The sequence below is a fragment of the Ammospiza caudacuta genome, chromosome Z (genome assembly GCF_027887145.1).
Source record: "Ammospiza caudacuta isolate bAmmCau1 chromosome Z, bAmmCau1.pri, whole genome shotgun sequence".
Lineage (NCBI taxonomy): Eukaryota > Metazoa > Chordata > Aves > Passeriformes > Passerellidae > Ammospiza > Ammospiza caudacuta.
The window spans coordinates 20,801,409-20,862,356 of NC_080632.1; the positions used below are offsets into that span (position 1 = coordinate 20,801,409).

General features: G+C 46.0%; 1 protein-coding gene across 1 annotated transcript; it reads right to left on the reverse strand.

Moving 5' to 3' along the window:
* Positions 1–4,574: 4,574 nt before the first annotated feature.
* CORO2A (coronin 2A) lies at positions 4,575–60,241 on the reverse strand. Its single transcript, XM_058823396.1, has 12 exons — positions 60,187–60,241; positions 25,828–26,028; positions 20,691–20,807; positions 16,000–16,149; positions 15,303–15,482; positions 14,378–14,494; positions 12,088–12,192; positions 11,655–11,751; positions 9,744–9,856; positions 8,576–8,666; positions 7,682–7,953; positions 4,575–6,475 (listed from the first exon to the last, which is right to left on the reverse strand). Exons 2-12 carry the CDS (start codon positions 26,026–26,028, stop codon positions 6,347–6,349), a joined length of 1,572 nt encoding a protein of 523 aa, XP_058679379.1. The 5' UTR covers positions 60,187–60,241; the 3' UTR covers positions 4,575–6,346.
* Between the last annotated feature and the right edge of the window lie 707 nt (positions 60,242–60,948).

Consider the following 60,948-nt stretch of genomic DNA (forward strand, 5'->3'; position numbering starts at 1 on the left):
AAAAAACTTCTCAAGCCTTTTTTTCACTTCCAGAGGCTTCCAAAGCTTCCTAAAGATTGTTTTAACCCTCTACACATAAGGGTCAGAGACAGAAGCACTCTAAGAACCTGAGTGTGAACTGCTATAATCCACTTCTGTGGCCCTAAAAACAAGGTCCCCAGATGGGCAATACACTCAAGAGCTGGGCTCAGAGATCATTGTGTGTCCCTTTGAACTCAAAATATTCTTTGGTATGGCAATTATATCCCTTTTCACCACTCCTCTCAGACAAAAGGCAAGCATTCTCACCTGTGCCTCACTTTTTCAGTGCGCTTCCCTTCCCTAAAAATGTATTTGGCTTGAGAAGGAGTGCACTTTTAACTTTACCACCAGCAAAAGTAATTGTGGGTTTATGAGCAGACAAAATTTATGTGTGTAGAAAAATGTGTGACACGCTTCAAATCAGAGTAACTGAGCCTTAGGAAAACACAGTCTCTCCCTTTAATTTATTTTCAACTATTTTCAGCAGCAATAGAAAGTAAAATCAGTTCCTTATTTTGCAGCTTGTTGTAAATGCTGCTACTTCTACCACTTTTCCAGCTGGGACAAAGCATCTTGCACCTTTCTTCATGAAAATAATGCTTGAGCAGAATTTCATTTAAATCTTCCCAAAGATTTCATTTGCCTCACAAATCACAGTGGACATAATTTTTGCAAAAGGCTCAGGTAAACTTACATGAAAAAATTCTGTAGGAACATCTGTGTGAAAATTGAAGAATCCATAGTCCTGTGCCCTGTCAAAAAAATGTACCGAAACATTTTGCATCACAATCAGATACACTGTACTTGACCTAGAAATTAAGCTTTCCAGATTACATTAAGTCAAAGAAGCTGAGGTGTTCTGTAAGGGCTATCAGTAGGAAGTAAGGTTTGATTCAAAATACATTACCTTCATTTTTAGGTGATTCTACCCTACAGACTACCCCTCAGGTTTACTCACCAGAATTTTTTGTTCCTTGCTCACATTTGTTCACATCAAGTCCTGCAGAGATATGGAATCAGTGCAAAGATTCAACTTTGGCATTTAAAGACCTGAAGCTGAGTTAAGGTAGTGATGGTATTTTCCCATAAACCTTGCAAGACCTGATCAAATATACCCACGTCAGTCAAGACAGTGAAAATATAAAGCATCAAATCCAACACAAAGAAGAAGCCCAGTCACTCATTCTAATAAAAAGAGAGAAGAATATGAGGCAACATCCAAAGCAGATGAAGGCCCAAGCTCTCTACTGTTAAAGGAAATAAAATTATACTGCCTCTATCCACTTCTAATGCCCCTCACATATGCTATCCATATCTCATGACTAAGCACTGAGAAAGATGAAAAACACAGATAACTTCTGCTATTATGCCCCTTCCTCTGAGAATCCTCAAGGGTTGTTTGTGGTGGGATCATAATTTATCATTTAGGGAGGTTTGCTGCTTGTGTGGGCCTTTCACTGATAATGCTGGGCAGAGGCTACTAAGGCTTATCAGCCTGTCTACTGTGCAGTGGTGCCTTTCCATGTGTGTACCAAAGACACCACCATGGGCAACCTGAGAATTATCAAATGTAACTAGCAGGCTAGAGGGGAGCTGCTGAAGAGTGTGGACACCCAAGTGGTTTTCTCCACTGTACCCAAAGAGGACTCAGCAGAAACCGTGCATGAACCACTGGTTGCAGAGCTGCTGCTCATAGCAGACTTCTGAGTCCCACAGCCACAGCAGCGACGGTGAGAATCTGAAGGACATAACCAGGCTCCAAGGAAAGCAAAAGCTGGCAGAGAAAAAGAGATGTTGTTGAGGTAGATAAGTAGATACCTGCTGTATACCATATTAGGGAGGATCAGGTTAAGGTATGCTTCAACATCCTGTATGTACACAGGTTTGTGGAGCCAGATGGGTTTGACCCAAGTGTGCTGAGGCAGGTGAAGGCCAGTGGCATTGTAAGGCCACTCTCGGTGTCCTTTGAAAGGTGGAGGTGGAGGTGAGTGGGGAAAGTTGCAAATTACTCTCAGCCCTGCCTTCTAACCATGTAAGGAGAAGATGAACTACAGCCTCATGCAATCCTTTGGAAAATGTTGGAGAAAATCCTCTTGGAGAGCATTTCCGATAGCATGAAGAATCAGAAGGTGCCCAGGAGTAGTCAGCCTGGATGTCTAAGCAGAAAACCAAAAACTGTTTACAGAACAAATCCAAAACTGTTGAACCTCTCCCTTAGTGACCTGCAGGGTGGGACAGCACAGACTCAAGCAAGTTCAGAGAGCATATAAAAGAGGAAGGAGTGGAAGGTGCAGTAGACAGCTGTGCTGCACTTCAGGGGAACCTCAACAGGTGAAATGCAGAGCTGGACAGGGAGGAATGTGACAAAAAACAGCAAGAGCAATTGCACCATCCTGCAGGTAAGGAGGAGTAGCTCCATGCACTGGCACCTGCTGGGGACTTGTGAAGCTGACAGGCAGCTTTACAGAGAAGTTCTGTGAGGTCCTGCTGGACAGTAAGCTGAGTTTGAGCCAGCAGCACTGGCCTTCTGCAAAAATGACCAACACTATCCTCAACTGTATTTAGGAGTGCATTAAGAGCAGCTCAGGGGAACCTGTCCTTCCTGTACCCTCAGTGCTGGTGAGGCCATGTGAGGAGTGCCAAGTCCAGTCCTGGGCTCCCAGCAGAGACAAGTTGGCGACAGACTGCAGTGGCCCCAGCACAAGCCCAGAGATCCTGCTCTGAAATAGTGCTACAGCATGTCCAAGAGGCAATTCCTGATACTGCAACTTCACTTCACTGCCCCCCTGCAGCTTGCAGCCACCCTGTCCTAGAGAAGGATGCTACCCAGCCCAAGACAACAAGGGGGATCTGCTGCTTGCCACTGCAGGGCAAACAAGGGGGCATCATCTCCATGCTCTCCTCTGCCTGCAGCTCCTTGAGCACACCAAGGGTACAGCCTTCCAAAAAGAGAAATAAAATTAGAATGACAACTACTGTCTGTGACAGTGGTCACAGGGGTTTTCAGGTGAAGGAAGAGACGAGAATGTTGATTCTATGTTCAGAAGGCTTGATTTATTATTTTATTATATATATATTGCATTGTAACTATGCTAAAAAGCAACAGAAGGAAAAGGTTTCTTCAGAAGCTAGCTAAGCTAAGAATAGAATAGAAAAGAATGAATAACAAAGATCTGTGTCTCGGACAGAGAGAGAGCCAGCTCTGCCGTGAGTGGCCACTAAATCAAAACATCTACACAAGACCAATCACGGACCCACCTGTTGCATTCCACAGCAGCAGATAACCATTGTTTACATTTTGTCTCTGAGACCTCTAAGCTTCTCAGAAGGAAAAATCTTAAAGAAAAAGATTTTTCATAAAAGATACCTGCTACAGCTGTCTAGGTTTTATTCTGTAGTTGACAGCTGGCCTGGAGTAGCGGGTGAAGATGTGAAGTGTTGTGTTTCTAAATCCAGCAGGCAAGCTAACACTGCAGGGCTGTGTTTAACTCTGTCTTTCAGGTTAAGCAGCTGTAACACCAGAGTTGCAAAGGCGCTGCAGGCTCTTCCTCTGCCTCCCACACTAATCTGCCTGCTGCTGCCTTTTTCTAGGCTTTGGTGTGAGCAGTGAGACTGCATCAGCCCCTGAGGAGGCACACAGTGCCTGCCCAGGCACTCTCACCAGCACAAGGTTCCTTACAAGAACATTATTTCTCCTTACACTGGCCTAAAATATGCTACAAAAAACATTCAAAATTACATCTCAAATGCAGCCATGAGCATTTCTATGCCCAAAGCTGTAACTGATAAACAAACCACTACAGTGAAAGACAGCTCCAAGGACATGAGCACAGGGAATGGTTCTTCAAATTTTCACCACAGCTATCATGCCCATGGGAATCAGAGCAGTGAACAAAAACAACAAAAGGAGCTTTAAAGAGAGCTTCAGACTTGAGATGGCTTCGGACCACACTTTTTTTTCCCCTGGTGGCTGTAGATGCTCAGCATCGTGACAGTAAGCACAATGGGAATTTTGCTTGTATGTGACGTAGCTGGAGGTTGCAGCTGCTATCCTGTGCTTTTTCTGTGCTGCTTCAGTCTGCTAAATAAAAATCTTGTCTTCAAATAAATAAATTTTGTAATAACACATTAAACCCTCCTCATGTGGAATATCTAAAAGAGCCTGGTCAGAGTTGTACTGCACAAGAGAAGAGCTAGGACTGCAAGACAGCAGCCGGCACCTCACCACACAGAATGCATCTCCAGCAGCTCTGAGTTTACTCAAGGCAACACACACAGTAATTCAGTGTGCAATGGCCACCCGTTTGTGGCATCAAGGGCAACTGGGAATGATGTAAAAAGAAAGGTCCATCTGCATAACTCTGTGTACAGCCCACCCCTTAATGTAAGGCCACAGCTTGACACAAGCAAAGAGACAGTAGGTGACACTCCTTTCTGCCCTTGATTGAGCTTAAGTTTCAGTCACTTCAAAAATACAATAATAAAACAACAATCTTGCATGTATAAAAATGCAAAACTCTAAATATATTTATTATTCAGTTATATTTGCTTTTCATTGCACAGATTTGTTTTTTATCCCCATGTTCAAGAGTTTTTTACAAAGCTTTTAGGAGTTCTGAAACTTAGAATGATCACTCAATACTATTTAGGCACAGATCATGAACGCAAAACTCCATTTCCTCAAGGTTTTTTCCAGTGAAAGATTAGTGGTTGCAGTTAAGCTCCAAATTTAAATACATTTCACAGTCCACGCTTTTACAGGCATATCGTCCAAAAAAGAAGTTTTGATTAAATAGGCTCACCACAGCCTAAATAAAAGCACCTTCTTTTCCATAAATCAACAAAACCCAAGGATAAAAACCATAGTGGCCAACCATTTTCTATGCTAGCCAGTCATAGATTAACAAAGAAACAGTTCTCAGGAGGATGTAAAAATCCCCTGGAAAAATTACTTTACTTTGGAAATAATTTAAATTATTTCGTATTTAAAAAAATAAGCAAAAAAAAAAAAAATGCAGCCAATAAAACACATCTGGTGACAAGGATTTGTCCTAGACATATCCCCTAGTTGATTCCATGATTTCTATGTGCCACAATAGAGGTGCACAGTTACAGGTTAAACAGTGTTTGCTTGCTCTGCCTGGGTTTAAGACATGTCCATAAGGTCCAGCATGGAGCCAGAGAGCTGGTGCTGGAGGGTGAGTGTGGCCACAGGCTGAGGAAGGCTGAGCAGCCTGGGAGGATGCAGGGGGCTGGACAATGCAGCTGGCAAGAGGGAACCTGCAGCTGTAGGCGGCTGCAGGAATGGGACAAGGTGCTGGCGCCTGGGTGTGAAGGAAGCAGCAGGTGCAGGCATTAAGGACAAGTGATATCCCAGCAACCCTGCAGGGCTGTTCATGACTGGCCCTGTGATCTTACTGTTGTTGACACAAATCTTCTAGCACCATTGCTGAAACGCCTGCAGTGGGCTGAGGGTCCAACTCCCTACTCATTCTTTTAAACCTTCCCAGCAAATTCCCCCACTGTCAGCACTGTGGAGCTTTAAATGCTGTTCTCATCTCTGATGACCCCCAGTTGGCTGCAGCTGCTCTTTGGCAGAAGAAGGGAAAGAAGGCCACTAACTCACGTGACACAGAGACTCTTCAGCTTCTCTGGCAAGAACTAGCTCACATCATGACCTTTTTAAAGCAAGACATCCAACACCAACTCTCCTTTTCCTATCACAAGAGTGCTGGCCCTTGGCATCCCCAGAGTGGGACTATCCCCAGCACCAGGTCAGGGCAGCCACGGCTTTCCCAAAGCACTGGGGGCTGGGCCAGGCTGTGAGGTGAGAGGGGTGCATAAGGATCACTTTGGAGCTAGAGGTGCCTCTGAAGCTCAGCAGAGTGGACTCCCTGAGCAAGGGGACGGCAGCCACAGGAGCCACATCGCTGGGCCCAGGGCAAGAAAAGAAGCTGGTAGCTGCCTTCAGTCTCCCAGTCTCCTGTCATGTGGAGGAGCAGCAAAACAGGTCATTCCTAGAGCTTAACATGTAACTTCTCCAGGAGCAGAAGAGCAAGATTTTCCAAAATCTCTCACTAGCATTAATACACAAGCTTCTGACATAGGTGAGCAGGCAAGCAAGGGGAGCCTGAAGAAGCGGAGCAAGTCCATCAAAAACTGTCTGGTGATGATTAGGGAAATGTGACCACCACAAGCCAGGCAAGTCCATGCTGCCTGAAATATCAATTCTACCCCCAGTAAAAAACCTAGGAGGAGTTATCTGCAGGAACTAGAGTCTCCCCCTGTGTCCAGGGGTACAAAGAGCTGTAGGCCAGCAATCCCATTAATCATCTGTGTCCGGGCAGAGGTTTCTGAGCTCCAGCGACAGCTGTTTAATTTGGATATCTCTCTGGATTACCAACTCACGTAGTCGACGGATTTCTTCCTGTTGCCGGTAATACATCTGTAAAAGCTGTAAGAAGGCACACATTTTATTTCCTTTACACTAAAAAAACATAGGTTTAACCTGACAATGCCATCAGAGTTGTTACATCACTTCTGAGAGAAACACCTAAGGAGGAGGCCTTCAACCAGCAGACAACACCAGCAGAGCTCCTGTTGTCCACTAGATTGGGTAGTGACTGCATGTGTTTCACAGGAAGTATTTAGAGTCTAAATTCCTGGGTCTGTCACATCTCCTTCTCTGACGTTGGACAAGTCCTTTTTCCTTCTTCCAGCTGGGACTAGCATTGTCTTTCACTATGCATGCAGCAGAGCACTCAGCTCTGCAAGGGCTGCTTCTGTAACCTTAGGGTGCCAGCTCAGAAACACCCAGAAAAATATCCTTTTTCACACCACAAGGAAATTCAGATGTGAAAATTCCTGCCCTGTCAAGGTGCGGACACTAAATTCTTGCAGAGATCAAAGGTAGGGGAAGAAAATTATTCCAGGGTTCCTAAAAGCAAACAAACTGCATGTACTTGAAAATATCCCTGAGCTGCCAGCAGTGGGAGGCTGACAAATCACCACAGAGATGTACCACTGTGCCAGCTTTGATTACTATACTGAGAGGAGGCTTTCCATTATTAAAGACAGATTGTGGACCTGCCAGGATCTTTTCTAGAGGATTTCCCAGGTGCGTGCTGCAGCCAGCAGCCAATCTCAACAGCATTGCACTAACAAGTTGACCCTCAGCAGTGAGCTGCAGATGCAGACTCTTTCCCATGTCAGGGTCCACAGTACATCAGGCAGTTAAGACTACATGGATGCACCAGGAGTACACCCACTCCTTTCACAGAAATCTCTGCTGCCTCACCAGGCTTGCTGACTGCAGTTCTCATCAAAGGCTTATCCTGCATAAACCCCAGAACCCTGAGGTCCCAAGAACCTCCTTGTGCCCAGCTAGTCATCAGGCAGGTCTGTGCCACAAGAATGCCATGGAAGTGAGAATGCTGACTGCCCCCTCCTTTCCAGACACCCTCAGCTGGGCTGTACTTCTGCTTCCTTGTGGCAGTCAGGGCAGGCAGAGTTTTTGCCACCAAAAAGAACAAAGAGCTTGCACTGACTCAGGCCAGAAAAATAAACCCTCCCTGAACTGCCACCGTCTGAATTGCATTCTTTCCTCATCTGGCTTTGAGCCTAGCCTGTAGCCCCAACACTTTACCCTAGACATTCATACCTCACTTTCAGTTTTTGGTGGTGGACACTGAAATATGTCAAAGCCATTGGAGAGGCATGTTTGTTGATTTTCTGGCAGACTGTCTTCCACTTTCAGCCTTTTTCTGCCATGTTCAATCTCTCTTGGCTTCTGCTTGTCCTCCACTGATATCCTCCCTTGTGGTTCCTGTTGCTGGCTCAGGTCAGTAGCTTCTGTGAGGGGTTCTTGATCAGGAAACTGCGGCTGGGACTTCACCGTTTCAGAGCCCGGTCTCAAGGACACCAAGAGAGGCCCTAGGGAGGGAGGAGACAAGTGAGCACTCCCAAACCACACTTAAAAATCAGCACTAAGCAATTCATTCTAACAACCAGCTCTAACCATTTCAGTCAGAGATAAACATGGAGGCACCTGACCAGAGCAGCTTCCGGAATTTACAGCCAACAAATTATCTTAACTTCCAGCCATATTTACTATGCCTCTCCTTTCCCTTCTTTCCTCTTTCTCGGGCAGGTAATAGGCCAGAGAGCTGGCAGCAGCTTACCCAAGCCCAGGAGAGCGTCACAAATGACACATAGACAGTCAGAAGGCTAACTGGCATAAGGACCTCCCATCTTTACTGAACTGCTTCTTTTTATACCCTGGTCAATACAGGTGGTCATTTAATACATTTCCCCCGATTGGCTAATTAACAAGACACCCATTTGTAAACAATCTTACGAGAATAACAGGAAAACAGATACTAGAAAAACACCACCTACAGGCTGTTTTTAAATAATTGGCTATAATTGTTTATCTCCAGCTACCTAAAGTCTCTCAGGCCAATTCTGGGAAAACTTATCTAGCTTTCTCACTCTCTGACCAGGCTATCACATCCACAGGGGAGCTGAAGGGCTGGGGAGCTCTCCACGTGCTGACCTTTGTTAATCCCAGCGAGCCATTCTTCTGCTGTCAGGGCCGGTTGGGCTGCTGCAGTCGGGGGGTAGATATCTGCCTGGTATGATTCCGACTGGAAACAAACAGAAGTCCAGAGTAACTATGACAGTGAGATTTTGGCTTAAAGAGGTCATACTGGATCGTGGTGGAGAAATGAATTTATTCCCCTTCAGCACAAGGGAGTACCATGAGCACTCATTGGCAGGGACATAAAGTCTTTTCACCTGCTCTGGACCCCACTGCTCCTCACCTGAACTCAGAAGAATTGTATCTGGAGGCCTAATTTAATTTGTGCTGGTAAGGTCTTCAGACTGGGGGAGGTTAACATAGGCTAACTCAACTCCCATGAAATCATGTTCCTGAAGATGAATACATGGATACAAAGGATGGACAAGTCTCAAATCATCAGCTGATTATCAATTGACAGAAACTGGCCAAGGAGATAAAGCTGGAGGAACACGACTGGTTGGGAGTTGCAGTGAGCATTAGTTCTGTGTCTCTGAATGCAAGGAACTCATGCCTTCTTTTTATATTCTACTTTCTGGAAGTAAAGAGCACAGTACTGACATTTCCCATGTACCTATGCCCACGCAGTCACACAGGAGCTACCTTGGCTAGCTACAGATTCAAGGCCTGTTCCTTTCTGTAATGACACCAGCTCTGAGACTTACTCCTACATCACCCTCAGTGCAACAGGTCATGCCTTACATGCTGCAGAACAACTATCTGTAACACAACTCCACCCAATGGGTAGGGACCCATAGTTCCTATTTTACCAGGGTGATTCTTCCTCCTTCCACAAGGAGATTGTTATGCCACTCAACACCAGCTCCAACCCCTCTCCCTCTTTTGTCATTATGTCAAAAAGATTCTCTTGGAGAGGTTTACAGACAGCTAGCAGACCTGGCAGCATGTCTTGGAAAGTCAGATATTAAATTGAGTAAACTCCTGAGTAACTCTCGAGTCACCAGATAGGGTTTGTTGGCAGGGCTGCCCCAGAAACAGGCCAGCTACGTCCCCCATGCCAGGAGAGAGAAAATGTCTTGTTCTACCTACTCTTGTGCCCCCAAGAGTCACAGAGATGAGGCAGTGCACCTATTTTTTCACTGATATTTGCCTCAGATAAGAATGTGATCTGAGGTCAACTTACCCGTCGAGGCACAATCATGGAGATGGGCTCAATCAGGCTTTTAGTTGGAATCAGTTTGTAGAAACGGAAAATTTCACAAGCTGCCACATCAAGACCTCTCTTTGGCATCATTCCTGGGGGAAGAGCATGAAATAAATGGAGTATAAATCTCCTTAGGAAAGCTAATGTCATCAGGCACATGAAAAGGGTCACCAAGAAATGAAAGACGTCATAGCATCAGCACCACATCAGCATGGTTTGAGGTCTGCATCCAGAACTGGCTCAGTGGCACAAATGACAAGACTAAATAATTTTTTTTTTCTGTCAGATCGTGTTGTTACATACATGCGTGGGTTTTATGCTAAGCCTCCTGCTCCTTATTCATTCTAATGAGCTCCAAATAGAGTGAGCAGAAGAGAGCAGAGCTGGCAGGTAATGCCACAACATTTGAGTATCAGGATCACTAGGAAGGGATTTCAGGACACCTAAACAACACCAGAATAGCTCTATATGGCTGAAATACCTTCCAGAGAATTATCCTCCCCAGTTCTGTCCCAAAACAGAAATGAGAATGAGAAGGGTGTGAACATCAATTCTGTTCATTTGTGTTTTAGGGACTGGCACCCAAGGTCTCTAAGTTACCTGAAAACCTCAGTGGGTTTCTCTCTCATTAGCTTGTACAGTTCAAAGCTATATCCACATCAATTCCCTTTAAAAAAGAGATTCCCTATGCTTTAGACCTTGCTTCATGGCACCCAAGCTTAGTTTTCTACTAATACCCAGTGACTTCTTTAAGCAGCAGATTCTACGTGAAGGCCTGTTGCACTTTACATTATAAATTCATCTAAAAGTGAATCTAAACTCCACTCCTCCATACAGTATTTTGTTTTGATAACATGTTAAAGGAACTTTTGTACAATAATCTTAGCAGTATGCTTGATCAGCTCAACAAAGCAGGTTAGGAAAGTAGACTTGATTCACCTTTTAAAAACACCTGTACATTTACTTTGCATGAAATTATTTTTAAAGAGACTATGACAATGAGAAATAAGGATGTTGTACTGGATTATAAAACTGAGGATTATAAAGTATTATAAAAAAAGGATTATAAACACTGAATAACGAGGAGATCCTTACAGTTACGTTTTAAATAATATATTCCTTTATTTTTTTTTAAGGCAACCTGCAGGCACAAAATTCAGTGCTGCCAAATATCCATACCAATGTTCTCTACAAGCAGGAGTGTCCACAGGTAGTGTGGAGGAGTGTTAATGATCCTAAAAACATGTAGAGGAATATGACTCAGAGTAGACCAGACAAGGTTCAAGAAAGGGTTAACAATAAGGTCTGAGGGCTGAAAGCTAAATTCTGTGACATTAGTTAAACAGTGGGTAGTACACAGAGAGGTTAATAAGCAAGGGTCTCCAAGGGAGGAGAGGTGACCTAATCATAAAAGATCTATTTCTAAATAGGAAATGTCAGTAAAAAAGAAGGTAGACAGCAATAAAGACTGAAGGCATTAAGCTGTGAAGCATCTGTTACAACAGAAATCACAGAGTGGGAATGATGGAAATAGAGCTCAAAGACAAAAATCTTGAAACAGATTGACAAACGGCAAGGAGCATTCTCTACTTTTAAATCCAGAATATCCTCCTTTCCACCTTGACTAGGTATGTGAGAGGAGACATAGCACTGACTGGTAAAACTGCCCAGCCCATGCTGGTCAGAAGGGCCCTTTCCAAGCTCTGACCCTGTAATACCACCTGTCATATTTGGATGAGCTATGCCAAGCTGACTGTAAGCACCTGTAAACCTGTGTGGAGGTTCTCCATTCTCTTTTCTAAACAGTATTTTGGATATTCCTAGACTCTGGCAGCCTCTAAAATTAAGAAACCACAATCCTCTTGTAACATTAGACATTCTGCCACTCACCAATTCCCTTCTGTGGTAAGTGAGAATGATATTCCATCAGGTAGTTCAGGTATGGTTTCTCAGGGCTTATCTCATAGTACCGTATGTTTCCATCACCCTAAAGGCAAAGAAAATCAACATCAGCCAGACTCTGCTGTTCAGCATAACAATCTGAGAAGAATTCCTGGCCCCAAGAAACCATGCAGGATCAACCACGAAACAAATTCCTACACGGGAAGGTTAGGACCCAGCTGCGTACCTCTCCACAATAAACATGGTACATCTGTAAAGGTGGTAAATGTGGCCTGATGAGGAAGAACCCTCTGGCCCCACCCCCTCTGCTCATATCCTTAGGTTAACATGCTTCAGAAGCATCTTTGACCTCAGTCTGTCACAACACAGGCTGACAGCAGAATCAAACAGGCCTGCACTTGCTGATGTGGAAAGCACTTACCTTCCCCACCACATAAAGCATGTGTGTGTCAGAGTCATAGACAGGAAACAGCAGTCCCGAGGAGCCATCCAGATCCTCCTCCAGTAAAGGCACAGAAAGGTCATTCTGGGCAGGACACAGGAAAAAGAGTCAGCTGCAATCACCTGTGAATCACCTCAAGTCCAAGACACCTCACCTGAGCCGCACCTGGCAGTGGCATGTGAGCACAGCTCTGTAATGACCCACAGCCATGCACGGACTCCTGCAAAGCTCTGTGGGTGAGAAATGGGTGCTCTGTCCCAGTCCTTGTCTGAAGTTCCTACCACTATAACACCTCAGGTATCTGATGGCATTTCAGGGTAGATATGGTAAGAAACACTGCCTGCCTCTACATGGGCCAGACGGCAGGTGAAGGGGCCTTCAGGGTACACCTGCACCAATGGTGTAAAATTCACACTGAATTTTACTCATGTTCTCGCAAAACCTCTAGTCTAGGCAATACTTTCACAACAGTGCACCACCCACAAGAGCAGTCTGCATCAGCCAAGCAATCTCAGCATTGCACAGTGGGAAGGTGCCTGATACAAGGACAGAACCTCCCACTGGCCTTTTGCAGGTAAGCCATGTAGGAGGACACAGCACACCACTCCATATGCAAAGCTCTCGTGTCTTGTACAAAGCTATCTCTGCACTGCTGAAAGGAGTGATTTTGGGAGGCCTGACAAAGCAGACTCTGGTGTCTTATGGCTGTCCATGTGGTGATTCTCACCACATGTACTTAGCATGTACTTAGCATAGGGTTAACACACATTTTCTCTTGCAGAACTGACCAGCTGCAGGCTGCAGTAAGCCAAGGCCTCTGTTTAGATGGTGTGGACATAAGAAAGAGGCTTGCTGGGGAGGCTCTGTGCCAATCCCTGTTCCTAAGGAGGTTTTACACACCTTGCTTCACAGATCTTTCCACTATGTTTTTAAACCAAGCACTTAAAACCCTGACATGACACCCACGAAGAGTCACAGCACTGCTTAGCATTGTGGAAAGCCTTCAGACAGCAGCATAGTGCTTTGTCTCTCACATGTGCTAAGAAGCCATGTCCAAACATAGCCAAAACATAGCAAATGGTAGGCCTGGCCTATCAGCTTTGTCTGGTAACAAAGCATGACAGCACTACGAAGAGACAAAAGATTGTGCTGCATGGTGCTTGATGCACAGAGACATGTTTAGATGCTGACAAAGTAAAAATATCTCACTGCATATAAAACGGCAGATGAGAGCAGCCATCCTGAGAGGAGATCAGATGTCTTGGAAATGACCAATTAAGCACTACCTCAGTAGTCTACTGTCAGGAATCATCAGAAATCAAAAACACCCAACATAATTTTCTTCTTTCAGGGCTTCATCTGCGTATGCTGTGTCTAGAGCTCATTTCTCTTTCCAGGACCAGTTTGCCAGTAAGACCAGTAAGAGCCAGGTTTAGTCAGAGCTACAGTAACCATGAGGTCCTTTGAACAATTTCTTCTTGTAGCGGGCTGCTGTGGTTTAACTCAGTCAGCAACTACGTACCGTGCAGCCATTTGCCCGCTTCCCCTTGGTAGGATGGAGAAGAGAATCAGAGAAAAGTAAACCCATGGTTGAGATTCAAACAGTTAAGTAATTGAAAAAAAAAGAAAAAAAAAAAGAACAATAACAATTGTAATGAAAAGAAAAGGGAGAGAGAGGGATAAAACTCAAGAAAAATAAGTGATGGACAACACAACCACTCACCACTCGCTGACCAATGCCCAACCAGTCCCTGAGTAGCAATCCATGGCTCCTGACCAAGTCCCCCCAGTTGAGCATGACGTTCTATGGTATAGAATATCCCTTTGGCCAGTTCAGATCAGCTGTCCTGGATATCCTCCCTCCCGGTTTCTCGTGCACCTGCACACTGGCAGAGCATGAGACACTGAAAAGTCTTTGACTTAGGGTAAGCACTACTTAGCAACACCCCAAAATGTCAGTGTGCTTTCAACACTAAATCCAAACCACAACCGTGTGCCAGCTACTAAGAAAATTAATTCTATCCCAGCCAAAACCAGGACATGGGCACAGCATTCACTTTGCTCTCTTAGGCTTCTATGTTGAAAACCTCTCCAGAAACTCAGTTATGTCTCACACCAGTAAGACCTATCACCACTCAAGAATCTGACAGATCACTTCTGAATTCCTGTTATAAATTAATTCTTGTGTATGTGGCAGGTGGAAAGTTAAAGTGACAGCAAAAGAGAGAAAACAGAAGCTGGTAGGGTTAAGATTTTTGATCCAACTCACTTGATCCCATAATGCAATTTGCCTATTATTCCACCGAGATGTTCCAGTAGAAAACAGCATTTTCATGTTTCCAAGGAATGAGACTTTATTGACTCTGTGAGACTTGTAGCTTCCTTCCTGTAGAAGAGAAAGGACACTGCTTGAGTAAGACAATATCTGTTGCATAGTGACATTTCATGTTCCCTGACAACTCTCATTCACTCACATCTGAAAGATCTGCTCAGCCCAGCTGAACAATGGTGAGCAGGATTTCACAGGCATCTGAAAATAGTGGCCTAAACTCCTCAGGATCATTCCCAAAATCTCAACAACACATCATAGAATATTCTGAGTTTAAAGGGACACACAAAGATCATCAAGTCCAACTCTAAAGCAAATGGCACATACAGGGATTAAACCCACAATCCTGGTGCTATCAACACCCTGCTCTGACTGGCTGAGCCAGTCTCACCTCTCTAGCTGTTGATTCACATATTTGCAAGACAGCAGTCTTTAGTAGTTCCAGGCACGACTTTCTGTGTACATAAACTTCTGCAAATAGCTACAAAATGCAGCCAGCAGCATCTAGCCAATAAAATCCAGGCAACAAGAACAACCATTGAGATATTTGTCATTGGGACAAATGTACACTTGCATCCACCTCTCCACCTGATCTCTACATTCCCTCCATGGGCTGCAGGAGGTACCTATGAAAACAATACAATCCAAGTAAGGTTTCAAGGAGCAAGGAATATTGTATCAAGACACAAAATCCCTGTTTTCAACAATGACAGCAAGCATTCTGCGGAAAGCAGAAGGGAACAGCACCATATAGTGCCTTGAGCAATGCAGATGCATCGTCTTTTATGGCAATGAAGGTACTGAGGAGAGGAAACACTCCAAGAGGCGAGATCAGATGGACCATAGACCTCTGAACCCAACCTACCTGTAGGACTGTTCCAGCACGAGGGTCTATCACACGTATCTTTCTGTCCCTGCAAGCAGTGGCAAGGAGACTGCCATCTGTGTTGAATGACATGGAGAGGACCACATCTTTGTGAGCATCAAGAATCTTCACTGGGTTTGAAATAACAGCGTCCATGACATCAAGGTTCCAGATCATTATCTGGAGCAAAAATAATTTTACAAAATCAGTCCTTTGCTGCCTCACACCCGGGACTTTGTGTACTCTATTCACTTCTTCATCTTTTCTCTACATGTATAGGTCTTACCATCATAAGTGATTGTTCTTCAGCACTTAAAATAATTCCTGATACTAACAGCAACATATCAATGTCAGCTAAGAATGTCCAATATTTTAATTTCCTTTGAAACCACATTTTGTACATAAAAATAGACAACATCAGTGCATATACATGCAGTAGCACAAAAAAAAGTGGACGGCATTGCATGCTGTATGCAATTCAGTAAATGAGAAGTGCAGAGTAGACTGAAGTTCATCAGAAGGCTGGAAAATTAGACAGTCCTTTTGAACTTATAGCAACATCCTTTTGCCTTTGGGTCATCATGGAAATTCCCCCTGAAGAAAGCTTCCAAACTCTTTAGTACCATCTTACAGCTTGAAATTAAAACAAATTTCAAAGCACCAAGCCAAACAGCGTGTCCTAGGAGCACAGACCCACCTTGTAGTCATAGCCAGAGCTGAAGAGGATGTTATCAGCCGTGGGATGCCATTCAATCAGACCAACTCTTCGAGCATGCCCAAGAAGTTCTTTCTTCGGAGTGGTAATGTTTCTTTTTAGCAACTGATTGGGGATGTCCCAGATTTTAACCTGAATGGCACAGCATGGGTCTTTGTGAGATTCCTGAGAAGGAGCTAATTCAGAATTTACCAATAGCTATTAAGTGCCTTGGAATTACTCTTCCATTTGTAGTGAATAGGAATGTAACTGGCTTTTTTGAACATCTATCTTTGTTATTTGTATCTTTACTATTCTGTGGACCTGAAGACTCCTCTTTATGTTCTATCTTCAGACAACAGTCCTACCAGGGTTTCTTTAAATTTGGCAATCCAACCCTTAGACCTGTCAGCACAATTATGAAAAGTTATTCCCAAGGGGAAGAAATAAACCACTAATCTTGCAGACCTTGCCTCTTAAGTGTACTGAAGCCACTCAGCACTGGGAGCGTGCTGTCTTGTAACAGGCCCACCTACAGCTCTGGGTCCTTCTGGAGGGATGCTGCATCCCTTCTAGAGGGATGAAGACAAAAATGCTCTGTCCTCCTGTGGCGGAAGAAAACAATAGCAGAAACCAGCAAGAGGGGCTGAACCTCTTGCTGGTTTCTGCTATTGTTTTCTTCTTTCCCACGCTAACCCTCGAAACACAAGTATTTAGGATGCTAACAGATGATTAATCCTTTGGCTCAATGAAAATTACTATGCTTGTGTCATAATTTTTTTATTTCTTAGCCTGAAGCAAAAGCAAAATGCTCTTTGGAACATAGTTTGTGGAAATCAGCCACAGATGCCCAAGTCTCCTACTGTTTGGTTGATGAGGATCACACCTTTCTAAGACAAATAAGAAGCAGACCCAAATTCTGGGACCTCCTGGCATCAGCACCCTTCTCCACAGTGTATTCTTTACCCCAATAAGGAATCAAGCCCACCAGAAACACAATAGCTGTAGAGTCCAGCAGTATCTGCATGAAATTCTACAGCAGTTAGAGAAAATATCACACTTTACAATCAGACTGACTGATTCCTTACAGTTTCAACAGCTATCACTAAAGAAATGGGGCTAAGAGACTAGAAAAGGGAAAACAGGTTGTGTTCATGCTGACAAGAACTGCCTAGAATGAGCCACCCACTCCTCGTGCTGTGAAATGGTTGGTTTTAAAAGCAGAGAAAAGCACCTGGCTGGAATCTCAGACTGCATTAAAAGGCAGAAATTTCCAGTTCTTTAGTGTGCAGAATAAGCAGGTCTTGGACTCAGGCCTGCAGGGCAAGCAGGGACAGTCCAAGCATGAGCAAGCTGTCTACCCTGCTACCTCTTGAAGAAAGTCTGATAAAATGAAGCAAAAGGCACAGAGTTGCCCCTCTAACCAGAGGGCAGCAGAACTTCAACAAGTTGAACTCTTCATGCCTGATGATTTGCCAAGAAGAACAGAAGGGCTAAGAAGATAAGCTCAAACTCTTAGCCCCTAGGCCTTTGCATAGGCCTCAGCCCCAAGCCCACCTGAAACAGCAGGGAGAACTGGAACTCACTATTCACAGAGAATATGCAATCCTTTCCATGCCCAAAAGTACCATTCTACATAGCTCCAGCTGTGCACCACAAAAGATAGCTGTAGCGCTGTCAGATGAAAAATGGTCTGCACCTGGCAGACTAACACAATGCCTATTCTTCAAAAACCACTGGCCTGTGGAACTGCACAATGCCCATTCTGTAAGAAGAAGAACTGGAAAGCAACCAGCCCAGTTGTGCCAACTTTTACCACTTGACTGGGTGGTCAAATATGACTTTGAGAGTCACTGATGACCAGGGATGACCAAAGAGATACCCAGGACAGAAGAACACATGAGTTAAAGAGAGAGAAAATATGTTACTGATTTTAGGGAAATTATTATGCTTATTCAGGGAGAAATCAGTGACTATGTACATAAAATATAGTATCCAAACAGGAATTCCTTTTGTAGTCAGCATGCATGATATTTCAGAGGAGATATCCCCTCATGCACCCAGCTAAATAAAGAATGTCTGCTATTTAATGCTATGTTAGTGTTAAGAAGCTTTTATTTTTACCAATTTTTGGTAACAGTGGTACCACTAAAGCAAGCTCCGGAAAGGCTGGTTAACAGTCAAGAAACCTCTGAGCAATGTGGGAGAAGTGAAATTTCCCTTATCTACTCGGAAGGCTTGTAGCCTTGCTCAAAGGGAGGCCCAGCCCAGTAAGCATTTAGATGCATCCTTGTAGATGCATCCTTTAGATGCACAGTGGCTTACTAATGCTCAGAAATAGAAGAGAGCACCAGGCTTTTAACAACAGGCTGGAAGGAAGGCTTTTCCTCTTATATCCAGCCCAGTGGAAGTGGTGGACACCTCTGTGACCCCCAAAAAACCTTCCTCAAACTTCTCTTAAAACAGAGGAAATATTGCCATGAAGATGTCTCAACAGTATGTCCAATCTGAGCTCTCCAGAACAGGCAGGTCAAGTAAGATGCTGACCTCACAGAATGAGTCAAACAGCAGACAAGAGATGAGAAGGAAGCAGCAACACAGCAAATCTGAGGAGAGCTCGAAAGAAAATAATTTGTTCAGTCTCTGGCTGCCCTTCAACTACATAGCATGAAGGCACAGAGAGGATGGAGCCAAACTCTTTGAAGGTACAAAAGGAGAGCATCAAAGGCAATGGATGTATATGGCAATATGGCAATGCCTGGAGATCAGATGCATCCCATTTTCCCTAGAAGGATACTCAACCCCTGGGAGAAGGACCTACTGAGGCCACAGGATCTGCAGCCTTAGAGATCTTCTCAGCTCATCTGAACAAGGCTTGGAGAAACTCAATTATTTGAGTAGGGCATAGAGGAAGTGACATCCAAGGTCCAGCTATGAGGTACCAGGAAAGACAGTCACACCAAGAAACACAGTCTGCTGTCCTTACAACTTAGCAGGCAGGGAAGAGATATCTCTGCACCACGTCACAGTGCAGAAGAGCCCTAAGATACCATTTTCTGGTGCTAGGATGAGGATGGGAGAATAGTAAAAAGCGAGTACAGTCACAGACAGGCAGACTTCTTGGAACAACTTTTGGTACTGAGACCTGTGACATGCTCCGTTTCCATTCTTTAGTCTGAGGAATGATCCAGTGTCAACATTCTGGAGAAAACTGGAAAGGAAATCTGGGGATAGTGCATCCAGTTTTGTACCCCTCAGTGCAAGAAAGATGCTAGAGGCCTACCAGGATGCCCAAGAGACTACAGCACTTTATCCTGCAAGTAAAAGCTGGGGGAGATGGGCATGCTCAGCCTGGAGAAGAGAGAGCTTCCAGGCAAATTGATAAAAGCTTCAGTACTTACAAGACTAACTGAGAAAAGAGAGGCAGGCTCTGTCTTGAAATGCACAGTAGGAGGACAGGATACAGCAGTCATTAACTGCACTGGAAGGAAAAAAATTCTCCTTGGGAGGAAGGAAGAATAGGAACAAGTGCTCTGCCTAGAGAAGTGGTGAAAGAAACCTCCCCTTCAACACAAACGCTTCTGTGATTCTGTAACTACAGTGGGATGTTTTGAGGATTGTGCTCACTTCTCATATGAGGCTCAAAAGAGTGGCCAAGGTGGTGCCCTCTGCCACAAGTAAGCCATACCATGCCATACCTCCTGAGATAGCATGAAAGCCTGGATACAGGTTGGAAGATACAATAAAATCTTCACCATCAGTTCAGAAACTGAAAGAAAACTTAAAAGAAAAAAAAAGAAAAAAAAAAAAAACCAAAAAACCACAAACCCACAGAGAAGTATCCAAACAAGCAAAACAAGCATGAAGGACAATCAAAAAAGCTTATAATCAAGACTGACTTTTTGGCAGAACTAAAATGGCAGAGCATGTGAACCAAGCCAGGTCTGGAGAAAATAACAGGAGAAAACTCCCTGATGCTCTATGGCAGAGTGAGAATAAACCCAGTGGGATCTCACATGGGATCTCTGGAAAAAAGCATGGCAGTTAGTCAGATATTCTCACTATCAAAGACATCAGCATCACACTTTTTACAAGACCTTTTGAAAGTGACCTTCCAGTAGGGAGATATGAGGTAAATTGTCCCTTACAAACATGACTAGAATCTTCCAATTACCACAGTGTCTACATCTTACCCACACTAACTTCAGCCAAAGCACCCACTGCAGAAGTGTAAGATGCATATTCCTCACCACAGCTGATCCAGCATGACTCTACAGAGTGCAGGAACAAGCTCTGTGGGGAATTAATCTGAAAGAGCTGATCCAGATAATGTTGTGTTGAAGCTTTTTTTAAAGTAAAGACAGAGTTTCAAAGAGATTAAACTTTAATAGCCCTTCCATTTTAAACTCATATTTTGTTTTCCTCATACAAACACACCACAAAAAGGCACAAGCCCCCACAAAATAAATTTTCCTCATTACACTGATTTGGTATTTCATCTGGAAGGCATCACAAAGGTCTGAATTCAGGAGAAAGAAAGGAATCTTACTTTTTCCTGACTTCTTAAATAAGTATATGCATGCTTTCACACCTCACATCATTTCATATTCATGAACTTTTGGTTTCTTTCAACTTCATTCTCCAAAAAGCACATTAGCCAGGTACTAACACACAGTACAAAGTAGTAAACTTACTGTGGCATCTTCTGAACATGAAGCTATTACAAAGTCATTGAATGGGTTCCACTTGATGTCCAGAACATTTCCTTTGTGCCCACATACTTTGGGATAATGTGGGTCAAGCTTGCCTGTCTGGAAAAAAATAAATATAATCAGGGTGAGCCGTGGAATTACAGGGCATTTTCAAGGCAGCTCCACAAAGAAACTTTCTGCTTGTTGTTCTCCAAATGCCCTGGATGCTCTCTGTCTGTTAAAGATGGGGTTTTTGCTGTCCCTGCTAGTCAAGTCTTGATGATACCACCTTAAAGGAAAGAAAGTCTGCCAGACCTTCCCAAGAACATGTTGCTGTGAAAAAATTTCCATACATGCCTACACATTTGGAAGACAGTATTGGGTTCAGACACCAAAGAGTAATTTAGAGAAGAAACATCTATGAATGAGATGAATATTTGACATTTTTTAGAGATCTTCTGATGGGGGGATAAACAACAGCAAACTCTCCTTCAGAAGATATTTCCTACAAGCAGCAAAAAAAAATTATTTTGGTTTTGGGTTTACCAAAGAGGTATTTGTGACACAAATTACAAATTACCGTTTTTCTTTCAGCAAGCTATTTCTCTCTGATGGTGTTTAAATCCAGCCATTCATCAAATTCAATCAGCATTCTGAACTCTCAAAAAAAGCCCAAAACCAGCAGTGCTGGTACAAATCCCAGACTCAGTGCCCTAAGGTGTATTGGGAGCCTTGTGCCAGATGGGGGCTGTATTGCATCGAACAAACCCACACTGCCGGCACGGTCTCTGCTGGAGAGTCAAGTCTGAATATTTAAATAGCAGAAAGGGTGGTGGTGGTTTGATTAACACTGAAGTAATGCCTGCTTCCCTCTATAAGAAGCAGGAAGTGTGGGGAGCCCCCTGACACGCCCCAGGCATTAGCTAAAGAGCAGAAGTCGGTCACTGAAGAAAGGAGACAGAATGGCAAGAGTGGTGGTGCTTACCAGCTTACTGCTTCCTGCCTGGAAGAACTGCAGACCAAAATGATTGCAAATGTGTGCTCTCCCAGAAAGCAGACACTTCTGTAGATGTACTACTCCCTGCAACTCTCCAGAGGTGGGCCTAAGGAGAGCAGAGCTGAGGGGAGTCTGCTACCCCTAAACAGGCTGTGGATAGGATATAATTTTCCCAGCTTTTAAATTTTGGGGGGTTTTTGCAATTCTGCATACAGAACAGGACATCAGTGTGTAATTATTCTGGCTTCACTGGAAAGTTTGTTGTATAAACTGGGACTAACCTGCTTTAAACTGAACATCCAAAGGGCTTTGAAATGTAAAAGACTGTGGTTTTTCAAACTACAGCCTAAACCAATTTCCTTTTATAACAGCGACAATGCAAAGAGATTTGGGAAGGCAGAAGAGAGATAAAAGGCCTTTAATAAGAAGCACTCCTCCACCCACAGTGTCCTTTTGTAGGCTTCAGAGCTTGGTTTCAAGATGACAACTAAAAGGGGTGGACAGCTGGATCGACAGGGATCCCTTGATCCTTAAGGGAACTCTGTCCCCTCCCAGAGCTAGTTGCCTGTCTGCTCCCCACTCCGTTTTGGGAGACTCCCAGGCTGTCCTAAGCCCAGTTTGCCTGACCCGTCCTTCAAAGCTCTCTTACCCCACTCCCACTTACCCCACTCCCGGGCTTTGGAAAAGGAGCCCTTGTTCTCCAAGCCACCAGTCTCACCTGCCCCATTGCAAGCCCTGGGACAAGAGCAGGACTCGCCACACATGAACCTCCCAAGAGCCAAGAAAACGCACATGACATAAAGCTAGAGCTGCTGGTCTCAGATGCACATCTGCATGTGGAAGTGAAGATCTTCACTGCTGGAGGAAATTTCATTCTACAGATCAAAAACTATTTCAGTAACTAGATGTGTTGTCATTCCATGAAGTGGTGCCTGACTTCCACAGTTGCCTGCAGAGCTTGAAAATGAGCAGTTTTTCAACCACTCCCTTTCTAAAGTTCTAGCACTTCTGAAAAGCTTGGAGCTTGCTGACAAAAATCACTTCTAGTGGAACATCTGTCAAAACTCTCCCAGCAGATTTCTGCGGGGTAGATTACTGTGAGGTCAGTCAGCCTCACCTCTGCCCCTGAAGGGCACCAGCACAGCACTCACACACGTGTCAGTTCTGCAAGGCCAGAAGGGTCACCAGCACTCTCATTTTACAGTCCATGTTCCCAGAGAGAAGGGACGGGAGTTTGTGTCTATGAAGTCTGCACAGCCACAGATATCCTCCCTTTCACACCTGGTGCTGACACATTGAAAGACTGGAGATTGCAGATCTGGGCATAAATAATCTCCTGGGACCTTGTTCTCACTTTTTTTTTTTTTTTTTTTTTTGCTGCAGAGGAAGAGACAGACGCGGTCTCAACAGTCTGGTCATCAAGAAAGGAAAAAGGCAGGACTTCACCTCTCAAAGGAAGGGCACAACATTTCCCTCACAGTCAAGATCTTTCCTTGGCATGCTGTGCATGCACTTCCCCTGCACATCTACACCCAGGCCACACTGTGGGAAAGCAGTTGATCTCTCATTTACAGTCACCGAGCTCATGTCTCCTTGAACCTGTGAGATTTACAGTCAGTCAGCCTGTTCTGGGCACCAGGCAACCACTGTGGCTGCAGCCCCTTGCCTCTCTGTTAAGATGTGCTGCCCTTCCACCCAGCTGGTTTCAGTGGCACATATTCACCGGGATGTCACTGACACACCCTGCTACAGACCATTTCCAGAGTGATGGCAAATATTCAGCTAATTTCTTATAAGGCTGACTGCAAAGGCCTGCTATAAGGATGGTATCTAGGGCAAAGAACTCATTCTTTACATAACCTCCACTGTCCCTAGCCCTACCCCACCCCCAGGCTCTCAGAGTAGAAGACTGGTGCAGAAGGAAAGAAGTGGTATTTATTCAAGAGATGAGAGACCTTGGTGCCTGTGACTCAGCAGGAGAGGAGTACAACAAACAAGCAAGGAGGTGCAGTTAAACAGGACAAAGCTGAGGCTTCATTCAAGGACATCCTTAGACAGGCGGCCACCCTAGCAGCAACACATGTAGAATGAACTAAAAAACATTGGAGGGAGGGACAAGAACAGCTCCCTGAACAGGTTGTTTATCCTCTTCAGCAACTGTAGCCCTCCCTGTCCCGGCTATTACCTCTTGCTTTGACCAAATGTCATCCTGGCTCTTGGTCTCTTGGGCTCTTCCTTCACACTTTGTTGCACTTGGGACATGTCTGCTTCCCGTGAATCCGGTGAAAAATAACCACAGTCAGTTGTCCATTGTAAGAGGGCAATACTGTCCTCTTACAGAACAAGCTGCCTTTGTGCCCTGGCAGCCGAGGCCACAAGCCAAGTGTCCAGCACACTGTCTGCCATGGCTCACCTTCACACCAAGAGATGGCAGTCACAAAAAGCCACCATCAGAAGCACAAGTCAAAAGTTTCTGCTTTGCACCAGATGGTACCACTTTGGAAGTGGAGTAGCCAAAACAAAGTAGCTGGTATGGCAGGTCCTGACTCAGGCTCCCTTTCTTTGGGAGGCTGAGGCTGTTTTACCCCCCAGCATAGGTCAGGAACAGCTATTCAGAGAACAGCCATGTGAAGCACCTAATTTCTCTGATCCACAACCAAAGATTAACCCTTAAGGGACAGCTCCTGTCCATAGCTCCATTTTGAAGCCATTAATTCTTCCAGACTCATCAGCATCCAGAACAGAGAGCCCCACATCTGAACTGCAGCAGCATTTACATCTGCGGCTAACGGTCTGCTCCAGAATCCCCTTCACCAAACAAATCAAAAGGAGTTGCTCCTTAAACTTCTTCTCCTCACACCTTCATACATCTTGCCTTTTTTCCCAGACTGACTGAGGCCTGACCTGCAAAGTCTTTCCTCATATGAAAGTACTTTTACATTTTCATTGACATACTTTAATTATCCTTTTCTGTATCTTTTTTTGGTCCACCATGCCTTTGATTTCTGCAGGCAATATTTCAAAACTGGGTGGAGTATCTGAGCAGGTGTAAGAAGGAAAAATTACTACAAAGACTAGCCAAGCTGAGAAGAGGTGAGAAGACAGAAAAATTAATAGTAAGCAGTACAAGCACCTTCAGCTACTTTTGCCAGCACTTTCAGAGCTTGGTCCCACACCACATCCCCCACAGTCAAGAGCTGTCGGCCTACAGATGCAGTTCTGTGATAAGGACAAGTTGTTGAGCCTCAACAGACCATCATTGCGGAGGCAGAAGTGAATCAGTCAAGAAAAACAGGGTAGTGGTTAATTTTAGAAGGACAGTCTCTGAACTGCACCAGCATTGAAGGAATGAATTAACAAAGTCCAGAAGGGCCAGAAACTGTGCTAGGTTCTTCCAGCACAACCAGTTCACTTTCATCCTTAGCAAATATATATTGAAAAAGTGGCATTACAATAACACCATCAATTAACTTTTAATTAAAGGCTGAACTTTTGCCTTTCATCTGTTCTGTCCTGATTCCAGAGAGATCGTAATCCCATATTGAAGTTAATCCAGTGCATGCCTAATTTTACTGAAGCAATAAACATCAGACAGCCAGCTTCTCCCTCTCACCAGATCCTAAGTCATGAAAACTCATATACATGGGATTTGTTTCTGAAAGGGAAGTCTTCACAGCATCACTGCTTGAAGTTTAACAGCTTCATTGCCTGATAACTGTGTCTCCATTCTTTCACGAAGGAGGCGGTAGAACAAAACATACCATATTCTCCTTTGGTCACGGCTGAATCCATGTCGCTAAAGCAGCTTTCTGGTTTTGCCCCCTTTACCCACTAAATACTTTTTAATTTGCAGTTTCTCCCAGGAGACAAACATCTGAACAGTACATTCGGCTGACTATACAAGAAAGGCAAATGAGTTGTAAAATGAAGCAAGGTGTTAAAAATCTGCAAGCAGCAATGCAAGACATACAAATACACACATGCCAGGAGTCACCTGCTAGGGCAACTGGGGCCTCTTCCATCACTTTGCAATTTGGGTAACAGCATTAACTGACTATCCTCTGTGACCCAGCTCCCTAGACGATGTCCCTCCTCCAGCCTCCTGAGGGGCTCCCGAAAGCCAGCTCTGCCTGGGGAGCTCACCTGCTTGATGGGAATGACGAGGAAGGCGCCGCCGCCCACGCACTCGGTCACCACGGCGATGAAGCTGGGGTTCACGGCGCAGAAGTGGTTGTCGTTGATGTTGTGGGTGATGGGCACGCAGTCGTAGCACTTGTCCTTGCTGGCAGCTTTGCCATACACATGGCGGAACTTGGAGCTGCGGTACTGTGGGTGCCACGACATCTGCAAGGAAAGAAACACAACATCCAAGGCATAAGGACAGGCCATCCTAGCAAGGCTTGCAGAGCCCCACGCCCCTCTCCCCACCACAGGCTCACCCTCCCCACCCGGGCTGCTCTCACCAACCCTCAGCCAGCAAGCTGTAGACGCAGTTTTTTTGTGGTGTTCACCCCTTTGCCATAACCCTGTTGCACATCTCTGATGGAGAGAGGAGAGTGCAGGGAAGAAGTGACAGCTCTCAGCATCACCAGCCAGCTGGACTGTGCACGTGTCAGCAGTCTCTATCGCTGGGGTAGGGCCACATGGCAGCAAGTTCAAGAGGAGATGAATTCTGGTACGATAGAGCTCAGAAAGCATGAAAAATACAACATCTTGAGCATGGAAAGCATGAAAGATGGTGACAGAACAAGCCAATCTGGATGTATGCTTTGTTTAGCCCTCAGGTGGTTAAGAACCAAAACTGGTTCTAAATTTTGCTCACATGAACAGAAAAAATAAGTTTGGCAGATCACAGGAATAGCTACAGTCACCTGTTGATCTTTTTTCTACAGACAATTATGTTGTGCGTGTCTGGTTTATAACTGCACTATAGCCCTCTGACAGAATGCATTCTAAATGGTGTTTAAATGACACATAAAGAATGCTAAACACAAGAACCTCTTCTCACAGAAGGCAGTGAGGCTTAATGGAACTGATTTAACAGAGTTCATAAAATCATACAGTCACAGAGTCGTAGAATGGTTTGGGTTGGAATGGACCTTGAAGACCATCTAGTTCCAACCCCCCTGACATGGGCAGGGACACTTCCCACTAGACCAGGTTGCTCAAGGCCTTATCCAAACCAGCCTCAAACACTGTCAGGAATGGGGAACCATAGCTTTTCTGGGCAACCTGTTCCAGTATCTCACCACCCTCAAAGTAAGGAATTTCTTACTAATATTTAATCTAAGTTTCCCCTCTTTCAGTTTGTATGCATTAATCCTTGTCCTACCACTACACTTCCTGGTGAAGACGCATTCTCCACCTTCCCTGTAGAACCCTTCAGATACTGGAAGACTGCTATTGATGTTTCCACGCAGTCGTCTTTTCTCCAGGCAGAACAGCCGCAGTTTTCTCAGCCTGTCCTCACTGGGGAGGTGCTCCAGTCCTTTTAGCAATTTCACAGCCCTCCTCTGAACTTGCTCCAGCAGTTCCATGTCATTATTATGTTGGAGGCACCAAAACTGTATGCACTGTTGCAGGTAAGGTCTCATGAGAGCAGAGGGGTAGAATCATGTCCTTCAACTAGCTATTTTCAAATAGGAAGCTATTAGTGCTGGTCAGAGAAGGTAATTAAGACTATTAAACCCAGATCCCACAAGATTTAGAGAGTAAAAGGCATACAATGAGTGTAGGGAGAAGATTCTACTTCCCAAAGGAAAAGAAATGCAGAAATGAAAAGAAAGACAGGAAGATTATGGGTGAAAGAGCACCTCACACAACAGCTGGGAATGTAGGCGAATACTGTCAGAAGGCATGGGTTTGCCCCATATTGACCTCTTTAATGTGCATTTGGCGAATAGTATTATCAGTGATGCTGGGTCAACAACACTCCAATTTGACAAGGGAACACAACCAATTCGCTTTTGAGCTACTGCAAGGCTTAGAGAGCTCGCTCACATGGTTGAAGGGTCAAGGGAAGCGTGCATGCACTCAATGGCAGGAAGCCAAGTGCATCTGACAAGCAGAGGTCTAAGCAATTTTAAACCAAAATGTCCATGTTGCTGGCATGGTACTGCATCCTCCTGGGATGTCTATCAAAGGCTAAGGAACCAAATGGCTCGATACCGGGCAGTCAAACTGGAGCTTTACAAGCTCTCATCAATACAAAGTTCCACAAAGCTGTGTCACACTGGAAGATTTGGGCTGTGAACAGTACTAGGACACAAGTTTTATCCTATTTCCTGCCTCCTCCCAGTTCTACTGACACAGCTCAGAGACAACTCCGCCTTGGACAAATACATATGCCTGTAGTATTTGAGTCCTGGCAGATCACCAGTTGCTTTCATAGTCATCTTTGCTGTTCTCTGTTACCTTAGCATGTTTTACCTATGCTAACCCTAATTTGTCCATACTTTTAGCTGAATAAATCTCTTCCACAGAAAACACTAGGTGAGAAGGGTTTTATACAGTGAGAGATACCTGTGCCAAACAAAAACAAAGAAATGCAAGTTATTTGAAGAAGAAAGCAGCAAATCTGAAAGCTGATCTTGGAAGAAGGGATATTCACAGGCAGAAAGCAAGTTGAGGTTATATGCAAGTGGCTACCTTCCCAAACAGCCCCAGAGGTGCAGTGTCCGCAAACAATTTCATGTTCATTACAGTTTTAGTGGTTAGGTTTACTCACACCAGGAGGAGGGGGAGGAATCACTGTATTGCCCAGATGCAGCAGTATGCAGCAGTTGCTTCTTACAGCAGGACTATTATCTTTTCAAAATGAACTAAATTGCCTGGCTGCAAAGTAATTCTAGCTACACTGCTTTTGAGCTGGGAGAGAGTGTGTGGTCTGAAGTTTCAAGCCCCTTCTGGAGAAAGGAGCACCAAGCAGAGGAGCAACTATTGAGAACGCCAGGACTCTTCAGAAGCTCAGCAGGATCTCATCAATGCACACCAATACCTCAGTATTAGAGTAGTAGTGGAGAAGACACAAGCAGACTCTCCTCAGCAGTGCCCAGCAGCTGGACAAGAAGCAATGGGTACAAACTGAAACTCAGAAAACTCTATTTATATGCAATGAAACACTTTTTCTCCAACTCTGAGGGTTGTTCAACACTGGCACCAGTTGCCCAAAACATTATGGAGTTTCCATCCTTGGAGGCATAGTCCTAGGCAACTTTTCTAGTTGATCCTGCTTTGAGAAGAAGGATTGGACTAGATGATCTCAAGGGTTCACTTCCAATCTCAACTGTTCTGTGATCCTGTGATTTTAGGGCCTCTGGATCTCAGCCATGTGTATCTTGTACTGCCCTAAAAAATGCCACTGCCAACATACCAAGATGCACACCCATACAAGGCAGACTTTCAACCCAATAAACCAGAAGTATGCTTTGCAGGCTCAGCTTTCTCACCTGTTCCTCTGGCAGGAAGTGATGACAACACATTTCTTCCTCGTTCATAAAAACTGCTGTTTGGACAGGTAACTACTTTTTTTAAAGTGCAAAGAGCAACTTTTGGTATAAGGAAGGGGGGGGGAGGGGGGAGAAAGTGACAAAAACTATACCAATATTTTGTCAGTAAGACAGGATTGCTTTTATATTGCAAGAACAGTAAGACAGGATTGCTTTTATATTGCAAGAGCACCTTCGAATAATTAAAAGGCATTATTTGTGCATTTAAAAATGTCTGAAAATTTAATGTTTTGCCCAGTCCCTTAACAATATGCTTTCTCTGAATTTTGGACTAAAATTTTAGTCCAAAGTTTTTTTGGACTAAAAAGCTAAAGCATTAGCTTTCTCCCTGCACTGGAGGGTCAGCCCCAGTGCAGAGGGTCTCTCCTTGCACAGCCATGTTTGAGCTGTGTAAGCCCATATGGGCAGAGCCCAAGGACCTGAAAATCCCGTGTGGGCAGCACTGGGAAAGGCCTGAAGCCAGAGCTGAGGGATTCCCAGCTCACCTCACCTCACTGCTCGTGGCACAGCAAGATGCCAGGGTGCCCACAGCAGGGGCATGCAGACCACCCGTGGAACTGAGGTCTGGGTCCTCTTTCTGGTCAAAGAGGTGGAAGACCTCCCTCACTTGCTGCTCAGGCCTCTGACGCCAGCACACACACTGATCCTGAGCTGACAAAAGGATAAAAGTCACTGAGGAAGGGATCACTGACCGTCTGCCAGGGTAGCACAGAGCCCTTTGCATCCTGGAGAAAGAAGGAAGGCAGCACAGCCTTTGCAATCCAGGAATCAACCTCATGCATGAGAAATCATCCTCATCATCCTGACCTAATTCCCAATATTGCTATCCTCCCTGTAGGGGAGGGGAGAACCAGGATGGAGTGAGACACTGCAGATTATACTGCTGTTCATGTATTTCTAACCATACAGCTGATGTAAAGACTGTGCTTAGCAATGTCCTCTCACTCAGCTCTCAGGGAACATATCCTGGGACTTTTTGGACTTTTTATTACCACCTCTCCCAGCAAAAAACATTAAGTAGATCTTTTCCTGAAGCTGCCAAGAATTCCTGGAGAAGGATACAAAGATCCCTACAAGCACTTCTCAGATCCCTGTTTACCAGGTCAGATACCAGCTTTTTCAGGCTGGACAGTGTTTCCAGACAGCTTCTGCCTATTGAGATGTGCAACCCTAGTGATGCCTCAGAGCAGAGAGAGAACATGTGAGAAGAACAACTCTGCAGACACCAGGGTCAGTGGAGAAGGAGGGGCAGGAGCTGCTCCAGGCACTGGAGCCAAGATTCCGGTGCAGGCCGTGGTGCAGCCCATGGTGAAGCAGCTGTGCCCCTGCAGCCCATGGGGATTCACAGGGATGCAGAGATCCACACACAGCCCATGGAGGTGCCCATGATGGAGCAGGTGGATGCCTGGAGGGGGCTGTGATCCTGTGGGAGACCCGTGGAGAGAGAGGGGCCCTTGGAGGACTACACCCCACAGAAGAGTGACCCACACTGCAGCAGTTTGAGAGGGGCTGGTGCCCATGGGATGGAGCCACGTCAAAGAAGCTCATGGAGAGCTGTCTCCCATGGGAGGGACCCCAGGTGCAGCAGGAGAATGACTCCTGAGCAGTGGGAGCAGCCTCAGGTGATGAGCTGATCATAACTCCCATTCCCTGTTTTCTTGCACTGCTGGAGTGGGAGGTAGAGCTGGAAGGAGGCAGGGGTGTGGAGAGGGTGTTTTTAAGAGTTTATTTTACTTCTCATTATCCTGCTCTGAGTTTCTTAGTAATAAATTCAATTAATATCTCTAAGTTAAGCCTGTTTGCCCGTGATGCTATTTGATGAATGGCCACTTCCTGTTTCTTAATCTCAACCCAGGAACACTTCATTAAATTTTCTTTCCTCTGTCCAGCTGCAGAGAGGAATGAGTAAGCAGCTTTGGTGAGTGCCTGGCATCTACCCTGGGTCAACCTATTACAACCATGAATGATATTTGTGAATTCTGGATGAATTTATCTTGGTCCTGGAGAAAATAACCACATGGAAAAAAGTGAAATATGTTTGAGGAAACCCAGACATATGGTAGCTTAATCCAGATCAAACTGAGATCTCCCTCTACTCTGGCACCACAGTGCTCTGTGAAAGACTCACAGCGCCAGAGTCAGCCCCAATAGTGTAAAAGCAATAGTGTAAAAACTTTGTCAATGCTTTATTCTACCATTTCTCATCTTTGATATCCTTAGTGTTTTTGATATCCCTGGCAGTGCCGGGACCAGACCAGGAAATTATTTTCTTTACATCCTGGGAAAGGCCTGAAAGAAGATTGATGGGCACCTTATCTCCTACAAATACCAGTTCTTGGGTGTGGCCCCACACACTGCTAGGAGGTGACCTGTCCAGCACACAGTCCTGGATTGCTTGTGGTCTGGCACCTTCAGCCCCATCCACAAGCTGATTTATCTTACTCTGAGCAGAAAATTAATGTGTGGGAGGATGGGATTTATGAAAACACGAGCAAACAAACAAGCAAAAGAGCACAACACCAACAAATCGCAAAACCAACCTAAAAACCAGAACAAGGCACTTGAGCAGAAGGAAGTATCTGATGTGGGTTAAAAAGAGAACAAATGATAGGGGTCACATCACATCTGCAAGGAGGGGAGCTGGAGTGTTTTGGCAGCAATGAGATCTCTCACTCTGCTTCCCCAGGGAACCACAGCTGGGCAGCGTGACCGTGCCAGCCCAGGAAAGAAGCAGCCAAAAAGAAGAGCTCTCCTCATTCCCCTGTGAACAGACATGCACATCTCCAGCTGTGATGGCACCAGAAGTGTTGGGAGCCAGGACCTCCAAGCATCCCGCTGCTGACTGCCACCAAGGTGACTCATTTTCTACTTCCAGAAGCCCAGAGCAGGACTATCAGGTACCAGGCCCCCACCTGCCAAACAAACCCCAAGGGCTCAGCAGCATGGCTCTCTTGGAGCCAAGAGTGTCTGCTGCCACCCACCCCAATTCAACAATGAGCCTAGTGCTGGTGAAATTTTTGTTGGTGACTTTATACAAGGGGAAAGGCTGAGCAACCCCACCATTCACCAATCTGGATGTTCTCCATGTATTTTCTTTCCTTACAGGTATGTTCCCTATTCTGAAAATACAAGCAAGAAATGAAGTAGACTGGCTTTGTGCTGAAGTACCAAGTCATGGCATGAGTTGTCTGTGTTTCCAGGAGAGAAACAACATGAAACAAGTGTGCACACAAGAGGATGCTGTTTACTGTGTGCTCACACTCCACTCCACTGGCCTGCACTGGGATTTCTGTTTGGCTTGTTCTTCATCAGTGACATGAACACTAGACAAAATACCTTGGCTCTGGGCACTGCTCTTAAGGACATGCCAGAGAGTTGGAGGAGCATTCAGGGCAGACCTGTATGGACCAGTGATCGATCAGAGCAGTGAGATCTGCTAAGAAAGCCTAAAAACTTTGGGGTAGAGATGAAGGAGGGAAGCCATGACAGTAGGCTTCAAACACAGAACAAGTTGGTACAAGGAGGATATAAATCACCTCCTTTCAAAGTCTAGTGGAGACAAGAGCGTCAAAAGACATGTGTTTTAACTGCATCAAAGAAGTTTCCAATTAGGGAGCAGCAAAACTTTTATCAGTCATAGGAGTGGGAGAGAGAATAGCATTAATCTCTCCTGGCATTTCCCAGGCAGATTCAATAAAAGCCTAGCAATGATTACAGAGCTACAGCTGGTCCTGATTTGGACACAAAACAGACTCACAGAGATTGGCAAGAAATCAGATAATAATTTTAATTTCATGTGCAATAAGTCTGCTATGTCCGGAGTGTGGCAGGGCTATACATCCACTCATGCTGGCTGCATTAACCCACTCAGAAGTGCACCGACTATCTCCATTTTAAGCAATATTCAGTTGCAGTACTTAATGCCAAAATTTCAAATTTTAACATCGAGGGACAAAGCAGCTGAATCAGATATAGCTACTTCAGAACTACCTGCTTCATTATGGTACCAAGAGCAGAGTTGCAATCAAAGCTGTTTAGCAACGGCCATGATTCCTACCATTAACTGGCCAGAGTAGCTCCTTCCAAATATATCACTCTCCAGGGTTACTGTTAAGAGCCATATAATGGTAGATGAATGGCAAAAGTTTGATTTCAGTTTGTTTGTTTTATGCAGAGTTTGAGCTGAAACCTTTTCCACTGCATTGTAAACACAAGTGGGCCCTATTTCCTTGAGGTTAATCTCAGCAACTCTGTGAGACCGCAAAAAAGACTTGTAGAGGACAAGACCACCCTGTCCAGATATAGACCTGAAGATATGGATGAGCAAAAGGAGTGGCACTTTCAAAAGCAGAGATCACATGACATGACCATAAAAGAAGGAAATTGATACGTAAAAGCATTCAAAGTGGTACAAAATGCCACCTGGAGAACTCACAGGAGCTGAACAAGTCCAGTAGGCACAAGAAATTTCTGCTCTTGGCAAGGCCACGTGAAGCTCCTTCAGCAAGGTGTCTGAGGTCTCTGGCACCAGAAAATTTTTCAAGGTAACCAGGCTGGAAATCACCTCCCTGTTTGCAGAGAGTTGTTCTCGGTTCCCAGAGCTGCCCATGGCCCATCCCAACACTCATCTCCCAAGGGACCCGGCTGCAGACATGAGCTACAGCCCCTGCACCTCCTGCACAGCAGGGTCCTGGCCGCAGCCAGCATTCCTCCCCCCAGGCACAAGTCCTTGACCGCTTCTGTTCCCCATGCCAACACCTGTCACTGTTTCACTGATTCAAGGCAGTGAAGGGAGGAGGCTCACAGCTGACTCCAGTGACACAAACAGGCATTCTACTCCATCACCTGTAAGATATTCAAAGCCTTTTTTACGAGTTTCGTACAAACTAAGCCTGTGCAAACACAAGATCACTGCCTGTAGAGCATCACATCTACTGCCTGTAGAGCATCACTCTCACAAGACTGTATTACAGTCTTAGCATGGAAGCAGGGCACAAAAAGGCTGGGCGGATTGCAGAAGCAGCACTTAACTAAGCTAATTTAGACAGGCAGTATTTTTATTCCAAATAACAGTTTGTAAGTTCTAACAGAAAGCTCTCAAGCTCTGTCTGCCTTCAGGTGTAAGCAACAGAGGGACAGACTAGCTGCCTCTGCTCTTGATCTCTGGATCATATGGGCCATTCACTGAAGAGCTGGATTTGGTGACCCCTGTGGGTGCCTTGCAACTCAAAATATTCTGTGAAAGCTGTGAAACACTATTCCAGCAATCAAAGAACAGACAGAGCTCATCAAGAGACCACAATGTGGCAAAGCATCTCCTGAAGAGACAAACTTGTACCCTTCCCCATCCAAACCCACAATGACACGCTGACACTCCTCAGAACACCTGGGCTCAGAGCCTTCCAGTTCACAGTGCACAATGGTTCCATTGCACAAATCCATTATGTGCATGGTACATGCCCCATGCCGAACAATTGTTTTCTGTTCTCTTGTGCTGCACACCTCTGAGCAGAGTAGAAACACATGCCAATGAATTAATAATGGTTATATTTGCTTCACGCTCCCCCAGCTTCGTGCAAGAATTCTCCCTTGTCCTCAAGACCTGTTCTCCACACAGCCTGTGCGGTATTCCTGCATGAAAGCTGCCCTGACATCAGGTGAAATCCAGTCAAACCTCTGGAGATCTAGTCCCAGTGAACTCCCAAGGAAAGCATATAACATGACTACCAGAAAACCACTTAAGTACTGTTTTCTACTGTTCATAGGCAGCCTTCCAAACTCTGCCTATACCTCTTACTTGCCACTCTGAAAAGCACTTAGGATGTTCAAGTGATCTATCCTGACAAGTTGGACTCCCTTTCTCCTCTGTCCTTACTCCCAGGGAATCAAGAGAATTTGATCAAATAAAAGACCTTTTCAGAAGTCTCAATCCCTTGAAAGTTAGAGGTAATTTGAAAAGCAGAGAGACCAAGAGAGAAAAAATACACTGTCCTCATTCCTTCTCTTGTATGCAGGGTCAAAAGAGATAGAAAGGGGAGAAAAGAAGGAATGCAAGTGCTATAAGGGGGATTTTTAAAGTTACAATGAACACTTCAATCTCAAATGCCATCTAAACTTAATTTCCTTTTTACCTTCTTGTTTGGAATGCTAACCTTGAATTGCATTGGTAATGCCTCTTTCCTTTCAGCCTAATAATTTTTAAGTGATGTTTCTATGGCCAAAAAACCCAGAGAGGGGCAGCCTTGCAAGTCTTGAGAGAACTGTTTGCAATCACCCCAGGAGAAGCCACAAGAGATTCAAACTTCCAACCTCATGCAATAAAAGCAGATGGAAAGTGGCACAAGGATATACAGCTAGAAAACTCCTGAGAAGACACACATCCTCTTCTCAGTTCTGAACCACCATGAAATAAAATCTTCATCTGCACGCAGCTCCAAGTAATAAAATCAAACAGAAGTAAGAATCATTGTCATTCCCAGAATCTGCCTAGATCCATTATTTTCTCTGGTGCCTTCTCTCCTTCTTTCTTGAAATCATCCATCATTTTTATACATCTTATCCTTCTCCTATTCTGCTAAAATCTCTCTCCTCCCCTCCACTTTTCCTCCACACTGCTTATTCTCTCAAAATTCATTCCTCCCCATCCAAAAACGAATAAGGTAACTTGATGCCTAAAGGTAAGAAGAGTCACTCTGAGAGACTCAAAAAGCCCTTTCAGCTACCTTGTCTCTGTCAACGACAATGAGATAATGCTTGCATCCAGATGACAAGAAAAAGATGTACATGAAGTCAGCTTCAGTAGTTCCTCACACTGAACACCACGCTATGTACTGGAAATAGGGGATACATTCCCATTCCCAGTGCCCCAGGACTTGTAGAAAGGAAACAGTTAAACACATAGTTTTAAATAAGGCAATTAATATATCATTAAATACTGCTGGTTTTCAGCTTGAAAGCCAGCTACATGCACTGTAAATTTCATGACATGGCTCCACACAGAGCAAACTGTACAAGAGAGCTCCATAAAAATTACTTCCCCTCTCCTCACTCTGCAGTCCCCAGGTTTATGTTGAAGCAGGAAGACATGTGCTCCCTGCTCCCAAACCAGGCTTCTGCATTCTGCACACAGGCACAGGGTCCTGGTTTCAGTGTCTCTCTGCTTCAAGCAGACTATTGCCCCCTCTCCTGATCAGAGAGGTGTGACTCTTGCTGCATCTTGTTTCCTGATGAATCTCAGCAGAGGAACATCCGCTAAGCAGGCTGCTCTAAGTCTTTCTGCTTTTACTAGCCAGCATCAGGGCACAACTCTGATCAGGGAAGCAGTGCAGTGCAGCACATCCCTCCTGCCAGCAAGGTTAATGAGTCTTACATGACCTGCAGAAGCCATCTGTCACCTGCATGGAACACACAAGACTCACATACACAAGCACCTTCACTGGGATACAGCTGCTTTTAGCAGCTAACTAATCAACAAGGACAACTAAGTCCCAGGTCCACACAGCTGGACTGGGACAGTTTTGGCAAACACAAATACATCACATAATTGTATTTACTCTGAATTACCCTATTAATGCTTCCTTCACAGGGAAAATATCTCTCTCCCAGGACCTGGTACTGCAACCCTGTCCCTGTGGTTAAACAAAGGAATTCAAAGAGAGAGGCATTGAAAAAACAGCGTGCAGAGGTACTTCTCGCTTCCAGACAGCTTTAAAAACTTCAACCTCAGACAGCTCCAAATGCATTCCTCACCCTTTCTTTTTGCCTTATGCAGAGAAAGGGCTGCTGGCTGCAACCCTGATAGGAGTACAGTGATCACAAAGCAAGCAAGCAATGAGAAAGGTGTCTGTTACGCTAGTCTGCAGGTGTCACTTTTTAGTAAAAGCAATCAGTGCAATTTCCCATCCCATGTGTCCTCATTTGCCACCAGCTATCATGGATATGAAAAGGGCTTCATTAGAAACAGGAGAGTGGGAAACACATAGCTCTTGCTAAATCAAGTACTGTAGTAAGGTGTAGTTTTCTTCCAGTAGCATGCACTCATCCCAAAAAAATTTTGGAAGACAGGACAGACCTGTGCTAACATGGACCAGGCTCAGGCATGAGCAGACATCCCACTGGAGAACATTGCAGTCATCATTTGTTCATCCCCACACCAGTATTAGTCCTAGGCGATTTGAGCACACCTCATCCTGATTCCATTCTCCTCTTTTCCCTTCCATCTGAAGCTGCAGTAAGGGACAGTTTTATCCCACATGCAAGTTAACTCTCTGGCTAAAAGAAAGGCCATCCTCAGTGACATACCAGCATGGCTGCAGCTGTCTCCAGCTGCACCTTGCAAACTCCCAGAAGTGAGACTCCCTCACTCTCCTGGTGCCCAGCACCACCTTCCTTAGGCTGACCTGCCCTCACAGACTTCTGCCCACGCTCTCCATGCATGACCTGGAGAACCAGCAGAGCAGAGAATACTTTCAGGAGCACCTGCCTCCTCCTTCCAGAGAGGACTCACCAGCAGCCAGAGGGAAGCCAGTGGGGTTGGGCTTGTGACTCTCTTAACCACGGAGTTACTAATTACATGGGTGTACTCCAAAATACCAAGTCCTATGCACCACCAGGCAGGTGGGGAGGCAGTCCCTGGTTCAGCCTGCAAAGAAACTAGAGGAGAGTCCTGAAAATACCACGGGAATTACTGCACTGCCAGGCTGGTAGAAGAGTGGGTGAAGGCTTTGACAAGAGTGGGTGGAGGCTTTGACAAGACATCCTTTTGCTTAATTGGTCTGAGATAACCCCCATCTCAACCTACTAGCAGCTCTTGCTTCCCCATGAGGAAGGTCTTTATCGTAAAGGCAGGTGCTCCTCTCTCCTGTCCTCTCCTGCTCGGTGACAACTTGTTTATAACATCTTCCCATGAGAATGTACATCAACACATCAAGGCCAAGCCCTCAATCCAGCCATCCAAACTTTGTGTTGAATGGGTCATGATGTCCCTTCTCATTTTAAGCATTCCTTTTCTTGGGCTGTGAAAGCTTTTGGGTAAGGCTGTGTGAAATACACTGCTGTCCCCATGGAGAAAATATTGCTAAGAACTGATCTTGGAGACAAGGCCTTAACAAATTATCTGTTCCAACAACTGGCAATGGTACTCCATGGACCACCTTCAAGTCTTCTGGTACTGAGAAGGCTGCACACTGGTGCACTAGGAAGATGCAGGTGTCACAACAGATCTCCAGCTTTTCATCTCCTTTCTTAAAGGAAACGTGAAACTTTTATTTTGATCTGAGAAGGCAGAAAGTATAAATACTAACTCTCCCGAAGTAGTTCCAAGCACAAATGCTGAAGTTTGCTGCAAAGGAGCAGTAGAAAAAGCAGCAGGGATGCTGAAAAGACTGAGGCACTGAATGCCTTCTTCACCTCAGTCTTAGTCTAAGATCAGCCTTCAGGCACCCTGGAACCCTGAGAGATCCAGAAAATCCAAAACAAGAAAGACTGACTCTTGTTGGAGGGAGATCAGGTCAGGGAACATTTAAACAGACTGGATATGGCCAAGGGCCTGATGGAATGGACCCACAGGAGCTGAGTAAGCTGGCCCTTGCTCCTGAAAGGTTATTCCTGGTTTTCTTTGAAACCTGATAGCAATGGAGTATCGTCCCTGAGGACTGGAAGAACATAAGTGTCACCCTTCAAAAGGAGAAAACAGAAGATCCGGGGAACCACAGGCTATTCAGCCTGAGCTTCATCAGAGAGTTAAATGTGAAAAGGAACTCTCAGACTCTGAGGGTGGTCACTCTCTGCCTGTCTGAGACATGGGCTGCTGAGAGAGGCTGTGGAGTCTTAGAGACACTCAAAACCCAACTAGACAGTGCCCTGAACCTGCTCTGAGATGGCAGCTGGACTAGGTGAAGTCCAGAGGTACCTCCACCCTCAGCCATGCTGTGACCCTCTGAAATCTGCACTGATCTCTTGGGTGAAGATCCTGAACAGGTACAGTCAAAGTAGACCAGAACTTTCTGTGTGCATTCAGTGTGAAAAAGATGGAAGATATCCCTGTTACACCACACTGCCTGCGAGGGACTTGTCATATGGGCCATGCTAAGGGGAAAGAAAGCAAGCAGCAACTCAGATGACGTAAAGCAACAAAAATATCTGGACCACAGTGCAAACTCTCTCAATCAAAACAAACTAGATGAGGAACAGGCAGGTGAGAAGGTTTTCTGGAGAGGCTGGGAAAAGGAGAATGACATCAAAGTAGTAAAAGCGGAACTTAGTAGATTCACAGATAAAAGTGAGAAAGATGGAGAGTCAGCCCAGCTTTTGTAAACCCTTACCAGGTTTCACAAGCCAAACTACATTAAGAAAACCCAAACTCATCATGACATGGTATATTCAGATTCCAGTACTATGATAGTTCCTCACCACAGTATGAGGTTAGCAAGAAGGTCCTCAAATGGGAAGCATAAATTCATGGAACAAAAGCAGATCATCACAGGTCTTGTGAGTACATCTTTTTTCCTGTCCTTCTCATTCATTTTTCTACATCCTCCCCTAAGGACTTTTCCCCCAAAATTCTCAAATAATGGAGAGACAGTATCCCACTAAACTTAACCCAGCAGACAGCTGCCTTTACAATTATGCAGCTTTTCTCCACTGTCAAAATAAGATCTGCGTTTGTGCAATCACTGTCCCTTGCTTCTTATTCTATTTAGCCAGATCCCAGGCAAAAGATTCTAACCCTTCTTACTGCAGCAAGCTTTCCTCCACAGCTGACACACAATTTCCCAGTTTTACCCAGTTTTTACCTCATTCTCCTTCTGTCAGACATGTTTTCTCAACAGCTGACGAATTTGTCCTTTGGCTCATCTGCATTTTACCAGAGCAGCTGCACCTCAAACTGGCAGAATGCATCTATTCCACTTACATGCCTGGACCAGAACCATCCAAGGCTCCCTTTTAAATTTACCAGATATTCTCCAGTTCATATTTATTGTTTTCTTTCTACAGCATGTCACTGGGTCATGTTGGAATTAAATGCAGCTTTTGGATGCTTTTCTGCACAACTGCACTGGGTCTGATGGTACTGCATTATCTGGAGACCCGAACCTCTCTCTGCTGAACCATTTCCTAATTTTCCCATGCCATTACTTCAGCTCATCAAGGCAGTTTCAAAACAGAGCCCTATTATCCTGCAAGCTTCCTGCTACTCCTGATTTCCTGTTTATTGTTGATTCCTTTGTTCTAATTGCTAATAAAAATACAAAAAGCACCAGATGTCAGGAAGAACCCTGCAAAATTCTTCTCAATAAATCCTCCCATTCTGATACCAAATTGTCATGTAAGCTCTCCTCCATAATTCTCTCACCAAATTTACATATACCTGACCACAGATAGATGTATATAGCACATATTCCCTTATCTTAATAGCGTGGGCTAACATTTTTCTGAAGTCAAGATAAAAGATCCCACATCCACTGGGCTTACCACCCTCTGGAAGATGAAATCAGAGTGTTGACATGATTGGTTTCGCCATGCTCATGCTGCCTTTTTCATCTCATTATTTCTCTCATGTGCTCCACTTTTTCTTGTTGTTCTGACGTCCTCCTTATAGAGAGGCTCAAGCTTTCAAGCTCCCCTGCATCTAGAGTTCAGGAACCTCCTCCATCCTCTGCAAAGTACTCAAAGAGAACGTGTTAATTGCTCTGAGTTAATTTCAGACAGCTCCTCATGTGTGCGGCAGCCCCACTGACTGGGGTCCCCACACACCTTCTGTGAGCACTGTCCAACATCACCTGCCCTGCTGTACTCCGAAGCCCCGCTCATCCCTTCTTGCTGCTACAGGGGAATTTATCCAGGCTTGGGGAGGGCTCTGCATTTGTCCCTAGAAGAGTCCACTGTGGTTGGAAGCTGTGATCCCTACCAGACAGGGCTGTGCTGCTGAGCTGATCAAAGGGCATCCCTTAGGAAACAACTCCCTGGCTAAAGCAGCCAGTATCCCAAGAACCCACTGGGATTCCCAGACTGGGCTGCATGCAGGACAATAAAGTGCTTGTTGTTCACAGCCTACCAGGGGGGCAATTCCTCAGGATCTCCAAGCTTGTCTTCTCCTGGGGCTCTGGGAGCAGGTTTTTCCAACAAGCAATCCTAAGCTCCATGTCCAGCGCAGCAAACATCTGTGTCATTAGCAGATCACTCACAGAAAGCCTTATCTGCAGCAGGAGAAGACCTCCTGTCTCACCTGTGACTGGACATCTGGAGCAACACCCAGGAGCCCAGATTCAGAGTCAGTGAGCCAGAGAACACCTCCTGTCACAGCCTGCCTTCTTGGGCGGCACAGAGTCTTGCTGCTGCTGCTAGGGAAAGGCAGGCCTGCAGCTCTGTGCAACCCGGCAGCTCTCTGCAGGACAGGCAGCCTCACACTCCTGCCTACACTGGGTTTTACTTTGCACACCAACAAATGTGCCTGTGCAGACATGGCTCTCTAAAGTCAAGATAGGGATGAAAGCATCTTCTCCTTTACCCCCGTAGGAAGTACCTCTTCTGGATTACTTTCTGCATGCCAAGGAGGACCAGCAATACTGGTGTGATTGCATTAATATAATTACAGGCTTTAGCTTCTGCTGAAAATGTATTCCCACATAAACAGGCCTGGAAAGCCCAGTGGTACTAACAGGATAAGCAAAGGTCTGTCATTTGCAGTACATGAAAAGCAACAACTCTAGAAATCCAGAGAACAGCTATAGTTCACACTTTACAGCTCAGCAGATAACACTACCATTGCCATTTTTGTTTCTTCTTCCTCTAGCTCTTTAATTTCAAAATAGGAATTGTCCTTTCCTGCCCAGGAAAGAGGTGGGGAATTGCTCCCTGAGAACACTCCCTCAGAACATTTATGCATTATCTTTGCAAGTAATCAGTCATACACCTCCTAAGTCCAGCATGTCTGACTGTTGTCCTTGGACAGTCACTTCCCTGCACCCAGCAGCACAATCAGAGCACGGCCATAAGCACACAGAGGCCAGGCTAAACACTGGCAATCCACTTGCCCAGGTGTGTCCATTTGCCACACCCATGATTCAGACTAGTTTGCTGGTTCCTACCCTCATCCAGGCAACATTTTAAGTTTAATTTAATGCTCTCAGGTTTACATTTTTGAGTTTGCTTTTTTTTTTTCTTTCCCAAAATCCACCCACACCTGTTTCCATCTTCAAAGATGGAATACAAATACACCCTTAAAAAGGCAACCCTGAAGCCAATCAGAAGAATTTCAAACAGAAAAATGGTTATCTACAATTTGTAAGAAACACACATGAGAAATAGCTTCCTGGTTTATCACAGTATGTGTTGAGTTGCTGCTTCAAGACAAAATCAGAGCCCCCAGAATTTCATCACCAGACACCAGCCTTCTGGTTCAGATGACAAATAAGAACAGACCATTCCATTTCTGGACTTGCTTTCCACAAACCTATCACACCAAATGGTTTGTGAACCTCTCAGCTTAAGCTGGGTTCCCCTCAAAGCCATGGACCCCCTCCTAGGCATATCTGCAATGCAGCAGGTGACACACCCTAGACAGACCTTGCCATCCAAATTCCACTTCCATGCTATAACACTATCAAGGGGAAATTGTCAGTAATAAATTCCTTTGGAACCAAAGTCAACCAGACCATATGATTCAAAAACAACCCAGAGCTTTAAATACCATCTGCACATGTCGTCTCAAACAACACCAGAAGCTCAGGGGCTACAAGTTTATTGTTACAAGAGAAAAAAACAAGCACTGATATGGCGGCTTTCATCTCTTGGGTCAGGACTTGGTTGTACCTGCAGGGCAGGTGGAGTCTGCATTGAGGCTATGTCTCTTCCACAACTCTGGTCTGAGAAGCCAAATCCTTGCGAAGAAAATGTTGCCTTGGAGGTGAGGTTTATCAGTTCAGAGTCCCCAGAGGGAGAACTTAACCATCAGAGCATGGTCTTGACCATGTCAATTGACAGCCAGCTGCTACCAGTAAGCAGAGAGAGCTACAGAAAAACACGTGTTCCCAGGCCGGTCTCCAGAACAGGACCGCAGGCCATCCAGTCACAAGCACACACGCTGCAGTTCTGCCCCCACGTGCTGCAGTTTCTCCTCTTCACATGAAAACAGGGCCTGTGTGTCACAGCACTGCACAAGTGCTGTGCGAAGCCTTCCACTGCAGCCAGAGTGCAGAAACACAGGACCTGTGTGTGTCCCACAGCCCTGCTGCTGCTGCTGGGCGCCCAGCATCTGTGTACAGCAGTGCAATCTAATGGGTAAGGCTGCTGAATATGCATTAACTGAGAATCCGAAGTGGGACGTTTACTGCAGACACTTGAGCCGGATAGGGAAGCAGTTTAAGCTGGTGCCACAAGAAAACTGAGTTACTGATGAAGTCTTGCAAACAGGGCCAGCCTAGCAAACAGTTTTGTATGAATAATGCATTCAAAAGAAAAAAAAAAAAAAAAAAAAAAAAAGAAAAAAAAAAAAGAAAGCTTCGAATAGTTTTTGTAAACAAGAAAGGAGGTAGAGAACCATCAACTAAGTGATCTCATATTCCTCGATTTTCTTTATCAATCTCAGTACTCAAAGAAAAAAGCTTAAGAGCAGTCCAGGCGCTCTAGTGAATCAACAAAACCACACAAAGGACCGTACCACTCCTCACAGCCTCCAGGCTGTACATTAGCTTTTAGCAACGGTATCTACCACATGAATAATGCAGCACGTCTTCCAGAGCATCTGTACTCCAATCAATCCACAGTAGCAAATAAAAACCTTTCAGCACGCCTTTCTATCAGGCAGCGGGACCTTTTTACAGCTGCTCAGAGGCATATCCTTGGAAAAACAACCCTATCTTCGACCAAAGCTGGAAGCTTTTTTAAATTGGCCAGCTGGGAACCAGCTTTTTAAATCAGCCATCCAGCGATGGGCCTCGATTTTATCAATTGCCTTTCTCTGTCTTTTGTTCCATAAGGATCCACACCCACCGTTCCCGGGCTCAGATTAAGGGAGCTCAGACTAAGGTTTCAGTCGGCTTTCAGAAATAGACACGTGTCTCTTCCCAAAAGCAGCTCAGAGGCTGCAGCCGGCCCTTCCCAAGAGACACAGGCTGGCCTCCCCAGACACACAGCATACACACCACATCCCTCTCCTGCACTATAAAACAGCCTCATAATGAAGCATGGGCAAAGAGCATTCACCAACCCAAGCATCAGTCAGATGTTCCAATCTGTATTTTCAGAAGCAGAACAGGTGATGAAAAGAGCCACTTTGTCCATGTCCACCACCAGTGCTGGTTTGAGTATTGCTGCTCTGCAGAGCCACAAAGGTCCCTTCTCCTGGGAAGCCCACCAGGAGTTGTGGGAACTGCTTCTGTCACTGCAGGCAGAGCACATCATGCAGGCCACTGGCTACCTGAGGAAGGGCATGCCACCAGTGCACATGGACCAGGACCCACAGAAGTGGTGGGGAACAAAATCACAGCAGCAAGCAAGATCTCAAAGAACAACATATTCTAGCGATGTTGTCTGTTATCAGAAAACCCAGCTCTAAAAAACACTCCAATGTATTTGCAGCTCTCCAGCATGGCACAGGTACTTAAATATGGTGCCCTGGTAAGCTGGCCGTGGAAAACAAACATCTCTAGAATAAGCATTGCACAAGTAGAGAGGACATGAAGTAGGAAGGTGAAGGAGTCACTCAAAACTGAAATAATGGGTTGATTTCCTCATCCACAAAACCGGAATTTCTCTGAGAGTGCACAGCAGCTCCTCTTGCCCCTTTATTTTTGGTGCACAGTGGCCAGGGCAGGACTTGAGGTCTCATGGGAATCCTTGCAGGAGTCATGTCAGCCCTTCCCCCATGCTGGCAGTAGTGCCACGTGGACATAGCCTCAAGGAGATGTGAGACAGTGGCTCTGCCACTGACACAGGCATCTTCTGCTCAGACCTTAAGCAAAAGGGTATTTCAGTACTTTTGCATCCCCCAGTTATTGGCTTAGGCCAGGGAAGGCAAACATTGCATAGAGACTCACCCTGTACTGAATAGAAAGACTCCAGAAACCCACTGCAGCCATGCACCCCACAAACATCATCACCAGCTGGTACCACATTTTTTGTCTCAGAGCATCCTTCTAATGATGGAACACAAGGCTGCCCAGCTAGGGCCAAATTCATGCCAAGGTCCCAAGCTTGGCAAAATGCACATCATGCAATTTTTTTTACTTTAGAAGATACACCAGGTGTTGTGACCCTCAAAATAGCTTTAAGCACATATGTCCACAGGCAGGCAAGGGCTGCCAGGAGTGAGTGAAACAAGACCACTCTTCACAAGACAAGGCTGAGACAGCAAAACTCCCATGGCCTTCTTTGATGAGTTTTCCAGCTACACTTGTGTTCAGACACAGGTTTAAACCACAGTGCACTCCCCAAGGCAGGCAGCAACACCACATGGCATCCAGCATAATGACGCCCTCCTGGTGACACCTGTCCATGCTACTGCCACGTTCCCACTGCCCGGTACTTCCCTTCTGTGCTCTTCTGCAATGCTGGCAAACCAGGGAGATGGACAAGGGAGTACATGCTCCTTATAAAAATAGCTCAGCCAGGTTATTTTTAACTCAGCACAGTCAGCTCATATGATGGTGAGGAGCAGCGAAGAGAGCAAAGAGAAAAACCAGCAGAGACCACAGTCTCAGGCAGCTCTGAAGAGGCTCAAGGTCTCCTGTCACCTGATCTGATGAGGAATACAAGACTATATTTTGGGTAGAACCCCCTAGAACACTTTGAAGTGCACATCATGAAGTACTGGCTGACTTGTCACCTGTTCTTTATTTTATTGCTGTGATCACTTCCAGTCTTGATGCCAAATGTGTACTTGAGCTTCCCTGGGACACATGAGAGAAGCAAAGAGAAATTACAATGCTAAATCACAGAACCACATGAAAACATCAGGCCAGAAGGCACTCCTGGAGATCCTGAGTCAGTCCTGTCCTCAGCCCACAGCAAAGTTTACTACAAAGGGAGGTCAGGTTCCTTAGACTGTCCAGCCGAGTTTGAAAGACTGATGAGAATGGAGATCCCATTGGCCTCCTTGGAAAATGTGCCTATTTGGAGTCTTGTGGAGAAGCTCAGGCTGCAGGTGCCCTGCAGAGTTACCCAGATGTCTCTGGTCAAACTTGCTGCCCACCAGGACCCCCACAGCCTTCACAAGAGCTGCTTCTTTCACTGCAGGGAGAGGCTGCACATCAGGGGCAGAAACTGACTTTTATCTTTATTAAATTTCATAGGGGGCTGGTTTTACCTTCATTATAGGCATAAGGCAGTCTGGAGCCTCCAGCCTGCTTAGAAAGCCCAGGAGCTGGGAAGTGCCCATGGAGGGTCCGCTGCCACACACTGGACTTCCCTGCAGTGGCCTGACCAGCATCATTCTGCCCACAAGCAACCAAAGTGGTTCACCCTGGAGCAAGGGAGCCTGAGGCACCATCATTCTCACTCCACTGCCAAGAGCACCTGGAGCTCTGCTTCTTGAAGGTTCACACCGCTCGCTCATGAATCACCCCCAGTCACAGGAGAAGTTTCTTTATTAATATTTCTCAGCCAATGTCAGCTATAAATCAAACTGAAGTGCACAGACCACCCTTCGCTGCATGTGAACACACCTGTGCTCAGTCAGTGCAAAGTCAATTTGTACATCCCAGGAGGCACAGGAGAATACTCCAGGAATTATTCCACTCTCAGTGGTAACACCTTTTTTGGCAGTTCAACCTGTCCTTTCACCACTCCCTTTTCTGCCTCATGTGGTGCCATACTCTGCAAGTTCTGACAGAAAGAAACATGGTGACTTGAGGACATAAGTGCCTTCAGTCAACATGGCCTTTACAAGATACCATACCCAAAACAACCCCAACCTCAGCTCAGTTTCATTAGGCTTATCAGAGCTCTCAGGAAGGGCAGGAGGCAGTATTACTGAAGCAAAGGATGGGGCAATGCCAGCCTCTTTGGAGGGTAAGACCCGCCTTCCTCTGATTCACCTCTAGCCTTTCAAGATAGCCTGTGTACAGAAAGATAAAGCTAACTTGCCTGCATTCTCCAGAGACAATACCCTCTTTCACTTTGCTGGTTACCTGGGCAGCAAAGAAAATATTATTGCTTATCAACTTCCTTGTGAGCACTAATGTGCTTCTGAATCCAACAAGAGGGCAAATTCCACCTTAGAGACCTTTTATACGCTGGCAAGATCCTGCTTCATTAGAAAAGGAAAGCAAATAAAACAATCTTGGTTCAAAGAACAATAAAAACTGGAAGCCTCTTTGCCCCCCTCACCTGCAGAAACTCAGCTTAACAAGTAAGTTATGAACTTTCAGGGACATTGCCACATTTCTTGTCAGAAAGGGAACCTTGAAAAACTCGTCATCAGGCATTCTCCAAAGCTCAGCAGTTTCTCCTGAAACCAGAACACCAGGCTTTCACTCTCCTGTTTCTCAAAAAGAAGTTCCCTGCTATCCAAGGCCAAGCTGGCTTCTGCGTTTCAGAAACCAAAGTTCAGCTCTCCATCAAAATGATGCAGCTGGGTCTCAGTAACCTGCTATGTTCTTTGGGAAGACAAGGACACCTGGTCCACCTGTCTTTATTGTGAGGCCTGCAGACATCTGGCAGAGAGAGTGTCTTTTCTAAAGGCTACTGTACAGAAGGCTTTCCTTTCAGCAAAGGTTCACAGGTTCAAGATTGTTCACCTCCAGAGAGTCCCAATATCTTGGTTACTTCCCCACAGGATTCCAAGTGGAATCCACAGGGATAGCCAGATTTCCTCTCATACCTCTTCTGCCTACCTGAGCAGTTGTGGCAGCCACCAGAACACAGATACATGAGAAAACCTGAATGCCCAGCAGGATGGTGAGACAATGGAAATGCGCCCAGTGCAGATGTTTCTCCTGAGTTCTGTCGAGGTTTGGAGGTTACACACTTCACTTGAATGCCTCAATATACAGCCCTTACATCTAATGTGATATGTCACTGCACTCCCCCATGGCTGGAGCTGTGTACACAGGCTTGAATGTGATGAGGTCCTGGCCACTGACACCAAGTCTGTATCTCATCTCTGAAGCTGCCTGGGAAATGAAAACTGCTGAAGAGCTGGGGGGGCACTGACTAGGCTCCTATTTGTCTGGGAAGGAAAGCACAGCCTTGCAAGGGCACAGTGTGGGAGACCCCACCTCTCTGGTCTCCAGTTAAGCCTCACAGTCAACCTATCCATCGCTCTAAGTCAGGACAGATTTGGAGCCTTCGAAATCCCTAAGGATGATGGCCTCCACCTGCCTGGTCCCACTGCCCTGCTGGGGATGAAGTTTTCTCTAAGGTCTGAGCTACTTCCCTCCAGCTGCAGCTTGCTTTCTTGGTCTGCTTATTACACTGTCAGTGCCAAGGAGGGTCTGGCTCTCTAACTGCCCTCCCAGAAGTTGTATCTTTCTGTTAGCAAATGGGTTTGGCAGCAAAGGACACACATACCTACTACCATAGACCAGAGAAAAACCAGCTGAGAGTTTCTCAGACGTGAGCCAGAATTAGAGGGAAATGGTCCCTGTCCTTCTGAGGGCAATGACAGCAGGACTTTGTTCCTTGAAAGGCAGCAGGCAGTATCAGAGGTACTCTCTGAAACCCATAGCTGCAGAATTCATTCACCTGCCTTACAGCATCATCTCATACAAAAAAATAGTGAGGGGCCCACACAGAAGAGAAGTGTGGGAAACTCTCCCACACCCATGCACTGCCTGTGGAATTATAATTCAAGTTGAGGCGTTTCTCTTTGAGTGGTTAATTAAATCAGAATTGACATCTGTCTGTTCTCCAGAAAACTTCTAACACACTCTCTTTAACAGCAGGTGCCACTTTTACATGAAGCCAGGAAGAGAATGGCAAAGGCAGGTGTGACAGGTACAACAGCCAATGCTTTCTTCCACCACATCATAGAATCATAGAATATGCTGAGTTGGAAGGGACCCATCCAGATTATTGAAATACAACTCCTGTCCCTGCACAGGATATTCCCAGGAGTTACTCCATGTGAGAGCATTGTCCAAACACTTCTTGACAGAGTTCTTGAACTCTGTCAGGCTTGGTGCTGTGTTAGAACCCAGGGCATGGGGATTAATTTCCTGCCTGTCCTGACAAGTCCTGATTCCCAGGAAAATACTGCTTTTAACCTTCTTCAATGGAGAGGGCTTCCAAGACTTTGGGATTAATTGGAATCTCCAAGTGTGTGAAATAGATAATAGTATAGTTTATCACAGGGTGAAAAATTTAGGTTTTTGAGTTTTTAGTAGACAGAAGGAGGTAAACAGAAGAACAAATGGAGGATTTTGGATTTTGACTGATTCCTTCTTCTTCATCTACTCCATTTTCTGCTGTGTTGGGGAGAGCCACAATACAGATGTTGCGTGGCAGACATATAATTAGTTATTGGTAGATAAGTAGAAATAAAGTATGTTTTAAGGGTTAATTGGATAAAACAGCTTTAAAAGACCTTGAAACTGTACATCTTGTGACCTTTTTTGCTGTCTTCTCCATGTGTGCTGAGTCTGGTGTAGATGGCGTGCAGAACTTCTGATAAGATAAACAGCAACCTGAAGACCAAAAAAGTCTCGTTCATCTCTTACTCCTGGCATAGAACTTTTTATTAGGAGTCTCCCACACAGGGGGCCCCAAGGGGTCTTACACAGTGCTGTAATCACTTCCCTGGGGAGCCTTCCAGTTCCCACCACCCTCAGGGTGAAGAACCTTTTCCTGATATCCAGCCTAAACATTCCCTAAATCAGTTTCAGGTCTTTTCCTCAAGTCCTGTCACTGGCCACAAGAGTGTAGATATCAGTGTCTGTCCCTCCTCTTCCCCTCACAAAGAAGGTGTAAGTGCAGTGAGGTCTCCCCTCAGTCTCCTCTAGGCTGAACAGACCAAGTGACCTCAGCTGCTCCTCATATGGCCTCACCCTCAGGCCCTTCACCATCTTCGCTGGCCTCCTCTGGACACTCTCTAACAGCTCAATGTCTTTTATCACCCAGAACTGCCCCCAGCACTGGAGGTGAGGGTGCCCCAGAGCAGAGCAGAGCAGGACAATCCCCTCCCTTGCCTGGCTGTGATGCTGTGCCTGATGCACCCCAGCACACGGGTGGCTCTCCTGGCTGCCAGGCACTGCTGGCTCAAGTTCAGCTTGACATGAACCAGGACCCCCAGCTCCCATTCCATGGAGCTGCGCTCCAGTCTCTTGCTCCCCAGTCTATACACACATCCAGTGCTGCCCCAAGTGCACAATCCAGCACTTCCCCTTGTTGAACTTCATACTGTTGGTGGTTGCCCAGCACTCTATTTTATCAGAGTTTCTCCACAGGGCCTCTCGGTCCTCAAGGGAGTCAACAGTTCCTGCAATTTAGTGTCATTGGCAAACTTGCTTAGTATCCCTTTCAGTCCTGCACCCAAGTTGTTAATGAAGATGTTAAAGGGCCAAGGATGGAGCCCTGTGGAAGCTCACTAGGGACAGTTCTCCAGTTTGATGTCACCCACTGTGAGTATGGTACCCTATACATCATAAATTTTAAAATTCATCATTTAGAGCATCAGTAGCAGGTTGAGTTTTGCTTTTTGGTTTTTAGTCTGGCTTTGATTGATGTTTACTAAGTGGGAAGACTACCCATGCTTTCCCTGCCAGGGAAAAGAGATTCTGTGCCAATTCATTCACCTGCTGGGCTTGGCAAATATACAGTTTCTGGAAATCACTGCCATCACTCTGAAACTATTCCATCAATGCAAGTTCAAAAGTATTGTTTGGTTCAGACTTAGAGCATGGGTTTGGAGCCAATCTCTTTATTGCTGCCATTCATTGCACTCCAGTTTGCATTGCAAAGCCATCTTGGAACATGCAGACAGGATTCCCTCCAGCTGAAATTAAAACCATTCCAGGATCAGGACACAGTATTCTCCATCTGCTGTGGAGCCAGCAAACTGAGTCAAACTAAAACATCCAGAATACCTGTGGATATAAAAAGTCCTGGTATCACCTCTTTCACTCTCCAGATCTGCTTTTCTTGAACTATAGATGTTACAGTTAGCATATAGGTGAGTCACTGCACACAGACATCCCTCTCTGTTTGACATTCAGCCTTACCTGTCTTCATATAGACTATTTTCTTTACCTGCTCTCCTCCAAGTACTGCACTCTTATATTTCTTTTAGGTGCTCCTCAATCTCTGATGATTTGATTCAGCACCACTGCTCTCCTCCAGTCTCATTCTTCACACCTCTCCATCTTCACACCTCCCAGCAATGGAGATCAGCCTCTCCTCCCACACTATAGTAGTTTAATCACTGTATATTTCATTCCTGCCAGCCCCTTCATGTATCTCCACCAGGATGAGTTTTGATCATCTTCCAGCTTTGTCCCAATGCACCAGCCTTCACTGCAACCCTTCCAGCCAGGAGCACCTCTGGAAGTGCCTCCACGTCCCAGCAGACCTCCCTGCTACAGGCTCTCTCTCCTTCTACCACTGCTGCTTTCTATGCCAGCCTATTTCCCCAACATAGCTGAAATCCATGCTGACAAACTGATCTTTTCTGTGCCTTTGAGTCAGCTCTGGGCATCTGTGCCTCACTGACTTTTTGAGCCAAAGGCTTATCTGTCTGTTTAGCCAGCCCTAATGGATTTTCCGCCTGCAGATTCATCTAATGGCTTTTCTTGAGCCACATCCCCAACATCCTGTGTCAATGCGTTCCACTGTTTATCTGTATCCTGTAGTTCCTGGGCAATGATAAAGAGAGGAACAATCACTCCCTATCTGAACTCTCCATCCCATCATACTACCATATGTGAAAAGCTGTATGTGATATCCCTTTTCAGACATACCTTTTCCAAGCTAAACAGTTATCCTCCTCTGCATTCCCTTTTGCATTACCAGGTCCTCAGTGAGCTGCAGGAAGCTAGTTTGGCACAAGGCATCGAAGACCAAGTTGCATTATAGATGTATCCAGACCGTTTTGGGGTTTTCTTTAAATCAGTGCAGTACGGAAGAGAAAAAAAAATTAATGAAAATCCCAAAAGGTAGCACAATCCTTAAAATCTGGCTGTGAATTAAAGGAGAATTCTGAATTCCTGACATAATGCAGGCCAGTCAGCTTGGGATGCTCTTTCCATGCCTTAGGCAGCAAAAACAAAGGCTGTCTGTGTAAGAAGAGTGAGAAATAAAGCACTGGGTAGGACACACAGAGCTTCACCACAGCTATCTGCATATGCAGTTTTCTGTGGATATTTTATATGTGTTCATGAAATTACATCAGTATCTAGGGCTTTCCAGTACCAGACAGTCTTCAGGCTCCAGGAAACTTCTGAAGACTGGTCAGAGCCAGTGGAGAGTCAGCACTGTGCTCCTAGTTTAGCCTGGGATGACAGCAAGTGGGATGAGTCCCACAGAGGGCTCCCTGAGCAGGCTCAGGGACTGCAGGTGAGTGCTACCTGCCCTGCATGGCACTGTCATGCCAGGGAACTCCAGGGGCAGGAAGGACAGCAGGTAATCCCACAGGTAGATATGAAAGTTTTAAGAGGGTTAGTTTGGAAAAAGCTCAAAACAAAAAACTGGATTTCCTGAGGAAGTCTTGCTTTTCTGCAGGAGCTGAAGACACTTGCAGATTTCCAGACTGATGGACTAAAACCACTGTGTGGTCATCTGCCTGTACTGGTAGTGGCCAGTGGCACCAGTGGAAGCAGAGCCCCACAACAACGCAAGGTGTGTGAAACATTTCTACTGCCATTAATCTTCCAAACTCACACAACTGAGCTTGACTGCAAGACAGGCAGAAATAAGAATACAAATGCTGGTAATTTTTTTATATATGTAAGGTAAGCTGCCATGAAGTCATAGAGAAGTTCATGTTGCAAGTCATGTCAGGGAAGGAAGTACAGGTAAGACATTGTAAAACTCTTCAGAAATATACAAAACCATACATAAAATAATGACTAGTTTCTCAAAATTGAGAGAAAGAGGAGGTAGAGAAATTGTCACTTCAGTTCCCTCTTTACACATTAAATGCATTTTCTCTATCAGGCTTAAGAAGCCCTACTCTAGTAACAGCCCACAGGCAAATGAACACCAAATCAAAGGTCTCAAAACAAAGAGATTCCCCGGGTTAAGAGCAGGATATCTTTAGTGAAATAGGATCTTTTAAACCTCAAGGATGACCAAAATATACTTAGGGATATCCTTTGATATTTTTTCTTAATTCAGCGCATCAACCTATAAAGCAGATATGTGTGCTGCAGAGAAAGTTAGTTAACCACTCATCTGAGTTCAACATGCATCATGAACATTAGGAAAGAAACATGGAACACAAGGACCAAGACAGACTTTTTAGGTGGATTTTAGCTGTGGGTTTCCTTGCTTTTACTTAGGGAAACTTCTAATATCATCATCAGGTTTTTGCTTCTAGTACCATGACCAAATCACAGGCAAATTTGGGCTGGGAGGGACCTTGGATGGTCCACAGCACAGACTTCCAGTCAAAATAGGGTTAGCCTTTAAGTCAAGCCAGGCTTTTCACAGCCCCATTCATGTGAATTCTGAAAATCTCCAGAGGTGGGGGTACTAAAGTTAAGAAAACCATCCTGCTAAGCCCCTGTCTGGAAAATTGTGAACTCAGTCAGTCATTACACGCCAGTCACAAAAGCAGATACTGGTCCTACACAGTGCTCTGCCTCCATGAGGATGAGTCACCTACCCCACCCTGTCCAGACCACAAGTCAACACAGCCAGTGATGTGTCCTTCTCCACTTACAGTCAATGTTCAAACTGGCTCAGAGGACTCCTGCCTTCAAACTGTCCTCCCTCCAACAAGCATAAAACATTACTCAGGAGAGAAAGTCAGCTGTTGTGTTAGGGAACAAGAATACCAGCTTGGGACCCTAAGGGCAAAGCCAGCAGAACATGCTGAGAACTTGGAGAGGAGACATGTATGGTCTCCTCTGTGAGATGAGATGCTCTAGTGGTGACTAGCTGGAGAGCAGAAATTCCTGCAGGAGGGCAGGTAGCTGCTGTTTGGTTAATGGCAGACTGAGAGATGTCACCTACTTCCAGAGAACACTGCTATCTGCACTGAGTGACATTATTTAGGTGATCATCCTGTTCAAGTTTCTAGCTATGCATCATCCTGGGAAGCTCTTCCCACGATTCCTCCTCTTTGCTGCTAAAAACACAACTGCCTTATTATTTTGCCAAGTAATAACTTCTGCTTTCAGCTACTGGCTTTCATTGTGGTTTGTCAGCCCAATTGAAGAATCCATTATCTATAAAGACAGAAGCCATTTTTGATCTTTTCAATTCCACAGAAACCAAGAGTTCACCAAAATACAACCTAGAGACCAAAAGTGACAAAAGCATCAACTTTCCACTTGAGCTTTTACCTATAAAATCTCATAGAAGGGTTGGGTTTTTCTGCTCCAAGACTTGTGTTGCCTATGAGGATGCATCACACCCAGAACTACTGCACAAGAAGATTAATGTATGACAGAAGCATGAGCTTCAAATAGATGCAAGAGGCTGTAAAGTCAAACCCTTCAATCCCTATTAACCCGTTAAATACCATGATTTTTAAAACTGTGAGACACTGAATTCCAATTGATTTCCATGGAACATGTCAGATGCCAGGCTATCATTAGCAAAATCAATCTTTTCAATTAAGACTCGAGCATCAGTTGCTGACATAAAGACCTTTTGCAAATTCAAAGGGAAACAGCCATGACCACAGGCAGGAGGGGTCAGAAGACAGACTCTGATCCTCCCTGACTGCAAGGAAAAGAGCCTCTCATGTAAAGAAACTGAACATTACAAGAGCAGGAACTTGGAGCAATCCTATTCTGATTTTGTTTTTGTTCCTCTACGTGTGCATTTTGGTATTCAAATTAAATTAGAGAAAATGGCAGAGAAAAATAATGTGAACTAATTACATTTAAGTAGATGTTAGCAAGACAATCTTTGACTACTTCTCCTTGTCTCTTGCAATTAAAGAGCTGTCTGGATTCTCTGTGCCTATTACCCTGCAATTTTGTTGCCAGCACAGGCTCCTTTTACAGAGCAGATAGACTAGAAGAAACCAAGGGTGACAAGGAAGATTGGTCCTTCCTGGCATCATTCACATTACAGGTGGTGTTCCTAAAAACATCAGTGTTAGGCTTCCTAGAAACGAGCACTGCAACTCTGCCAGCAATTTAGGCAAAATGGTAGCTATGCTTTTCTAAGGCAATATGGTTTACATTTTTCAAGATTTGTGTATTCTTGCTTAGGGAAAACACTGTGAAACACTGGTTTAAATAACTGGTTTGAAATAACCTAAATGTAACCATGTGAAAGGTGGCTGAGAGCTGAACAGCACTGGCAGAGTCAAATTTGCTGCAGCCCAGAAAGCAAAACTGCACAGATAGATACCCGACAGGGTAGCTGTGGTGCTACAGGACTCAGCACAGATCAGTGGTGTGACACTGGGGGCCATTCAGGGGCAGCCCTTCAGGGGTCCTTTGGCAGGACCTACATGCTAACACTCCATGGCCAAACAAGATCCAGGTGAGGCTGGAGTAGGACAGACAGTACAGGGAGAGATCTGCTGCTCCCCGACCTGTGCTTGCACGTGTTCTTGTTCACCTGCTGTATCAGTCCATGTCCCAGCCCACAGAGTGAGCCGCGTCTGAGAAAAAAGCACTTGCCCACCAAGAACTTCTCATGCACCCTACCACTGATTCTCAGAAAACCAGGGAGGGCATCCAGAGATTTCAAAGTCTCCCAAGGAGGAATTCAGCCCTTTTAACATATGCTCTGGAAAGCAAGTTTAAATCATGGTATTTGTAGAGCAATGACTGATTAATTTTGGCTCTTGGGAGTAAACCCAGTATTTGCCTTGGCCCCTCCCCGCACTTTTTTTTCTGACTGTCCCTAGTCAACTTTATGTGAAAGATCTTCAAGTCATGAGGATCATATTTCCTGTATTAATGCAACCCTGACATGGACAGCCTTGCCCAGTCACCTTTTTCTGGGAGGAGCTCTCCCCCAAGCATTGCCTCCTCTCCTGTTTAAGCACAACTCCCAGAACCACAGGAGGAAGAACAAGATGGAGTTTGGCCTCTGTTGCTTTCCTGGTTGCTATCTTATCAGCTTTCATGAACTTTGTCTTAATCTCAGCTATAAAAATACCACAGCTGCTAGGATTTTCTTCTGCTCTGTCTTCCTTGTCATTCTCCTAGGTGACTTTGTCCCACAGAGGGAGAGAGGCAGTGCAGAGTCATCAGTTGCAACCTCCTCTTTGCAGGTAGGTCCATGTTGCTTGGCACAGAGATAAAGAGCAGGCTATTCACCAGACTGGAAGGAAACTCTTCAACAAACCAGAGCGCTGAAGGATACTCAGAAGAAAGAGGGAGAGAGGCACCAAACTTTGGGCACTGGAAAATCTGAAACTATGTGAAGCAGAGCAGGGAACAGGTCAACAAGGGAAGAGAGAACAGGGCTTGGAGCTGCACACTATCGTTGGTCCTACTCTTGGCAGCAGCATGTCTCCAAGCTTTAGAAAGGATTTGCTTGGCTGAGGGTCAGAAAGTCCTATTTGTGAATTTCAAAGTGCTTTAGAAATAGTAAGCATCAGCATTACACTAATAGAGCCCTGCAGGGTGTATTTTCAAAATGGGGAATTGCTGGCAAGCCTGTAATACCACAGAGGGGAAATCCCTGGAAATACTAGGCCAGTCTAGCTTCTACTTACAAGCCAATATAACCCTGTGAGTATCAAAATCTCTCAGCCAATACAGTCTCCTGGATGATGTAAAGGTCTTTCCTGTTTCTCCTGAGGAGAGGCAGGAGGCACGTCAGCATAATTGCAGTGCGCTGCAGGCTGCTTGCCTCAGTCAGCTCCGCAGCCAGAGCAGCTTTACAGCATGCACGTACGGGAAGCCATGGAATGACTACATGGGAAACACCTCACCACACCACCACTCCAGGGCCTTCTTGCCACGGGAGCAAGAGACCAGACCGTCTGTACTCCTGCTGTGCATCAAGAGGTGGCCAGACAGCTCTTTGAAAGCACAGCTGCTGTCCAGCCTCACCAGGGATGCCCTTGGCTCCAAGCAACAATTTAGTAGCAACCACCAGCAACGACCCAGACAGCCCACTGGCCAGCTGTAAGATCACTGGCGTTTATAACTGGGAGTCAGGAACATTCAGATAAGGTGCTGGCATTTTGTGGGGCTCTTTTGTTGAAGCAAACACTTCAAACAAACTTTTCCTATGAGAGTGGAGAACAGGGTGTGGCTGTTAAGGACCAGCTGAGTCCCCTTGAACCAGTCAAGAGTGGATGGTGGGGAAATGATCAGGCACAGTTTCCCTCCACACTGTTTCCTCACTGAGTCTCTGTCATACCCTGTCACAACCCATTCCCCAGTAGTTTTCCCATCAAAATCCCTGCCTGGGGAAATCAGGACCTAATAAGGTAGCATGAAGACTTCATGCTATGCAGCCACTGTGGATCAACGAATACAAAAAAGTCAGAGGCAGCAAACTGACCACAAATTATGAGGAGTCTGCAAGGTCATGCATAAAATACAGCTTAGCCTGCCCCAAGGCAATCGTCTGTCACTCAAAGAATCACCTTTTTTTTTCTGGGATATGCCAAAGCTTTCAGTTCTCTCCCTAAGCCTCTGTAACAGTGAGTGCTTGGGCACCTGACACAGCACAGGGATCTGCTCTGTACTCAGCTATTTATCCCCAAAACCCAGCTCACACCACATTTAGGCATCTGCCAGTCCAGGCAGCCCACAGGCAAGAGAGAACTTCCCCTTGCAGAAGCACCATAAACCTGTTCCAGAGACAGCAACCTGCCCAGTACCAACACACCTAGAAAGAGACTCACAGACTTAGGCAACTGAAAATCCACTCATTATCCAGCTACTAACAAATGTAGCGGATACAGAAACGTGAAACTATTATCCATTACTTGCATTTGCAGAGCGGGAAATTTCCTCAGAGGGGACAAACCAGCATACTTGAAAGACAGGCAGTAATTACCCACGCAGAAAAGGAGAATGAGAAATATACATCTGGAGATACCCTGACCTGCCACCAGGAAATCCACCTGCTGCACAGACACAGCCAGCAGCAGATGGATGAACGGGGTGGAGGTGACCAGTGCTGCTGGTCAGGCAGGGGACTGTGGTCTCCCTCACCCATGGACTTGCAAAAACAGGCACACTCAAGCTCAGGTGCTTTGCCTCAGAGGAAGAGGGGCCAGGAGGAACTTAGGGCAGAGTTGGGGTGCAGGCAGCAGAATTGTGTGGCTCTTTGTCCAGTACCTGGGTCTCACATTTCCTGTCTAAGGCAGCTCTACTGAGATAAGGGGCAGTGATTTTTTGCTACAGACAGATTGTATGAATTTGAAACACAGCTCATTGAAGCTATAACAATAGATGTCATAATGCTAATTCACCAAATAACAGCAGCACAGATGAAAACACATCTTTTTTTTCTGTCTCTAAGAAGCAACCATCTCTCCCCTATTCTGCCTCCCAATGCCCTAGAGTTTCCTGAAATGCTCACAACCAAAACATGAACTCCCTCGTGTCTCCATCAGTCACTCCCTATCTCTGATCAAATCAGGAGAGATCAGAGCTCTCCAAAGAGGGCACAGCCAGAGGAAGAACAAAGGGAACAGCAGGGCTACACAGGCTGCTCCTTTGTTAACCCACTGGGGAGCCTGCACTGGAGAAGCTTAAAGGCAACCATCAGTCAACCTTCTCCCAAATGTTCCCTGAATCCTCAGCAGAAATCACTTCCCTTGAGCACCCAAGGGGCCAAAAGAGGTTAAGCCTGTCCAGGTAAATACCCTTCACGAGGGATGGAGCACAGCGTCTTCTTAGAAAGTATAAATAAAAAGGTCTGGGGCTGGGGCAGGGTGGAATGGAACAGACAGGATGCTCCAGAGCATGACAAGGAGGGCACCACTCCCTGCAAAGTGAACAATGTGTTCCGACACTGCACATAGCTGCCTCATCGGGCCATAGGTCTGCAAAGTGCTGTCTGTTACACATCCCTTTGCAACAGCCTGTCTTGGCCTTTGACAAAGCTGCAGCATCAAAGCCAGACCCACGGAGAAGCAGTCTTCAAAGCTGTGCTGCCTGAAAATAAGACTCCTTCAAGGTGCCGGTTCCCCCTTCAGGGGGAAGTGGGACCAGGGGATCCCGGTGCCAGAGAGTCATTGATGTGGCTGTCGTCACGCTCAGTGCAAGATGCGACCTACCCTGACATCAAGTACCCGAATTCCCCACAACTCGCAGGAAAGAGGCCAAATTTAACTCATCGCACACACAGCCATAGGTGAGGCTTCTGTATAAATAATAAGCGAAGTTATACAGATGCCAAACCGTGGCACCGGCGGCAGGGCTGGCAGCAGGCGCAGCCTTCCGACCAGGCACCAGGATGGCCCGGGTCGGCAAGAAGCCCTGTTGCTCCGCGCACCGCTGCCTGCAGACCCCCGGTCGGAGGGCTCCCGCCGCGGGCCGGCTGCCAGTCCGCCACACCCCGCGCAGAGCCGACATATCCCTGCAGAATAGCCCTGGCGCTACCGCCGAGCGAGAGAACCTTACCCGCCGAGGGCGCGACCAGCACCGGCTGCCCCGGCCGGCGGGAACGCCCCGCTCCGCCGCAGCACGGGGGATGCCCGAGGCCCGCGGCGCCGGGCGGACAGGGCATCCCCCGGCCGTGGGTGCTCCCGCGGCTGCAGGCGGCTGCCCCAGCTCCTCACAAAGCGGGGTGGGGCCGGAGGGAGCTGCGGCACCCCCGGCGCAAGGCGGGCAGAGCGGGCGTCCCCTCCCGCTCCCCGACACGGCCGGGCTCCGCAGGCCCCGGGCTGCGGCAGGTGCCCGAGCCGGCCTTGCCCGCGCCTGCCCCGGCCCCACGCCCCGCACCACCACCCGCGCTCTCGTACCTTGGCGCTGGCCGCGGGGGTCTGGACGTGCGCACGGGAGCCGCGCCGCGCCAGCCCGGCCCGGCCCGCCCGGTCCCCGCCCCGGCCCGCCCCCGCGCCGCGCCCAGCAGCCGGGAGGTGCCGGCGGGCTCCGGGGGCTGCCGCTGGCCCCGTGGAGCTCCCAAGAGCCTGCCCGGGGCGATCAGGTCCGCGGCCGTCCCCGGCCCCTGGGCGCAGCCTCCAGCGGCCAGCGAGGGTTTGTCCTGGTGCCGGAGCGGGGAGAGCCCCTCCGCAACCACAGGAAGGTGCTCCGGTGCATCTCCGCTACCCTGGGCTTGGGAGCCATCCCACCCGATCCGATGTGTGCCATTCGCCGTCACTATCGCCGCTACAGGTGGGTCCCCGACTCTATGTCCAGAGGCACATGGTGAAAGGTGGCTGCGTGATTCTCCTTATGAGATCGACCTGACAGCATCAGGACGTTGCCGTCACTTGCAGTGAGTGCCGCAGGCCTTGCATTAGCTCAGAGAGCTTGAGTTCTCTGTGCCCACCAGGTATCGCACATCCTGAACACTGCACGCACCCCTGCAACAGTTTTAATGTGCCAGCCTTAGCTGGCAGCGTCTGGCTGTCTCAGCAGTCCCTGGCAGATGGAGAGAGACTGGCCCAAAGCTGCAGGCCCTTTACTGATAGCATATGGCTTTAGAAAGCTTCTCATAGAGCTCACACTCATACTTTGGGGTCAGCTGGTACCTTGGTAGCACTGCAAAACTCCTCAGTGCC

Bases quoted from the DNA above. Each gene is read 5' to 3' on its own strand.
- CORO2A (XM_058823396.1), bottom strand. From the start codon at position 26,028: ATGTCGTGGCACCCACAGTACCGCAGCTCCAAGTTCCGCCATGTGTAT. The intron at 14,495-15,302 runs GTAGGTTGGGTT...TCTCTTCTACAG, and splicing joins GTGCTGGAACAGTCCTACAG to GAAGGAAGCTACAAGTCTCA. The intron at 12,193-14,377 runs GTGAGTTGGATC...TGTCCTGCCCAG, and splicing joins AAATTGCATTATGGGATCAA to AATGACCTTTCTGTGCCTTT.